A 72,089-nucleotide genomic window follows, 5' to 3' on the forward strand; every position below is an offset into this window, starting at 1 on the left:
GTGGCACAGAGGTTAGAGGACCGGAGTATGAAGCCAGAGGTCTGAGTTTGATTCCTGGACCACGGTTAACATCATTGATGAGTGAGTGATATCTGGACTGGTGCTGCGCGCTTCCTCACTGCCACGCTCTGTACACCGTGGTGACGTATGGTCAAGCAACCCCCGCAAAACTACAGCGTTGGGGGGGGGAGGCCTTCATCCAGCAATGGATTGACAAAGGGGCTGTGTGCACGCGTTGTTGAACTTCTTTCGCATCGTACATTGCCAACCGTGGTCATCGGAGGTGCGGGGAAGGACAACAAACTATATGACAAAAAGTGAGTCTAATTAAAATAACGGTCAAGGTACTCCTCTATTGTGAATGTCCACTTTAAAATGCTTTTAAAGGTGCTCAATTTAATTTAAATAACCGAACTCACAACTCAGATGCACCACGGCTAACATTTATATTCACGTCAACGGGGATCTTGGCCCAGGTTCGTCATGCAACGTTATCCGTGTCCACTCAGCTCTAATAAGATTTTTTTTTTACCTCTACCCTGAAGCGAGTTCCAGTGGCACATTGATTCGCGTTGGGTTAAGTGCGGGCACCTCAACCCATTCTGGGCCCAACTTTCCTCTGGCCAACGTTGATAAGGCAAATCTGCTTGAACTGGGAAAAGCTCTTCCAGGAAATGGCAAAAGCACTGTGAAAATGCCAGGTGCATTAATAAGCTCAGGTGTATATATACTGAACATTTATATATATACACCGTACAGTTTATAAATCCGTCATTTTTTTTAAATTTTACTTTCCCAGGTAAGGCCCCACTGAGCTATGTGGCTCTTTTTCAGAAGCGACCTGGCAATCACAAATGACAGCTCAACGAAGTGGCTCATCGCTGTGTGGAAATGTATAGCGGCTAACAGAACTCGCGAGAAAGTTGGACCCGAACAACGCTCACTGATGGCGATTTGCAATGGAAGTCTACAGCATTTGGACCAGTCTCAGCCACGAGATAAAAAAAAAACATTATTTAAATGCGGCCTCTTAAACGGTGTATAATCTGCATCACTGAATGTGCATCACTGAGATAGTCTATGTGTCTACACATACGTGCTGGGCTTTCACCGTTGGCGAAGGAGAAATTTGTTACAGCTGTGTGCAGGGAAGTGATCGTTATAACTGAGTGCCCGTTTGAGACTAAAAGTATGTTTTAAAGGAATACCTGGGTTACAAAAAAATGCATTAAGTAATTACAGTCGTCTTTCTTAGTGAATGCCTTAGGGATGAACTTTCAGTATTACATGTCCCTTCGTAATGATGGATAAAGGTAGCGAGTTCTGACGTGGAGGTCACAATGATCAACATGGCATCTCTCGTTCAAGATCATGCGCAACACCAAGTGGGGAAACGGGTCCAGACGACTTCATTACATTCACGTGATTTGTAAGGATTTTGTGTTAAACTTTCATCCAGCAAAGCAAAGTTGCGTTTTTTTTTCTCACAAAACAAATAACATTATGTTCAAAGTCAAACGTTAGGATGCTGTCGCGCAACAATTGAGAATAGCAGCAGCAGGAGCAGCAGCAGGAGCAGGAGCAGCAGCAGCAGCAGCAGGAGCAGCAGCAGCAGGAGCAGCAGCAGGAGCAGCAGCAGCAGTAGGAGCAGCAGCAGTAGAAGCAGCAGCAGGAGAAGCAGCAGCAGCAGCAGGAGCAGCAGCAGCAGGAGCAGCAGCAGCAGCAGGAGGAGCAGCAGCAGGAGCAGCAGCAGCAGGAGCAGCAGCAGGAGCAGCAGCAGGAGCAGCAGCAGGAGCAGCAGCAGGAGCAGCAGCAGCAGGAGCAGTAGCAGCAGCAATGTCTGTTCGTAGCCACGAGTCAGCCGTGGAAACTCTGCGCGTCCGTGGCAGGCGATGAATCGCCTTCGGCGTATCACAACGCGAATGTTAACTTTGCACAGAGCGGTACATATTTTAGCGACCCGCGCGAGGGATAATGTGATGAACAATGCCCTCGGATGTGAGTCGTGTCCTGTCCACGACCCCGCCAGAGTTGATTGCAAGGCATTCGCCTCAGCATTGCAAAGAATCTCTGGAATCTCCCCAATGAGATTATGCGGGGGTTCCCCCCCCCCCCCCACACCGAAAGAAAAATAAAGCTGTCTTGTTTACGGAGCGGCAGTAATATGAGGTAAAACGTTACAGATAATTGTATAAGTTCACCAAGGAGCGGCATTTGTAGCCATTACAACAATAATTACTTCGGGCACGGCCTGCCCTGTGAAATCGACGGTTTATTTTTGTCCCAGGATATTACCTGGGGCCATGCATGGATCAATGCATCGCGGGTGCTTTCTGAGATTATTTGAAGACGTTAACTGAGCCATGAATGCACGAATACGTACACGCACGCGCGCTCACGCACGCACGCACACACGCGCACGTACGTAGAAGACGAACCCTGCCGCGACTAGGATGATGATTTACCCTGCTGCCTGCACGCGAGTCGGAGCACGACTAAAGAAAAACCCACCTTGCATCTGCCTTCTCAGCAATTGCTGGAAATGTAAGTATCTAAACAACGGTAGGAGCTAAAGGCGCAGCCCTGCAATTGCTCGCACACGCCTCTGCTGTCGGGAAGGGGCTTCCACTCGAGGAAGCTCTCGAGCAGTGGTTCTTTATCTTGACTGGAGCCTAACCCCAGGTAGGGCCTCTCGCATTCCCATGGCATGTGTGCACCCCATGGTTAAGAACTGCTGCTCTTAGAGCGACTGTGTTTAGCCTCCTCTTGCATCCTGGCCAGACGCCCTTTGATGATAGAGTATTTTAGATTTGAAGCTTTCGTGACTGCAAGGATTCATATTCTTAGGTTTTTTCGGTAAAGTCACGTTGGTAAAAAAATTAAAATTAATAAAAGTAAAATAACAAATAAAATAAAAATCACGACGTTTCGGAGGCAACACAAGCTTCAGTCCCTTTTACACGCACCTTTACATCATCCGCACCTGGTTTATACAACAAAGGCTCATTCCTAACAGCGTGCTTCAGCCTGCACCGAACCTCACAAAAATAATATTCAGGGCCTACCTTGGCTCCTCCCACCCTCAACCAGTATATATACGAGGACTGTTTTCTTGGAGTTTCTCTCACTTGTTACAGCTATCGTGCTGTGACGGTTCCACCTGAAGACGGAAGCTTGTGTTGCCTCCGAAACGTCGTGATTTTTATTTTATTTTACTTTTATTAATTTTTATTTTTTACCAACGTGACTTTACGGAAAAAACCCCTAAGAATAGGATATGAGAGTACCCACATTTTACAACACCATACACAACCTGCCTATCGATTAACTGCGGTGAATCCATTCATTTGTACGGCTGGGTGGACAAAGGCGGGGGGGGGGGGTGGTGGATTAATGAAAATGCCACCGTTAGTTCAGCTGCCACGCCGGGAGATGGTGTTGACCTCTGGATTGCAAGTGCGGTGCGCTAAGCATGACACCGCCGTAGCATCCGTCAAAAACAGCAGGAACAAACAGGAAATGTAACAGTATGCATACAAATAAAAGCACTTCTGTTATCAGAAATTGCGAAGTGCTTATGAGCGCACTCCATCAACAAGATAAACAAAAGATATAAACCGAATAAAACGTCGACTTTATATACGTTTAAAAAGTTAAATAATACATTTTAAAACCAACCATACAATCTGGTAAAGTGCAACGAGCACAATTTCCCCAAGACACTGTTGAACATGGTACGTATGAGTCCGTTCAAATTACGGACATTCAATTATCGTGGTGGAGAAGGAGTGGTGAGCGCACTGCACTATGAACCCATCGACGCGAGTTTGATTCGCGTCCACAGGTGTTATCGGTGGATAACGAGCACTGTGAGAATATTCACACGTGCGAGGGGGCAACACTCTATCCCATACAGATAGAACAGGTGGAGTCCACATACGCTGTACCGCCTTCTCATGGCAAGCCAGGGCACGTGGCATCTACGACGCCGACGGGAAGGGAGTTTCACAACATTTGTGCGAACCACAAACCCTCACTGCATCCACAGTGCTGGATTACAGGCCGCGTGCATAGCCACCACCACCACCAACACCACCCGATTAAAGTGAATAAACCGGAGTGCGGATCAACAATGCAATACGACTGGCGGAGGACAATGACACATTTAAACATACGCTGCATGCTGCAAATCCTCTCCAAAGAGGATGGCACTCAACAGAGCGTTGTCTCGTGCAATTACGTTGACTCCACTGACTCCTTTTTTGTCCCGCACGCAAAAACACCCATCAAAATGAACTTACCGAACATTCTCTAACAGGACCATGCTGAATGTCCAATGGTATTCAGTGGTGCTGTCCTGTATTTATGAGGTATATTGATAAAATCATGCTACATGTGTTTTTAGTCATAGTTAGTTTAGTGCCAATGAACAGCATCATTGCATGTTAATGCTGTAAAATTGTTTAAAAGTATTCGGCCCGCAGGCGAAATTCCATCTGGCTGATGAATTTTCAAATAATAAGTTTCACTCATCGTAAAACAATAATGGGCATCCTCTAGAAAGGGGACCTCGTGCAGCTTTTCACGCGAAACATGATATACCATAGACCCGACGTTATTTTATAAAAAAAAATTTCACCTAAAGATCTTTGATTTAAAATCATATTGGAAAAGTAACGTTTTAAAATAACGATAATAATTTAGAAACATTCTTGTCAATCAACACCTGTTTAATTCCCCACACCGTGTCGGTTGTGGTAGCTACCTGATTATATCCACACACGCTGGTCAGTATGAGTTGGTGAAGGGCAGGGCCCAGGATTGGTTCAGAAGTCACTCACCACTGTTGTTAGCCTAGCCCGGGAATGGAACTCAAGTTGCCAGTTTCATAGCGTGGAGCACCCACTATTGTGCCACCGCTCCACTCCCCATATCAATATTACGAGATGTTAATCTTACTTTGTGGGAATATCCAGTGGTCTGCTAGCGGATTATTTAAACATTATTTCCCATTAATCATTGTGGGTTATCGTCAACGTTGAGAAATGTGGGTCGTGACAGAATCACACAATGGTCTACTGTTGTGAATGATGATATATGGTCTCCAACATTCCACTTTACAGTTCGAAAATTTACAGAAAATTTTGTCATGCGCCACATCATTAGCAGGAGCTGATGGGATTCAATCCATCAAGCTCATGGGTAAACACTCTAAAATACACGTCTCACCTTGCCATACTTTGCAATCATTTAAATAGATCGTTTCAACGATGTACATATTAACAGCTTGTCATAGTTTGTGTTTTAATTAAAGGAGAATATCTACTGAAATGATCCTTAAAAATACAACATTAAACCTTTTTATCTGCCCAAGGAGCTGAGCTGCAAAAACAAAGTGGTGAAGCCTTGTGAGCATAAATGTCAGATTGCCAGCGATTGCTGTTTAAGAGGTTTGCAGCTTTCTAAGTGCTGAACATTTTCTCAGAATCCACAGTCTCGGGCACTGCCAATCACCACGCGAGATGACAGGATTCAGTCAGTACCAATTAACGGCCACGGACAAGAGTAGACTGGGATCATGAAAGACTTCCTTCAATGGCGGGGAGAAATAAAAAGTATCATCGCAAGTGACCCGAAAACAATTATGCCATAGGTTGGGTTGGCACCATGTCACAGTTATATTTGAAGACTTAATTGTTAGACCTGTGCTCCGTCTTATCCAATAAGATATGTATATTATTGTATCATCTGGCTGGGTGGCAGTTTGCCTTCAAGAGAGAGTTGCAAGTTTTTATTTGGTTTGGGTCGACTCATTCTAGCATTCCGTTAGGGTGATTACATTAGTACTCCTTTGTGGAAATTCACTAGTGGGTTTTATGGATAAACTCACCTTTGTCATAGGAACGTGGAATTCCCATCACTGGATCAAGAGAGTCAATTAAATAATACACGGGCATGCACGTATTTGAGTAAGGAGACACCCTGACTTTTGTTTTATCCCCATAAATTTAAAAAAAATTGTGCCATCGGTGTAACGTCAAGAGATGATGAATCTATTCGGAAATCACGCAGAGCAGAGGGCCACATGTGCCAGCGAATGGTCCCAGAAAATATTTTTAAAGAGAGAACTTGAAAAAACGACAAGTGACCTTAAAAAAATAGTTTATACAGTATGGGTGGCATTTTCCCATACACCCATGTATGATATTGTTTGTGGCACAACACTCAATCTAATAATATCTCACAGCTGGAATGTAGCCCAGTTCAATTGCAAAAAATGCTCGATATGATGGGGTGTTTTGTGCAGTCATTGATGGCCCGGCTACGACCATCATCTCGTCAACGCTGGAGGACCTGGTTTAACCACAGAAGGGTGGTCGAATTCCGTCTTAGGATCTCAGTGGTTGGGTTTGACCCAGCGCTGTGACTTTTGAGCCACGTTGTGACCTCTCTTTTAATTGTATTGTTATACTAATGAGTTTATGGCTGATGTTAAAAATACCCCAGCTGAATGCATTGATAACTTTGAAAGTCACATTTGTTCTGGAAAGCAAGGTACACTTACATTTTCTGAATATTTTAGGCATTCCTGAATGAGTTTAAGTCAATTTATTAGATTTGGTTCATTTATTAGTGCACATTATTTATTTATATCTTTACCAGGTTAGGCCCACTGAGCTATATAGCTCATTTTCAGAAGCAATTTGACCACCAATTGTATATTTACGCAGTGGAAATGTATCGCAGCCAAATACTTTAAACGCATGTCGATTCTAAATGTGGGGGATAAAAACGGAGAAATTCTACACAACCACCGGGAGAACATGCACACTTCCAAATATACAGCAGGCGTCAGGGTCGGGATCGAACCCACGTCTCCTACATACAAGGCGAGGCAGTTAAAAAAGACCGTATTTGGTTAAAAATAACCTATCACGACTATCACTGGAACATGAAGCTCTTTTGTTGAAAATAATCAGAAGCTGGCTTTTATGCAACACACGACTCAGGGTTCGGAATTTGTAAACTTATTTTTATCATACCCCACTTAGTTACAATTTGCTCAAGCTGGTTGTCAGAGCCACAGTGATTCGTAATTCAAGTTATACCTTCCTTCAACCTACTTAGTTAAGGGCAGTTGTTATTTTGTACATTTTTAAGGGCAGTTGTTATTTTTGTACATTTTAATTGCGGATTATCTCTCAGGATTTGGGTTACGACGCGGGCATACCATTGCCAATTCATATGAAATATATTTGGTGGGTGTGGCAGTGGACACCTGTAATCCAGCACTTTGTTTTAGGCAGATTTTTTGTTACTGGATGGCACAAACTTCGTAGTGGGGGCGTGAGATAACCCACCACGATTATGAATTGGTGGTTTGCGAAGACATGTTCAGTGGTTAAAGGGTCAACATTGGCATGGGGGTGGCAGATGGTTAAATATCACTTCTTTTGTCATCACTTTATTCAAACACACGCTTGTGGGTTTAATTTTGCGGGGAAACGACCGTGGGGAAATAGGCAACGTGCGCACATGGAATGATTTCAAGCACAATCTGCTCACGATAAATGTCAAACCATCGCGAAATCCCGCCAGTGCTCGTTCTAACTGGGGCCAATGTTACCTTTCAGTCATTTGGTGCCATCTAGTGACACAATGCAGCACTCTACATTGAAGAAACACCCAATGTCCAAAACCTCCCTCCGGCATTATTGCTGTACGTTTGTGGTTTAGGGTTACAGTTTCGACGACTGTATTGAGTTTTTTTAAATTAGTTGTGCTTGTGCATCACTGCCAACACATTACCTGGAAACAATGCGTAATTTTATACTAAAGTAGGAAAGTCCTGTCGCCGGGTGTATGATTAACAGAAAGTGTAGTGTACTGTACTTCGCTTATAGTGTGTATAAATCAATATTTATCTTGGCACGGTGGTTTAGTGGATCGCACCATGAAGCCAGCGATTTGAATTCGATTCCCGGCCAAGACTAACATCAGATGTGAGTGATATCTGAACCGATCTTGGCCCACCCACCGTCACATTTACCCAATATGCACCTCTAACGATCGTGGTGAAGTCATTCCAAAAACATAACTCGTGACTGCCACGGCATGGGGGAGTTCTTCATTCAGTTGAACTTTGACAAAGGACTTTACATTGTTTGGGTTTTTGCAAAAAAATAGAATTTTATCTCATTTGCAACCGGCTTAAAATAATACACGTGATTCGGTGGTCTTGCAGGGTGGCAGTACTGTAGGGCACAAGTACTAATTAACTCTTTGGCTCTTTCGGTAAAGTCACGTAGAAAATAATAATTAAATAATCGAGTACGACGTTTCGATCGCAACCGTCATCAGGCCGAACTAAATCTGAGAGACACACACAGACAGACACACAAGCAGAGAGAGACAACACAGACACACAGAGACCCAATGCCTCTGTGTCGAGGCCTTAAATAGAGAGAGGGGGGGGCTGAGAGAGAGAGAGGTGGGTCTGCTGGTGGCTGCTGTTGCCTGATGACGGTTGCTTGTATTGCAATCGAAACGTCGTACTCGATTATTGAATGTATTTTCTTTCTACGTGACTTTACCGAAATAACCAAAGAGTAATTCCTGCAGTCACGAAAGCTTCACATCAAGTTACGAATTAACTGTTCTATTTTTTTTTACACATTTGTCAATGAAACCCCGTGGCCCGAAACGGAAGAATATAATTTGCGACATTTCTGTCGCAACATTCATAGCATAAAGAGGAGATGCCGGAGAGATTCAGTGGAAAATTATTGGACGTGACCTGGGTAACATGTGCCATTAAGGTAATTATTTACATAAAACATTAAAGAAAAAATAATAATTATCCCCTATTATTGTAGGGGATGATTGGTCTTCAATTCGTATCTACTCTCGCTCTCTCTCTGGCCAGTGTGTGCTATGAAGGAGGACCGTTGCTCGACACGTCGTCTGCTATACGCATTTGTATCCCCTATTAGCGCCACAGTGTTGTTGATGGACGTGTAGAGTTCTTATTTCGTTGTCCGTGAGTGGTTGTGCGCCACTGCCAAACGCAGTGTCACGAAATAATTTGCACCGGCAAACCTTTGGACCGGTGACACACCACGGGATGGGATGGGGAGTAGAGTCAAAGACGCAACGAATGGTGGGTACAGGGGCCGTCCATAAATGACGTCACGCACCTAGGGGGGGGGGGGGGTCAGACATTTGTGACGATGTGTGACGATGGGGGGGGGGGGTTCAGAAATGTGACGTCACATCAAAATGCGCAACTTTAAATAAATATAAACACGTTCTACTTAATTACAGTAAATATACTTTTTAATGTTTTCTCCTACAACATCAGAGTGCAGCGCCACATTAAATACGCACTACAATGACAATAGTTTAAAGCGATTTGAAGCATGTTTTATTTTTAGGGGGAGGGCAGAGCTTTGTGACGTCATATTTGAGGGGGGGGGGGTCTGACTTTTTGTGACGCCGTGTGACGAAGGAGGGGGGGGGTAAAAAAATCCTCCAAAATCGCGTGACGTCATTTATGGACGGCCCCACATGAAAAGGAACGCGAAATGGAAGAGCGAAGATAATGAATGGGAAAGAAGAGGAAAAAGGGAGGGAACGGGACAAAAAAAACGGGACCGACGGGTGAGGAAGGGTGATGATCTTCTTGGTTCTTTCGGTAAAGTCACGTAGAATGGAAATAATAAAAAAATAAAAATAAAACATAATAAAATAATTCTCACGACGTTTCGGCCACAACGCAAGCAGCCGTCCTCAGGTGAAGACCAGGTCTGTCGGGGAGACATTGGCTGAAAGAACCAAAAAGATGAATCCCTGCAGTCACGAAAGCTTTAAATCGAAATTTAAGGGTGAAGATAATGATTTGGATGAAGAGGAACCCCGGACAGACAGAGAGGGAACGATTCAAGATGAGCAGCAGCAGCAGTAAGGAATGAAGCGCTAGGCAGGGAGCGGAGAACGGCGAGAAAAGGAATGACCAGGGCCAAGATGTCGTGGATGATGAGAGAGGGAGGGGGGTATGGAATAACAAGATGAAGAAAGGATCAAGAAGCATCCGTGAAGTCACATAGAAGGGAAGTAATAAAATAATAAAAATAAAACAATAAAATTATTCTCACGACGTTTCGGCAACAACGCAAGTAACCGTCCTCAGGTGAAAACCAGGTCTGTCGAGGCGACAGCGTCATTCATTTATTTTTATTATTTTATTACTTCCCTTCTACGTGACTTTACCGAAAGAACCAAGAAGATGAATCCCTGCAGTCACGAAAGCTTTAAATCGAAATTTAAGCATCCGTGAGTCGCACAGAGGATCAGCGTCTGTTCCCAAAGGGGGCGGGGAAAGGGGGAGGGATTTAGAGTGGGGGGTGGAGCCACACAGATGTCACAGAAGGCGAGATTATTTAGATGCGGTATTTAATTGCAAAAAAAACCCAACACATTCGTCAACACGAGTGCATGAAAATAAATATGCAATAGGCGACGTTTCGGGCAATAGGCCCTTCCTCACAGCACGTAAAACATTGTTATAGACACGACAGTAACTGTGGAGATACGGCTTCATATTCTTAGGTTTTTTCGGTAAAGTCACGTAGGTAAAAAATTAAAATTAATAAAAAATAAATAAAAATTAAATAAAAATCACGACGTTTCGGAGGCAACACAAGCTTCCGTCTTCAGGTGGAACAGTCACAGCACGACAGCTGTACACATGGACCGCGCGGGGTTTTAGTTAACGAACGCACCCTGTGGGTGACGTCACGGCCAGGCGACCAATAGACGCGGCCATTAGTCGCAGTGGGATCGCGCGGGAGTTTGTGTGGAGAGGCGGCGAGGCCTGGAGAGGCCTCCGACTACCAACAACAACAACCACCAACCACCACCACAACCACCAACAACAACCACCACCAACCACCACCACAACCATCACCACCGCCACCCTGAAGCCTTCAGTTACACAGGTACTCACACGTTCACCACCACACTGAAGTCCACAGCCACACAACCACTTCCACCACCACCACATTGAAGCCTTCAGTTACACTAAAGCCTTCAGTTACACTGGTACTCACATTCACCACCACCACACTGAAGCCTTTAGTTACACGGGTACTCGCATTCACCACCAACACCACACAAGCCCTCATCCATACCTTCACAACAGCCAACACACTGAACCCCACAGCCACTCACACGTTCACCACCAGCACACTGAAGTCTTCAGTTACACAGGTACTCACACGTTCACCACCACCACACTGAAGCCTTCAGTTACACAGGTACTCACACGTTCACCACCAGCACACTGAAGTCTTCAGTTACACAGGTACTCACGTTCACCACCACACTGAAGCCTTCAGTTACACAGGTACTCACACGTTCACCACCACCACCACACTGAAGCCTTCAGTTACACAGGTACTCACACGTTCACCACCACCACCCTGAAGCCCACAGCCACACAACCACTTATACCACCACCACATTGAAGCCTTCAGTTACATTGAAGCCTTCAGTTACACAGGTACTCACACGTTCACCACCACCACACTGAAGCCCACAGCCACACAACCACTTACACCACCAACCACACTGAACCCCACGCTGGCCATTGCGGATTTGCTGAGGTGAGTGGTCCAGCGTCAGTTTCAGATCACTCACCACAAATGTTAGCCCGTGGCCAGCAGTTGAAACTCTCAGAACTGCCCTTTCATATGACGTGAAAAGCTTATACGGTAATGGGATCTATAATTTAGCGATCCACGCAATGTCGTCCTGAGAAGCTTAGTGGTGATTTGAGATCTTGAGTGGGCAGGTTGATGTTATGAGTATGAAAGCCCACACAGTCTATGGAGCGTCTTCATTTGTATCTTCACTTTTATCTTCACTGTCATCTTCTTTGTATATCTCGCCCTCCACAGTTTTACCCGTCACGCTGTCACTTCTGAAAGTCAAAAAAGCCCCTCCATCAACTGCAGACTTTCACCCACTGTGTGGGCCCTGGACCGCTGGTGGAAACTGTTCATGTCCCATCGCTGCGTTGCACAGTACAGGGCTCTTAATTACAATTGCTATTATATTCTTGGTTCTTTCGGTAAAGTCACGTAGAAGGGAAATAATAAAATAATACAAATATAAAACAATAAAAATGTTCACGACGTTTCGACTGCAACACAAGCAATCATCAGTAAAGTCACGTAGGTAAAAAATTTAATTCGTGATTTTTATTTAATTTTAATTTTATTTTACTTTTATTAATTTTAATTTTTTACCTACGTGACTTTACCGAAAAAACACAAGAATATGAATCCTTGCAGTCACGAAAGCTTCAAATCTAGAATCATCAGGTGTGAAATCCACAGCAAGAAAATCTTTATTGTTTTATATTTGTATTATTTTATTATTTCCCTTCTACGTGACTTTACCGAAAGAACCAAGAATATGAATCCCTGCAGTCACGAAAGCTTTAAATCAAAATTTATAATTGCTATTGTTTATATTGTGCGTTGACAACATTGGTTGATGCTTACTACTGTGTCGTCTGCTGTGGCCCCCTGGTGTGGAACTCTCTAATCCCTTGCACATCCACAACATCAAATGCGCTCTGACTTTCAAGAAACAGCTAAAGTCCTACCGTCTGTTTGGTCAGGCCTTGGGAGGCAGCCCTTAGCTTGGCTCGGTACCTTTTGAGTTGTTAACTTGTCTGCAAAATCTGGTGCGTGAAAGCATGGTGATTTTTTGTTGTTGATTACGTGGTGGTGGTGGGTGTTTCGTGGTGCTGGTGGTGATGGGTGTTTCGTGGTGGTGGTGGTGATGGGTGTTTCGTGGTGGTGGTGGTGATGGGTGTTTCGTGGTGGTGGTGGTGATGGGTGTTTCGTGGTGGTGGTGCTGGTGGTGATGAGTGTTTCGTGGTGGTGGTGCTGGTGGTTATGGGTGTTTCGTGGTGGTGGTGGTGATGGGTGTTTCGTGGTGGTGGTGGTGATGGTTGTTTCGTGGTGGTGGTGGTGGTGATGAGTGTTTCGTGGTGGTGGTGCTGGTGGTGATGGGTGTTTCGTGGTGGTGGTGATGGGTGTTTCGTCGTGGTGGTGGTGATGGGTGTTTCTAATGTTTTGTATGAATGTGTGCACTCAGGATGAACCCCCTGCCTCAGAATAATCTCGAGGAGCAACTGCGGCTGCATCAGAACAAGCTGTCGCGTTCCCGCAATGCCGCTCTCACGCCTCCCGCAGCCCAGCCCAAGTGAGACTCGCGCACACATATATCTGTACGTGCACCGTTGTGTGGACAAGTGCAGGTGAACACGTACAGCGAGTGTTGTCCAGCAAAGGACATTTACGCCGTGGTGAGAGTTTAATTACCTCGCCTGGTTTACAGGAGGTCGTGGGTTCGATCCCAACTTTGACGCCTGTATATTTGGAGTTTGTATGTCTTTCTCCCTCCCCCGTGGTTGCGTGGATTTTTCTCCGGGTCCTCCGGTTTTTCCCTCCACATTTAGAATCAACATCACGCTTTTTAGAGTATTTGATATAAATTTCCATATGATAAGCCACTTCATTGGGCTATCACTTGTGGCCAGGTCGCTTCTGAAAAAGTGATATTTTGCTTAGTGGGCCTTACCTGGTAAAATACAAGTTTATAGTTAGTCTCCAACTCTTAATACCTACTCTATTTTTCCGCTTTCTCTATGTTCTGTGAAGAAGAGCCATTACTCAAAACGTCGCCTATTGTATATATATATTTTTAAACACACTAACTTGTGGTTATATTTATCTGTATATTCGTATTGTAGAATGTGAGTAAATACCAGAAGAGTGGAAAATGTAGCTTGCCTTAATCGGCTGTTTAGCTCGAACAATATGTTGTGAAGATTGATAATAATACATGCAAAAACTGCAACTTGTTTGAAAAACTTGGCCCCACAGTGTGTTGTCTCTTGTCTGTAGCTTTCAATCATATACTTAGTAAATTCACTGCAACATAATTTTACGTTGTGTGTGGTTGGTTGTGTGTCACAGGGCTGGATTCACATTTAAAAAGACAGGATCCGGCCCAGCAATTCCAGAACTGTCCAGTGCCCTTCCAAAGAGAACATTCGCTCCCTCCAGTGGCGTTCTCATTGCAAATAAATTGCCTGGCAGTCCGACCAGGAGACTGCCTGTCGGAACCAACAGGGGTCCACAAAAACTCCTGCAGAACTCGCAACAGAGCCGCATTAGCACCTTCCTGCAGAGGCCAGATCCGAAGCCTTCTCCCTCCGTTCAGCAGACCGCAGCGACCTTGGCAACAGCGTCGATTGCAACAACTTCTCGGGTGCCGAACAACGACAAGCCCCCGTCGACCGGGACTCGCTCGCCGGTTCAGCCCGCGGTCACGTTGCCGGCGCCGATTCCGGCGCGTCAAGTGGCATGGGTGACACCCATGGGTGACCGTACATGCCCGATTAGCGAGCAGAAGATTGAGAGTGTGGTGGACGATGTTACGGCGAACGCACGAACAGATCTTGACGATGCAAACCCAGACTCGGACTTTGATGACTTCGAAATGGGACCAGCCCACCAGCAACAGAGAGCTCTGAACTGCTCTGCCCTGCGAGCAGTCCAACCAGCTAATGGCGGAGGTCTCGTTCAAGAGAACGTTCCAGCAACAGCTCTTTGCCTCTCAGGCACTTCCAACAGCATCATTACTGTTTCGGACGTAGCCGTTGATGACGGGCGTATTAACGACGATGATGATGACATCGTCGTAAGAAGAAAGCGTGGGAGGATCTTAATTGATGACGATGATGAGGATGATGATGACTATGGCGATGCTACGGTGTTGGTTCCTGAGCAACCTTTACTTCCTGGGACCGATTTGCAGACTGGCCAGACGTCTCCATGCTTTAATGGTACATAAGGGACTGGTTTAAAAAAAAAATATACCGATTAAGTGGTAAATATGTGTCTGTGATATATTTGCAATCAATTCGTTTTTATAAAGTAATTAACTTGGTGCAATGAAAGTGTGATCCATCATCTATTGGTAGAGCGGCCTAACCTTAATTACATATTCGCATGGAATTAAATGTTATGAATAGTCATTTTAAAAAAAAGTTTGTATTTTTTTAAATGTGTAATTACATTGCTACACAATGGCTCATTCTTTGATGTTTGAACCTGGAATTTTATCCTCGGGTATTTTAAGCACAGAAAAGCTCATGGAATACAATGACGAAGTCTGTTTGTAATGCAGACAGTCCAAATCAACCACCCACCCAGTCTGGCCAAGATTCATGCACATAATGGCGTGGCACGCTCAAGTCATTTACCAGTACTACTGAATGGCTATGTTGCTCATATAAGGGGAAATGTGAGTTACATGTGCCGGGGAGGTTTGGCCCCATACATTTCATTGCTTAATAATGTGGGTTCTCTGTGTGTTTGTGGGCATTTAAAGGAACTCCGTGTGAAGAGATGAGATACGACCCGGGTGTTGTCGAACTCCATGAACGTAAGTTTTTCTTGCGCTTTTGGATGGTAAATAACGGAAAGCGTGGCACCATGCGATCAGTGCCTGCATGGCCGTAAACACGTCACGACGTAAACCGATTACTTGAAAGAAACAAGGAAACATATGACAAATTCTAAATCCTCAACCCCATTCTACATAGGTTTGCAATATGTACATGTGCCTGGTAACATGCAGATATTTTGCATCATCCATATTCTAGTTAATTTGGCCACCCATCCCCCCACATTATCCCGGATAATCGAGAATTTGCTGTACAACCAACCGTAACTGCAGTCGTAAACCACTGTCTCATCATCATCCACCCTTGAACCCACAGTTGACTTTGAGGACGACTCATTTGAGGACGAGTATGTGCCGCCATCTCCGTCGCCCCCACCAGTCGTCTCTGTGAGCAGCCTGGGCCACAACGCAACTCTGCCCTCCAGTATGCCCACAGAGCCAGGTAATGGGCATGTTGCCATCTGCCTCGGAACAGTGACATACACGTAGCATGCAAATCCTAAGTTACAGTGGTACCTCGGTATACGTCGTTAATTCGTCGCAGATGATAGGACTTATACCGAAAATGACGTATACCAAATGAATTTTTCCCATAAGAAATAAAGAAGGAAATTTTCCGTTCCAGAGTATAAGAAATGATATTTTAAATGGCATATTATATATTAATGGGGTTGTATAAAATAATTTAGACACTACTTATTACTAAAATGCATACATTAAAATAAATTTAAATAAAAATAAAATGTAATGTCACTTTACCTTGCTGAGAGGAGTTGATAGCCTGCGAGGATGGTGGTGAGGAAGGGGAGGAGGAGGATTAAAACTTCAGGAAGCTGAAATTCTGGAGTTTTTCCTCTTTTCTCTCTTTTTTCTTGACTTGGACCTGGTTGAAGCTCACCAGGTTTGAGTTTTACTAAAAACCTGTCCATTGAAGTTAGTTTTTGCCTTCTAAGAATGTTCCTGAAATGTGACATTGTCTGGCCATTCCACACAATACTGTTACAGCTTGTTAGAGCCATAACAGTATTGTGTACGCGGTGACTCATCCCGACCCATGCAAGTTCTAGCAAGCGCGTCGTATCTCAAGCAAGACGTCGTATCCCAAGACATTTTTTCTCTCGTCAAAACACGACGTATAGCAAATTCGACGTATTCCGAAGTGGTCGTATACCGAGGTATGACTGTAAGTTTTAATGAAACCCCATGACAAAATCACCCGGAATGTACCTGACCTCATCAGATGCCAAGCTGGAAGCTCTGCAGGGTTGAGTCTATAGCAGTTGTTATAGGCTGCGGGGCTATATGGAGGGTAATATTTTGTATCGTGCCCCACAAAGTCCCTTCACACATTATGACTAAAAATGCAGCCAAAGCGTTTTGAAGATGTGCTTGCATGTGAATTGATGATAACAATAATTAACTTATTCAGGGAAGCCACATCGAATCATATTACTCTTTTTCAGAATAGTCTGCTTTGGATATTTATTTTAAGATGTTTTCAGCCGATTAACAATAAGTATTTGTACAAGAGGGAGGATGCTGTAGCACCTGGAGAAAACAATGTGCACGAGGGGGCAACACTGTATTCCCGTAGAGATGGAAAAGATGGCAATTAATGCACTTGCTGTACGGCCTTCTGGCGATTCAGGGTATGGCACCTTGATGCTAAAGGGAACAGAGTTTCACAACATTCGTACAATCCACCGTTCCTCACCTCCACATGCTGGATTACAGGAGTATCTAGCCACCACCGCCTGGCATATGTATAACAAACTCTTGATTGTTGGTAAATCACAATGCATGACCTGAAAAATGTAATTAACAAATCACACTCGGCCTATTGTAAGCATATCTGAAGACATGTGGCCTCCTGGTTGATGGTTAAGATTGTGTTTGATGTGCTGCCTGTGTGCAGGGCAACTGCGTACAATGCTGTGCGATGTGTCACGCTCGATGTGTGCGCTGCTGGAGACTGTGCCACACCGCGCCATCCTGAGCCTGCCCATCCCGCCCGCCGATGCCCACAAGCTACTCTCGCACCTCGCCAGGGGGTGGGTGTCGCACCTACGTGCATGAATTAACGTGCAACCGCACACCACAGCAGCAGTAAGCATGCAGAGCGAATAATGGAGCCAAATAAATATCAGTCACTTGCACAGCAGGTGTGTGTGTGTATAGAAATACAAGGCCTCATGTACACATGCAGTTAAATATGCACCTGTAAGTGCAACTGCACTGTAAAAAATGAACACAACTATAATTGCAACTGCATGTAGAATTGCTCTTACAACTGCATGTACAGCCTCAGATCAGAATTTGCAACTAAGTGTAAAATAGTAATATGTCGCACATGCGGTGATGTGGCCCATCGGCAGCGCCGCTTGCTCCAGAGCTTCATGGTTCGAATCCAGTGGCCGCCCCGATTATTACTGCGGGTGTAATAAACATTAATACTCGCCATTGGCTTTAAAGTGGACGTTAAAGATCCCCTGATCTCATTTGCAAGAGTAGACCATTGTGTGCCAGAATTTGAAGTTACTCCATTGGGGATTGTACATAGCAATCATCGCCCGCGACTCGCAGACTAATTCCCCTCGCCACTCTTGCAAATGAGACGATTCCTGGTCTCTTGCGTTTCCACCTGGGTAAACAAAATAAACCTGACACTTGAAAACAGGCACAGTTACATTTCTAACCACACTTCCAGTTGTGTATACAACACATTTTCAATCACAGTGCTGCTGCTGCATGTACATTTGCACTAACATTCTCCCATACAGCCACACGCAATGTGAGTACACAAACCAGAACAACCAAATGCTTATCAGCCAGTATTGTCACACACAACCATGCTTAGTCACATGTGAATTGCACTTACATAAGCAAGTATGGTGTTGTGTAGGGAAAATAAACAGCCAAATGTACAATGCCAAATGGATATATTTTCCTCTTGTAATTGATTAACATTGGCTTTAAAATTATTATGGCTGTATAACTATATACTAAGCTAATATTTTGGACAAGGATCTTAAAGTATATTATCTATGCCTCATGAATAAGGAGAATTTACAAAATATTAGCATATATTGTTCATTTATGTGGCAGTACTTGTTAGTGAAGATGGTAATAATTTTAAGTTGCACAACCATGAATACAGCCACACGTTTGATTCCACTTACATTTAAATTGGTATGCATTTGTGCTTACTGCCAGGTGCAATGGCACATTCAGCTAGTGCGGCAAGTACCAATAGAACCACATTACACATTTTTTTTACTTGAACAATACATTTCCAAATCATTTTTATTTCCCTGCAATTTGCAGTGACTGTGGTTGTGTAGGCGCTGTGCAATTGAAATAATAATATGAACATTTATGGGTTTTTTTTTTTGCTCTCTATTCAGCAAAGCCATTATACGGAAGCTGGACATATTGGAAACCAACCCACCACATACGATTTCAGATGCTCAAGATCGGAGATCATCGGACGTGAATGTAGTAAATCAAGACTCAAACCTCACCCCGAACCCAGGCGCGAGCTCAAAATCAACGAGTTCTTTGCGCATAAAATCGAATGAGCGCAATTATTATAATGATGGTGACTCTGACATGAATTACGATGATGATTTAAATCTTCCATCGCTCATGACGAAAGCTGTGGCCGCTAGTGCCGGTCGTGGTGACGCTGTGAGCCACAGGGCTGGAAACCCAGGTGATGTCAGCAAAAATTGGAGTCCCTTTGCCATCAGCGCCAGCTACGAGACACCCAACGCCACGCGAGGGGCTTCACACGCGCCTCCCGCATACGTGGAGACCCCGCGGGGGCGACCTCCAGCCGTCGTGCGACCGCGCTCGCGAAGACGCCCCCGACTACGACAATCTGAGCGACGATTACGACTTTTCGGAAAATATCGCCGAAAAGAAGGACAACGATGGCGGACGCTTCCGAAACGACGTTGCTTTTGACATCGACGACTTTAACGACGATGATGAAAGTTGGGCACAGCAGGTGGCGGATGGTGATTGCGTAGATGGGCAAGAAGGCTTTGATTGTATGACACCCAAGCCAATCAAAGAAGGACCCCCACTGCGTAAAAGCCTGTCTACGGGCGTCCATGCCACGCCTGCACAGACGTTGTCGAATCACCGCAAGCTCATTGCGCGAAGGTAAACTCGCCGTCTTTTAAACGATTTCCTTCAAAGTTGATGGCACTAATTTGTAAATCAATTGCTTTGTCAGTTCATGAGTCGTTGGCCATCGAGATTGGTACTTTACCGAGCCATATTCGAGCCCGTCTGAAAGCAAAGAAATAAATACTGACTGTAAATTAGCAGGAAAAATGTTTCCATTGATGATAACAAGTTTCAACCGTAAACAAAATGTCTTATTCTATGTCACCCATGTTAAGAAAAGAGTTATGGTAGACTCGCCTGTCAAGTAAGTTATAATATCTATTGTTATTTTGTTATCACGTGTGTGTATCAGCGCAAGTTCTGCACGAGTTCCAAGGGACATCGTTCCCCCACTCCGCTGAGATGCTCAAGGTGTTCCGGCACAAGTTTGGCCTCCTCCGCTTTCGCAAAAACCAACTAGAAGCTATCAACGCAGCCATGTTCAACCGGGACTGCTTTGTTCTCATGCCCACCGGTGTGTATGTATCCATGTGTTTGTTGTGTTGGGAGCGGTGGCGTAGCGTTTAGCGCTACGAACCTGGCGACCCGGGTTTGATTCCCACTCACGGCCACACCGGTGACAATTATCTGAACCGGTCCTGGGCCTCCCCTAGGTCGACTCGGCATTAAAGGAGTACCTGGTGCAATGTGTAAACATCGCCACTCGGGAGACAAAGGCAGCCGGGCGTGGTGTTGGCCACCCACTCCCTCGTGTGCCGTGCCGGCCTTAGTAGGTGTTCGTTAATAATGGTACGTGCCCCTATAGACTGTTACAGCTATACGGGGAAGCTTTGTCTTGTTTATTGTGTGGTGACGTCACTGCCACTTAGTGGCGAATGGCGGTTGTTGTTGTGTAATATGCATGCACTTTCAATATTCCTGCACAGCACTGTTGTCAATTCTAGCGGTTGTCCGTGGGGGGAAGGGGTTTCAGTCCTCTGACTGATGGGGTTGACCAAAGCATGTCATGTCAGTCTGTCTTTGAGTGCGTGTGTGCACGAGTACTGGTTTTGATGTTTATATTTTTGTAAGCTTGCTGAGGTACAAACCTGAAAATCCACATTCAATTCCTGGCCGTGCATGAAATTAGTGCGCAAATGGTATCCGAGTCTGTGCTAGGCCTTGATTATGGCAATCCAGCGTTCTGCCAGTACTTTGTGCAGTGTATGAAGATCAGCAATGGAAAGATGAAGGCATCGGGAAGTGATGCGCCAGGTTTCTCTACCCTGGCCTCAAGTTTTCGCCTGGTGAAACAAGCCAACTAAATAAATAAAACACACCTCAGTATGTGCCGTGGCAACTTCATCCCCGAGGTCTCTTGCCCCTGGTTTACAAGGCTAAGCCTTTGTCTTTTGACTATTGTGTCTGCATACATGTACGTGTGTGTTTGTGTGTGTGTGCAGGAGGTGGTAAGAGTCTGTGTTACCAGCTGCCCTGCGTGTCTGTCTCCGGGTGTCAGCGTGGTGGTGTCACCGCTGAGGTCTCTCATCGTCGACCAAGTTCAGCGTTTGGCATCACTTGATGTGCGTTGCAATTTACAACACCCATGACAATCGCATACTGCAGCTTAAATTTCACCAAGATGCCTCTTGTAGAAGACAATTTCAGTTGGCAGTCATCTGATCTAAAATAATTAATATCCTCTACATCTATCCTTAATCTTAGATCGTTTAATCGATAGTTATAGTGAATGTGTGGTAAATTAGTAGCCTAGTTGTTAGCATACTTGCTTCATTAAACTAACTGGCTCAGGTTGACTGTTAACTTTCCAAGTTCAAGTGTTCATCTGACAGCTGCCAATTTATTATTTAAGGGATTACCCAAGTACAATATATGCTTACAAAGTTCATGCGACAGTGTTATTTGCAAGTGTACATTATTGTGCGCCCAGTATCATAGCTGAAATATTAACTATGAAAGTGTCCTACTTCTAAAACTGCTCAAAATATAAATATAACAGTGATCATCAAGGTTCCACTTATAAAAGTGACAATGTTTTGTCACTCGAGATATCGGGATTGATTCTTATGTTCACAATAGATGCATCAAATGGTCAATGTTGGCAAAATAAATTCAGACTATTATCCAGACTGCATACAATACAAGAGAAATCAAAGTGTGTGAATATAATTACGACTCAGAATATCGACATTCCAATCATGGAGGGATGAACCATTCATCCCAACTCGTTCCAAGGTAAACAAATTACATGGTGGATTAAATTTATTAGAGTGGAAAACCGCGAAGCAAAGTTGGAGGGAATTCCAGAAGGAAGATCGTGATTATATTACAGCAGCTGCTTTTCTCTCCATGCCATGTTCGTAATGTGCACGTTTGTGTGTATGTATGTGTGATGAAGGATGACTGCTGCGCACATGTCTGTGTGTCTGAGTGAGTGTGAGATGTGAGAGAGTGGGCAGCAGTAGAGTAGCGGTTAATACACTGCGCTACAAACTGGGGACCCGATTTCGATTCCTGCTCACGGCCAACACCAGTGGCGATTACCATAACCGGTCTTGGGCCTTCCCTAGGTCGACTTAGCTTAAAATGAGTACTTGGTGCGGTGTGTAAACATCGCCACTGGGGAGACAAAGTTGGTCGGGCGTGCGGCTGCCAACTCACCCCCTCGTGTGCCGTGCCTGCCTTCATAGGTGCTTGCTATATGGGGAATATTTGTCTTCGGTGGTAGAGAGTGTGCGTGTGTATATGTTTGCGGAGATGGAGCAGGTGCACAGAGTGTGTGGGTGTGCATGGTGAGTGTTGGTGCTACTCGTGCTGCGTGTCTCACAGATCCCGGCGACTCACCTCTCTGGTGATATCAATGACGGAGACCTGGCTTCCATTTACATGCAGCTCGCCAAGAAGGAGCCAGTGGTCAAGCTCTTATATGTGACACCAGAAAAGGTGTGACCGTGTGTGCATAGGCAGAAGACAAGAGGATCACCACTTTAACTTGCATACATGGGCTCTAGGTACAACTGTTAATTCACACCAGGTGTGAGGGAACTGTTGCCAGGGATGCCTCGTCTGACCCGGAGATTATTTTCACATGAGCCTGCCACTTGGGGCTGCAAACTATATTTATTTTTCGCCGCCAGTATCTTCGTTGCACCGATCGAGTATTGGAGGGGACTATTTTCTTTGTGATAGCACTGTTTCTAATTTTAGTGGACTCTCGTTAGGTCATGAAATCCAATTGCATTTTATGCCCAGCAAGAACAATAAAAACAATATCATTTTTTACATTAAAATTTCCGTTGCACATTTTGTCCCATCAGGTATGTTAAACACCAAATGATGTCACATTATTTAATTACTTGAGAATGTGCCCATGAAGTACACTTGTTAAGTCTGTTACGAGCTGAGCTAAGGTTGCGTACTTTACAAAAAACGAAAATGATGAAAAATAGAATAACTGCTTTTAGACTGGATGCCTAAACCGGTTAAGTCGATTAAATGGTCAATTTAAACCCGCTCCAATCTGGTTGGTTTGTGTCGGTGTTGCCCCCTCTGCTTGTGGCTCTTGCGCAGTTGAGCTGTAGCACCCGTCTGCTGTCGGCGCTCGATAATCTCTACCAGAGGCAGCTGCTGTCCCGTTTTGTCATCGATGAGGCCCACTGTGTGAGCCAGGTAAGCTTTCTTTTTCCTCCCATCCACTCGAATGAAGACACTGTGTGGGACATGCAGATGCCTCGGGCAACATTCAGAGACGTGTAATTTGACTAGGCAACTGTTGTCATTTCAACAGGCCATAACGTGCAGAAACTGAACTATATGGAAAATACTGACTTTAGTGGTTGCTATATTTGTAAGTTTCAATATTTCATCGTCTTGTTTGTGTGTATGTACGTTGAACTTATTTTGCACCATACGTAGCCAACTGTGCTAATTGGAGGTGTGTCGGATGGACAACAAACCAAACACACAAAAAAAGTGTCCCGCGGTGCTTGCCTCTGTTGCAACTCCGAGCTAGTGGTGGAAATTTTGCATTCCTAAAGTGGATTCCAGAGGCTCCAAAATATGACCGTTGTTTACTTGATACAAAGTGGCACTTTATCAACCACAGAGTGATGACGAAAGGGTTAAGTTGGCAACATTTAAAGGAAGTCTACTCTGCCAAGCATCTTCCCATTCCCTTGCCAATCCGTTCATAACAACTCCTCGCCGCGTGTCGCTCACAATCCGCACGTCGCAGTGGGGACACGACTTCCGGCCGGACTACAAGCGGCTGTCGGAGCTGAGGCGCCGTTTCCCGACGGTTCCCATAATGGCGCTGACGGCCACGGCGACGACACGTGTGCAGACCGACATCCTGCACCAGCTCACCATGAAGGCGCCACTCACGTGTGTGCTCTCATAAGCGCGCGCGTCTGTGTGTGTAAGCGGGGATGTAATGGTTAGCGCGCTGCGCTACGAACCCAACAACCCAAGTTCAATGGCCGCTCACCGCCAACATCGGTGACAATTATCTGAACCAGTCATGGGCCTCTCCTAGGTTGACTCAGCCTCAAATAAGTACCTGGTGCGGTGTGTAAACATCACCACTGGGTAGAAAAAGGTGGCTGGGCATGGTGTTGGCTACCCACCCCCTCATCTACCGTTCTGGCCTTCATAGGTGCTCGCAAACAGCACTTTCCCCAACAGTCTAAGCTATACGGGAGATCTTTGCATTTGTTTTGTAAGCGGCATGGTGCTGTGTGTGTGCATGCACGCGTAATTGGATGCGGTGAGCTGTGGCGCCGTGGTTAGCGTGCTAACCCGAGTTAAATTCTCGTTCACGGCTTACATTTGGTAACAATTTTTTTGATCGGTTCTGGGCATCCCCTAGGTCAACTCGGCTATGTTGTTGATGAAGCATTTGTATATATTGAGGTGATCTTCACCAACTTTTGGCTTCAATGCAGATGATGCTTTTACTGGTTGGAACCCCCTGGTTACACCAGCCCACAGGGGATTATTGTGTCCGTCCGTCTGTCGTGCAGGGAGGGGCTGGGTGGGGAGGGAGGGGCTGGGTGGGGAGGGTCGGGAGGGGCTGTGTGGGGAGGGGCTGGGTGGGGAGGGTGGGGAGGGGCTGGCTTGGGGGTGGGAGGAGTGGGGCTGGGTGGGGAGGGGCTGGTCACCCCGTGGTGCCCTTATAAAACTCAACGTTTAACCTACTCACGCCGGCTTGTGCCCGCCCTCACAGTCGGACATATTTGCGGAATACACCACGCCGCCGTTGACCCTGGCCATTGACCGAGCAACCCAACGTTCCTACCAGCTCCCTCCGCAGGAATGTGTTCATGGTCGTCCGAGCAGTCTAGCATTACATGATCTTGCATATGTTGGCGTGTGACCTTGACTGTTTTTCAGGTTCATCCAGAGTTTCAACAGGGATAACCTGAAGTACGAGGTTTTGCCAAAGAAGCCCAAGAAGGTTGCGGAAGACTGCGTGCAGTGGATACGCAGCAACTACCCACGTATGCACGCTCGCACACGCACACATGTGTTGCTGTAGTTTTGCCACGATATGGCATGAAATGTCTATCCATGTACATCTTTCGTTACAAGTAGTATAATGATTCCGGTGTCATCACTGTGTCTTTGTTAATTCAACCTTAAATGATTATCGAGTGTGATGTCACCTTTGGCACTAATGGCCATTTGTAGTTCTGAGAACACCGCCCCATTATTTGCTCACTTAACTTTAATGAGTCTTTGCTAACAGTCCTTGCCGTTAGTCTAAATGTGGAGTCTCTTAAACTCTGTGTTGCATGTACGTGTGTGTGCCCGTGCATGTATTCTGGGGAGTGGTGGCATAGTGGGTAGCGCACTGTGCTACGGACCCAGCCATTCCAGTTCAGTGATATCAGAACCAGTCCTGTGGCTCCCCTAGGTTGACTCAGCCTTAAATGAGTAGCTGATGTGGTGTGCAAACCGTCGTGTGGGGGGAAACCCAAGGTGGCTGCGAATGGTGTTGGCCACATCACCACCCCCTTGTCTGCCGTACCGGCATTCATAGGTGCTCGCTAACGGCACTTTTCCTCCAACAGTCCGGTAAAGGCTACAAGTGAATCTTTGTGTGTCCGCAGGCGACTCGGGCATCATCTACTGCCTGTCGCGGCACGAGTGTGACACCATGGCCGAGTCCCTACGGCGGGCGGGGCTGGATGCCCTAAGCTACCACGCTGGGCTCACGGACAAGCAGCGTGACCAGTCGCAACAGTGCTGGATCAACCAGCGCGGGTGCAAGGTTCGTGCGTGCACCTTTGTCGTTGGTGATGCATCTGGCAGACTGATGCCCACTTGCAGTCCTGCGTTGAACTTGTGCCGCACAGGCAAAGCTGCCACTAAGATCCCCTTGAGACTCAAGGGAGAGAATGGAGAGAAGCCTCTACCAGATGCATCACCAACGACCACTGCTGTGTGGTGCGATGGTTCGTACTCCGGCACTTGCAGTATATAGAGGTCGCCAGTTCGATTCAATCTTTCTGCGCAGCAGTTGCAACACCGATAGGTTTCCTCAATCTCGCTGCCTCTGTCCACCCAGCATTTTAAATATCGGCAGGTTGCATGTGATGGGGTGAAGTATGGGTATGCCCACCTTTTCAAACATGTTCTGTCCCCGTGGAAAATGAGATCTAATATCTTCTAGAGCGCCCTCAGTGGCGCGTCTTCTGCAAATGGTGGCATGAGAAAGGAGCTGCACCGCTGCACTTTGAACTGAGGCAGGAGGGCAAATGTACGATGTGGTGCCTTAGGCCTACCGCCCTTCCGATTTGTTTGCCATTTCGTGCATTAATTATGAAAGTTCCACGAGAAACGATGATGGAGTCTTGACTTTCAGAGTACTGTTTTGCCAGTTAACATTTTGAACAACCCTAGTCTAAATTGATTATTGGTATCGACTGGCTACATTGTTGCCTTATTGGTAGGAGTTACTCGCCTGAAGCTGGCTTACAGGCATGTGCCACCACGGAACAGAAATAGTGTTTAATGCACCGCATCGTTCTCCCACTTGGTCAAATAGCGATCATCCATAAAAAAGTATGTCGTATATTTCGAGTGTACGCTGCGTTTACATGCTTTGGTTGTGCATTGCCGCAGGTCATTTGCGCCACCATAGCGTTTGGCATGGGCATTGACAAGCCAGACGTGCGCTACGTCATCCATGCGTCCTTGCCCAAGTCCATTGAGGGCTACTACCAGGAGTCTGGGCGCGCGGGTCGCGACGGCATCGTGGCCAAGTGCGTGCTCTTCTACGGCTACGGGGACGTCACGCGATTGCGCAGAATCATCTTCTGTGAGTTTGTACGCGAGGGGCCGTCGCGATTTCGTATTGGTTGTGGGAACTACCACGTGTTTTTGGAGTGCGATGCAACGTGGATTTATATTGCGTATAAAAACGACGGGATGTAAAGGTGGTTGTCGACAGTGGGGAAAAGGAAGGAATAAAAGCAAACTTGTAATTCTAGATTTGAAGTTTTTATGACTGCAAGTCACATAGGTGGAAATAAAAATAATAATTAAATTAAAATAACTAAATTAAATCACGACGTTTCGGGCGCAACACAAGCGTCCGTCCTCAGGTGGGGACAACCACAGCGAAAACATTTGCTGAGGTATGCCTCAGCAACTGTTTTCATTTTATTTTATTATTTTTATTTTCACCTACGGGACTTTACCGAAAGAACTAAAGAGTAAGCAAACTTGTACTTTGATGCTCTCATGGTTGAACGTTAAAGTGTCTCTCTGCTCAGCCAGTCATTAAAGCAATGATTATTTCCATTGTTTGCCCTGAGCCAGTGGTGGAAATTCCACATTTCCATGACGGGGGCCGGTCTCGCTATAGGGCGACCACTGTTGACTTCCACCACATTACTCATCATGTCGGCTCCAGAGGGGTGTGTTCAGCATCGACTCGAATGCACTGTCATATAAACGACACAGACCGTGTATTGTGCTTAAGTCGCGCGATGTCTCATTACGGTGGCGAATTGTCAACTACCTCGCCTGGTGTACAGGAGGTCGTGGGTTCGATCCCGACCCTGACCCCTGTATATTTGGAGTTTGCACGTTCTCTCCGCGCTCGTGTGGATTCCGAGTCCTTTGGTTTTTTTCCCTCCACGTTTAGGATCGACATGCTTTTCGAGTGTTTGACCTGCTACTATAAATGTCCACATGATAAGCCACTTAATTGGGCTATCATTTGTGGCCAGGTCACTTCTGAAAAAGAGATACACATAGCTCAGTGGGCCTTAACCTGGTAAAAAAAAATTACATTTTGTTTAACATGTAGGCTTTTGCGACCAATATTATTCATAATAAACGTTTTTGGGTTAGATCGCGTTATTTATAAATGTGTCGTAACCCTCCACCATCCGACACGGCCAATCAGCAAAAAAAGGTGTCACGTTGACAAAAGACAAATAGTTCACTACTTTAGCCCACCGGTGTGTTGAAGCGTGAATCCACAACACTAACAATTTTTGAGTACGACGTTTCGCTGGTAATTGCATCCAGCATCATCGGGCAATTCGCCATAATGGTGAGGCTCTGCTCTTGCTCCCGGTCTTAAGTAGAGCAGCAGCAGCAGGGTGACGTCATCATTTAACTCATCAGGTGCAACGATTTGAGGCGAAGGGGGGGTATTGTAATTATATACTAGATTGGAAATCAGGCAATTGTTACGACGTGAGTTGTAGATTAGTAATCAGTTGTAATGTGTGTTGTTGTAATTATATGCTACATTAGTAATCGGTTAATTAGTATTTGTTTCCCCTATATGGAATTGTAATATGTATTATTTAATAATATGCTTCCAGGCTGCACTCAGCCTGTAGCTGTCAGAGCGATTAAAATTATTTCTGTTTCAATTTAAATGGATTCTCTAATGAGTCTTTGCCAGTAATGATTAGTTTTACACAGCACTTCGTTTTGATGTTTTCGATGCAGCAACGGAGAGGGAAGGTGGTTCGCGTGAGAGCAAGCAGATGCACATGAGCAACCTCCACAGCATGGTCCACTTCTGCGAGAACATCTCCGAGTGCCGGCGCCTGCAGCTGCTCGCCTACTTTGGGGAGAAGGGGTTCGACCCGGGCTTCTGCCGGAAGAACCCCACCGTGGCCTGCGACAACTGCAGCAGCATGCAGGTGAGGCCTGAAGTCTCCCTTTAAAAACAACATCCTAAGCAGGAGTTTAGTGCTGGATAGAGTCACATTTGATCCTTAGCTGTGTATCGATAGTTCAATGTTCATCTTCTTGGTTCTTTCGGTAAGTCACGTAGAATGGAAATAATAAAATAATAAAATAATAAAAATAAAACATAATAAAATATTTTTACGACGTTTCGGCCACAACGCAAGCAGCCGTCCTCAGGTGAAGAACAGGTCTGTCAGAAAGACAGCATCTGAATGAGAGACCTGTTCTTCACCTGAGGACGGCTGCTTGCATTGTGGCCGAAACGTCGTGATAATTATTTTATTATGTTTAACTTTTATTATTTTATTATTTCCATTCTACGTGACTTTACCGAAAGAACCAAGAAGATGAATCCCTGCAGTCACGAAAGCTTTAAATCGAAGTTCAATGTTCGTGTGCCATTTTATTGGGGGACTGTTTATCTACATGAATCAAAGTTTTCAAAAAAATATTTTAAATGCGTTTACTAACGTAACTTGGTGGGGACACATATATATATACACATGGTTAAGATGTAAAATTCGGAAATGAACTTTAAAGTATTGATTTGAAGCTTTCGTGATTGCAGAGATTCATATTCTTGGTTCTTTCGGTAAAGTCACGTAGAAGAAACTTTACCGAAAGAACCAAGAATATAACTTTAAAGGAATTTAAATGTATTTAAGTTAATGAGAATGTATGGTTTACGGTGAGCTCTGACATCTATGTCAAATGTACCTGGGGGGGGGGGGGGGGGGGAGGGGAGCCTTCTGAAAACGTCGTATCGCAAGTGGGGGACACAGACCCTCAGCCAGAATAAGTTCTAAAAAACCGACATCGGCTGATGCACCTGTCTGTCGAGCTCAACTGCTCACCGCACGGCGGCGGCTCGTCGCCTCCTTGTCCGCAACAGACGTTCCGCTTACGCGACGTGACGGAGAACGTCAAGACGGTCGTGCGTTTCCTGCAATCGTCGAGCTGGGGGAGCAGGGGGGGCGTGGCGACGACGCGCTACACACTCAACATGCTCGTCGACATCTTCCTAGGTACCCCCGCGTGCTTGGCTCTGTCTGTGTGTGTGCACACGTTGAACTTCTTTTGCACCGTACGTAGCCGACCGTGCTCATCGGAGGTGCGGGGGAAGGACAACAAACTAAACATTGAAAGCAGTTCTAAAGAAATTAGATAATGAGCGTGCGTACGCCTGTGGTTTTTTTGTTCACCGTAAACGAGTTACCTTGCTGATCGCATCGGATTTTTGGAGAAGGAAGGCGTTGATTTTAAAATCTTGAAACGGTAAAACGTCTTAAAAGCCAGACGAAGTTGGGGGGACGACTCTGCGTATAAAGGGGACCTCCCCGAATCTGTGTAGGTCGACGGGATTATTTGACCATACTTGACCACGCTGGTCTGTGTAGATTGCCTCTTGGTGCAATTCCCAATGCCTCCCACAAATGTAGCGCAGCATGCTAAATTAATCGCTCGAAATTTTGGACGTGGGCAAATGTGTTTAAAAAACAAAAAACACGTCGACTAAACCCTTAAAACAAAACTCATAACCATGGTAACATGTTTCTGTGGCCTTCCCCCACGCAAGGCAACAAGTCGGCCCGCATGACCTCGGGCCCCATGTTCGGTATTGGCTCCAGCTTCTCGCGTCACAACGCAGAGCGGCTCTTCCGCAAGCTGGTGCTGGACGGCTTGCTGCACGAGGAGCTGCACATCACCGGCAACGACCAGGCGGTGTCGTACGTCGGGGTCGGATCGCGTGGCAACGACCTGCTCGCTGGAACGATGTTGAAGGTGCGAGCCAGTTCCGCGGCCTAGAGCTGGGACAATTGGGTTTATTCAGTCCTTTCCCGTTCCGAGACGTCTGCAAGTCGCAGGGCGGGTGTCCCGTTCACCGCCGAATCTCGGAACGCGTGTAATAAAGGTCGTGGAAGCGACTTCTGGAATCCGGTCTTTATTTGTCTTTCGTTCACAACACTCCCATCTTACTCCTTCACGCTGCTGACAGACAGCGTGAGAGGGAGAGAGACACGCGCGGCCACGTGGCAGCCTGGACCCCGCTCCAGCGTGGCCTCACTCTCCGTTCGTTCCAGATCTGACCACGTGTTGTTCGTCTCCCCACCCCTTTTAATACCTGGGTCACGTGGTACCTTTCCACCAATCCTGGTTAGCCTCTATGGAATCTTCTAGACTCCATGGTACGCTCCCAGGACCACGCCCCTGACTCGTCCCCCCATTGGCTGTGGCTAAAGCCAGCAGAACCAATCCTCTACTTACAGATGTCACCTTCCCATTACGTCAGGGCCACGCCCCTAGACTTCTCCCCATTGGCTATGGGCCAGGACCGGCAGAGCCAATCATCGTACGAGGTGTAATCCAACAGCAACCCGGATATGTCCTCACATTACACGCGCAAGCGGTTCGGCGTTAATTTTATCTCGAGGAGGCGTAACGCCATTGTTTTTAAAGACAATCTACTCACCGCAGAGAACCGCAGCGACACGACCGCACTCGATGATGGCTGGCGCCAAGCTGGGCCACACGCCCTCCCGCATGGCCTTTTACTCCGATTCCGTTCCGTTGACGTACGATGCCGTACGTGTACGTTGACGTGCCTGTACGTTGACGTGCTGTACATCATCGGAACGGGAAAGGGTTGATGAACTCAAAATTGTCATAGATCACTTTGTGGTTGATTACTCGGGGCCCCTTGAAAAATGGCGGTCGTACCCACATCCTGTCTCCCGAAGGCAGGAAACCCCCTACGAGCTACGGCCAGCGTGATGTGTCTGACCAATGCCGATGAATCATATGCCTTGTCCATCACTTCCCGTTCAACAACAAACGTGACAAGAAGGGTGAGCCTCCCCCCCTAACTATTTTGTGTTATGTATGTATATATATTCAACTTCTTTTGCACCGTACATAGCCAACCGTGCTAATCGGAGGTGCGTGGAAAATCCGATCCGCAACCACGATGAAAAATTTGCTGGAGATGGCATGAAAACAAAAACCTCGACCTGGTTGTTGGAGCACATAACGACGAATTCGTCGCGGCAGCGCAATAGTTTAGACCCAGTCGTGTCGCGCGTCCCCCGATGTGTGCCCCAGGTGGAGCTGCAGGAGACGGAGAGCTGCAGCAGCAGCATACGCCGCAGCCGCGCCCAGGTGTGCGGAGGCTCCTCGACGGTGCAGGTGATGGCGGAGCAGTGTGCGCAGGAGCTCACCGAGCTGTGTCGGCGCCTCGGGGACAAGCACGGCATCAAGTACTACAACGTCTTCAGCACCGTCACGCTGCGCAAGATCGCGGGTACGAAGGACGCACGCGATCTTCCAAATTTGAACCTATTGTTTTTTTTTTATCTTATCGGGTAAGGCCCTCCCTGAGCAACGTAGCTATTTTTTCAGAAGCAACCCCGGCGATCACAAATGATAGCTTAACGTAGTAGTAGTAGTGGCTTATCGTGCGGCAAATGTATAGCAGCCGCATGCTCTTAAACGCACGTTGGTTCTAAATGTGAAGGGAAAAATCGGTGGACCCGGAGAAAAATCCACGCGACCACGGGGAGAGAGAGAAGACACGCAAACTCCAAAATATACAGGTGTCAGGGTCGGGATCGAACGCACGATTTCCTGTATACCAGGCGAGGTAGTTAACATCTCGCCACCATGGCACGATGTTAACTACCTGAAGGTTTCGAGTTCAATCCTCTGTCCGTGGACTGACCTTGCCGGTTGTCTCTGTGAGCCTGATGAAAGTAGAGTACCGTCAACAGTGATATTCGTACAGTTGTACAGATTACCACCCGTAAAAATGTATACATTTCCTCCTGCTGGCTAAGGGTCAGAAACGGAGATGGGATTCGGCCCTGTGCTCATTTGAATGCGTTGCGTTTTTGGATGTCGTTGATGACCACAGAATCTTTCTCGGACGATGCGGAGGCTCTCCTGCAGATCGAGGGCGTCACGGAAGACAAGATGCAAAAGTATGGCACCGAGGTCTTGAAGGTCATGAGCAAGTACACACAGTGGCGCCTCCCAGGTAAGACCCTACACACCTGCGTTGGCTACTTGGTGTGAAACTTTGCCTTGCTAGTCTTCGATTCTTATTGGTATAATGCCGTGAACATTGTATCACGGGATCAATCCACTTTCATTTGAGCTGTCGCACTGAGCGCAGGGTAACATCACTTGTTGTCCGAGAATGATCACTGGAAAATGATGTCGCGTAACGACAACAAGATTCCCTTCGTATACCTCGTATCCACACTCGGTGGCACACCTAGTGTGTGTGTGTCCTTCAAAGAGTGCCACGTGGCAAGATACCCGTATTTATTTTAGGCCTCATAGCTGGATGACGGTATATTAAGTGAAAAACTAAATAATGGTTTTGCGTAGTTATTCGTAACTGAGTTTAGACCTTCGACTTGCTGTACTTAAGAGCCCGGTATAGTCAAAATAGCTACCTGGATTCGCCAGTAATTACAACTAGCTTCATCAGGCGACAGCCAGATTTGTGGAGAAATCCTCCTGTTTCGTTCCTTAAAACAAACCTTAATAATTGGCTGTGTTGGGTGGTGGCGGGTTTAGCGATACATTTATATACTTAAGCGATCTAACCCACAAAACGTGTATTATGGATAATATTGGTCACGAAAGCCTACGTGTTAAACTGGTCTTAAACTACTCTTTGGTTCTTTCGGTAAAGTCACGTATAAAGAGAAAGTAATAAATTAAATACTAGCATACGACGTTTCGATTGCAACACAAGCAATCATCATCAGGTATAAATGAAATAGAAACACAAATTTAGTATACTTAGAAATGTAATGTAATATAACAGAGAGTCGGATAACATAACAGTCAACACCCTACCTGGTTGATTACGTTCTTCCTGAGAATGCTAAATTTGAGAGAGATAAAACACAGAACCAGAGACATATATACAGACATATAAGTAGAGACAGATATCACAGAGATACATAGAGAGAGAGACGTACATAGGCACACAGAGAAACCATGTCTCTGTGTCGAGGCCTTAAATAGAGAGAAGGGGCGGGGGCGGAGAGAGAGGGAGGGGTTAGAGAAATTAGCATGTCAATGAGTGGCACGCTGCAGAAGCTTGCAAAAATGAGGGGACAGGGAGAGAGACGCACTGAATTAAATAACCTAGCAAAATTTCGAAATGTAAAGTCTTAAACTCCTGCATTTATGCATCTCTGCCCCAGGGAACAGCACCAACTCTACCGAAGGAACGTGGCTGGATTGCAGCCGCCCGATGGAACCCGGGCAGTCGTCTGGCACATCCCACGTATCACCGTATGTCCCCCCATCCCCTCCGCCATCGGCGGGATCGTCTTCCGCGTACTTTAGCTCGGGGCGCCGTGGCAGGGCGGGCAAGCGCAAGGCGAGAGGCGGTGGCCGGAGTTACAAGGGCAATAACTACAAGCGGCGTAGAGTCTCGGCAGACGGCGCAGAGGGCAGGTGAGTTCCTTCCCACAGAGGGCAGCCGATGAACACGAATAGGCATGTACTAATACACTGTTTAGATGCATGTAAGTACCCTCCAAAAGGGGCTCTTGATTTAATGACACAGATTCAAGATATAACAAACAATTATGGGCTAATGTATTACATCATCATAACATTGTAATAATTCACATTGATGCAATGCATGGTTATAACTGACTTTTTTTAATTAAAGAAGCTTGACACTCAGGTTGGACAGCCTGTGACACAGGCGTTTAAGCGCGAGTCTCTTGGAGGGCTGCGACATCGACGTTGTTGTCCTCGAAAAGGCAACCGCACTTTGCCTACGACGACCTTTTCCGCTTGATGCCGGTATATGCAGAGCATTTAAAACGGCCGTTTGCCGATCATATAATGCCTCTTTACGACATTTGTTGTGGTGGCGACTGATATGATGCACGCGTGGCACCGTCACTTAACTGCAGCACCACCGCAAGGTTTGTTTTCTTGCTCCCATTTAGGCTGCGAGGGTGTGTTTCCGGGAAAAAACTGAAGTTGCAGTGTATTGATTTTAGCTCGGGGAGTTGCCATTATGCTGACGTGAGCATAGTTTTAGACCCCCGTGATTTAGCCAGCTACGTCCATGCCTCCTTCCCCACTGCTGCCTCTCTATAAACTATTTTTATTTTACCAGGTAAAATAGAAGTGACCTGACCGCACAAATGATTGCTCAACGAAGTGGCTTATCACGTGGAAATTTATCGCAGGCAATTACTCTAAACGCATGTTTCTAAATGTTGAGGGATAAACCGGAGGACCCGGAGAAACACCCACGTGACCACAAGTAGAGAGAACACGCAAACCCCAAATATCCAGGGGGTCAGGGTTGGGATCGAACCCACGACCTCCTGTATACCAAGCGAGGTAGTTACCATCTCGCCCCCCCCACCCCCTCGTTCTCCACCATTTCTCCATTGCCCACAGCAGTTACTCGAGCGGTGGACGCGGCGGCCAATTCCGCGGCAGGGGCCGGGCCGGCGCTCGCAAGCGCGGAAGCGTCAAGAGCGGCGGGGGTGCGGTGGGCTTCATGGACCGCTCTTGCACCCCCCCCGGGCGCGCGACGGGCGCAAGCTGGACCGGTTTCAGTCGCAAGCCGGGACTCATGGCCATGCCCACACCGCGGAGTGCGCGTACCACCTTCCCCAACAACAAATGAGTCGTCGACGCTTCCTCATCGGGGACACTGGGGTGACGACGTGCTGCAGTTCATCCACGAGCACGACTCAGTCCGGCGTTACGACGTTTTGGCACAAGTGCGTCACAGCTTATGTTCTCTTATTACCCGGTTTATGGTTGTTTCAGCGCTCCATAATCGGACTCGTGGACTGACGACAACAAAGACCTTGTTTTAAAATAATAAATAAATGTATATCGAGCGACCGTTGGTGTATGTGTGAGTGTGCTTTGGCTCACTGCACCGTAGCATTAGTATTGATTTCCACTAAAAATCTTCTGTCTGCTTTGCACATAAGTTGTGGATCTGGTGGAAATACTTGAGGGTTTGCAGGCACAGTCAGTGTATTACCAGTGCCGGATGATGCACATTCCAGTGATGCCTGCAGGCCCTTTGACCCTTTGCTTTAACAACAAAGTATTCCACATTCTCATGAATAATGCAATTCACAGAAGGCTGTGTTAAACAACAGATGTATCATTTTAGTTTTGCTGCCGTGGCTGAAATGCCTCGTCATCGGTGCAATCCCCACTAAGGCAGTCGGCACATTGCTTATGGTTTGATGCCTGCTGTGAATATCTGCAACTGGTTATGAGTGTGCACGTATCGATTCACCCCTGATGTGATATGATCTGTCACAATTAGTAGTGACAATTTAATACAAAGTCATCTCTTTTTGTCTTGTTTTTCCTGTCTGCTATCTTGTCTGTACTGCCCTATACTGTCTCATTGGTGCTGTTGGTACTGCCCCACTTGCGCTGCCTGTTTTCCCCTGCATTGTTGCGTTCAGAATATGTACTGTTTAATTTGCGCTTTCCATGATGTCTACTGCGTACTTTGTTCTATGCTGTTGTACCATCCTGTGTTACGGTCTAATTTCACGAGGCTGTAGATTTCTTCCGACGAAGCTGTTCCTTCTGTCTTGCACATTATCTTCTTTGGTTGAAGGGATAACTTCGTTTTTGCGCAGTTTTCTGCACTTGCGAGTAATGGGATTACATTTCAGGTGATGAATCTTTACTGACCTAGTCCATATGAAAATTGTGCCGTACGCTGTAAAGTGGACAAGAAAGACAACCCCAAAGAATAAATATTTGTCTTGTTACTACATACCAAGACTGGGTTTCATGACCTGTCCAATGCGATTTGAAGCTTAACTCGTTTTTTTACGGAATTGAAAAGAACAGCAAAATGTTAAATTTAGATTTAAAGCTTTCGTGACTGCAGGGATTCATATTCTTGGTTCTTTCGGTAAAGTCACGTAGAAGGGAAACAATAAAATAATACAAATTATTTTAATTAACAATACAAAATTCATTTTTATTAACAATAAAATAATAAAAATATTTGTATTATTTTATTGTTTCCCTTCTACGTGACTACCAAAAGAACCAAGAATATAGCAAAATGTGAGTTTCAGGTGCAATGCCATTGCGTCCGATATATAATTGCCATTCAAGCCATGCTGGAGCCTCACTACTCTAGCTACACCACGATGCACCGTGTACAACAGTGGAAGTTGTTTCATGTTATTTTGTTTCATGGACCAACTTGCATGTAAGAAAATTTTAAAAATCACAAAGGCTGCATTCACGTTGTTTTATAGGGAGGAACTTGACTGTGTGTTTTAATTGCACGAGTTAGTTCAACTATTACATTGCGAGGGAACTGTTATATTGGTAATGAAAAATGACCTAATTGTGTTTGTGTGGGTTGCATTTCCCTTGAAGACGCTAGGCTATTATTGTGTGTCGGTGCCATATCTTGAATGTTACACGTAAGTCTGATTTGTAACGCGCACAATGTTGTGTGGCGAGCTGCTATAACAAGCAAGATAAATTGGCTACAGGTAAACAGAAAGTTTATAAAACAGTCCTTTTAGTCTAAATTCTATATATTTAAATGTCCCTTTATTTTGGCAAATTGTGTTTTGTGTTGGTAGTTTTAAACTAGAGGAGATCATGGAGGGCCAAATTTTTTCTCAGTGGAGAGTGGGAAAATGCAGGAAGTCTGTTTGGAATTGAGCATGCAATATACAGGATTGCAAACAGCTGCAAACACCCCAATGTAATATTAAATGCATTGAGAAAATGTAAAAATGTATTTGTTAACAAAAAACATTTGTACAATATATTACAATGGGTAAGCATTAGTTATCTTCGAATATTTAGGTTGTAACTGCTGTTTAATGCGTAACCCACACAAGGTTACTCATGTCAATACACACTGGTCAATGCATTGCTAGTAAGGCATGCTTAATGTTGTGTACGGCGAGTGTGTTTTGCGTGTTAGAAAGGAAATGTAACCATTCCCTCCTTGGGAGTGGTTACAATTGGTGGCGTAGGAAAAGCGTAATTTTAAATCGTTTCAAAAGCAGTCTTAATCGATTGAATTGTGTTGTACAAGCTGTACTCAATATGTAGATAAATTGGATCCCAGATGATGATACACGGGACACATGCCAATGTCAGTACAATTTAATTTAAAGGTAACGTCACGTGTGTATTGGACAATACAACATTGGCAAGTTCGAAGGTATAGTTTAGTAAGTTTTGTCATAACAGTCAATAATATATGCCATGATTTAATCATACTTAAATGGAACAAACTTTGTGTCTGTCTCTTTCATCTCGTAAATTATCATAGCACTAGGCAGGTCACCAAACTGACTTTACCATTCTTTTTTATTTACCATTCTTATTCATTGACTTGACTTTTGCCGTAATTATTCTTGTTTATGTCCTATGTATGTTCCTATGTTCAATCCAGCTTTGGCACGACTCTTTTTTTTGTTCTTCTTGTTTGAGGATCTCGAGCCAGTGCTGGAAATTCCACATTCGGCCGTCTCTCCATAGAGGGTGACCATTGTCGACTTGGCAACGATGGAGAGAGATCAATGCACGTGCGTTCGTATTGTGGTTTTATTATAATCTGGACGGTACGTGTGCTACAGGACCGAGGTTGAACCTGGAAATATTTCGTACGCTTGAAACCAAGTGCCTAATTGAGACCACACTTGCAAATGTTGTTACCGTTTGCTATTAACCAGCACTAACATTCCGTTCGTGGCAACATTCGATGCTGCTGTTGTAACGGTTAGCACAGTAGACGCCGGTTCCATCTCCCAGCAGTCCGCCAGCAGTAATGTAGAGGTGGATCGGCAGGTTGGGGGTAAAGTTGTGGGTCCTTTCTACCCCTTCCAAATGCGTTATGGCCAGCGTGTGAGAGTAGTTGGCTCTTGACCTCCTGTCTTGTGGAGGCCCTTTCGCCAGCAGTGGTTGTGAGCACCAGTGATGGCTCGAGTTGAATTTTGCCTGATTTGTGGGCGTTGAGAAAGTGTTAATAATTTGTTAACAATAGTTTAACGTTTTGTTGGATTTGAAGGCTTCGGCTGCTGTTACGATTTGTATAAATGTATGACTAGTGTCATTCGTGCATTATTTCACACGTTGGAGTTGTTTCGGTGTTAATAAACATGTTTTTGAAGCAATCTGTTGAATTTTTTGAGGTTCTATTGCCGACGCTTGCCTGTGATGTGTTTTTTTTTCAATTGTATTCAATTCATTCGGAATAAATGTCCTGCTAATGCAGCTCATGAATTTACAGCTGCATATACTCACCGATGTTTTTAAGTGTCATACAATAGCCCGCATTTGCTTAAGCAATATGAGCCCATTGACAACTTAAAACAAGTGCAAAATAAAAAAAAACGTAGAAAACAACTCCTTTTAAGTCACAATTTGCTTTATTCATACAATAAATGCAACAACCTCAACGTATCCGATTTTTGGCTCCCATAAAAGTACAAATATTTACTTTTTTCCATCTATTTCAATGAATGAAGAGCTGATAATATTACCAGCATCATTATTTAGGCTGCTGGAGGAATCAGATGTCCAGCAGGGGCGGGTCAGTTTCGTAACCCCTTTATAACAAAGCGTATGGCAAAATATATATTAGTAACTTTTCAATGTTTTCTCAACTCGATAGCAAATCCTCTATTGTGGCAATGTTCAAGTATAGGATATATACACACTTTTTTCAAATTTTCTTGCTGTGGATTTCACACCTGATGATGATAGCTTGTGTTGCAGTCGAAACAGTCGTGATAATTTTTATTGTTTTATATTTATATTATTTTATTATTTCCCTTCTATGTGACTTTACCGAAATAACTAAGAATATGAATCCCTGCAGTCACGAAAGCTTTAAATCAAAATTAATTTCCGAACCGCTTGGAGTTTACGAACGCACCCCCCCCGCCCGACTCGGACCCGGAAGCGGAAGGGAGCGAGGCCGGCGCCGTGGGGAGCTCCGCACGTGGCTTTGGGTGGCCACGTGGTGATTCGCTCTCACTCGCCGTAGGCCTCTGGGTTTTTTTAAAGTTTAAAAGTGCAGCAACAACAACAAACAAAACATACTTTACTGGACGACGGTACGTGTATGCCACGGGAGAGGGGTTTTGACGCTGGAAATGTGTGGACGCTTGAAACCGGTTGCCTAAATTTAAGACCGCGCTTGCAAATGTTGTTACTGCTCTCTGTTATTAACCGGCACTAACCTTTCGTTCGTGACGATATTGGATGTAGCTCAGGATGCTGCAACGGTTAACGCAGTGGACGTGCACGCGAGATGTTTGCCGGTTCTATCTCGCAGCCCGCCAGCAGTTCTCTTTATGGGTGAATCGGCAGTGTGTGTGGGGGGGGGGGGGGGTAAAGTTGTGGGTACTTGCCTCCCCTTTCAAAGGCGTTATGGCCAGCGTAGGAGAGTAGTTGGCCCTAGACCTCCGTCTAGTGGAGGAGGCCCTTTCGCCTCCAACGTATTGCAGTGGAAATGACCACAACGGCGAACGCACGAGAGATGCGATGAGCGAAAACGCCTTTGGAAAGTGACCACGGCGTTTGCGTCTTCTGATGTCGTAACGGGAAAGTCTCCATCGGGATGGTAAACTAATTTTTCGATTTAAAGCTTTCGTGACTGCAGGGATTCATCTTCTTGGTTCTTTCGGTAAAGTCACGTAGAAGGGAAATACAAAAATAAAACATTTTATTATGTTTTATTATTTTTATTTCATTATTTTCCTTCTACGTGACTTTACCGAAAGAACGAAGAAGAAAAAAACAAAATGTTGTTTAATATTAACAGGAGTAACGGGAGATAAGTCTCCGTGCACGCGTTGGGGATAGAGCACCTTTACGGGTCTGCAGAGACGCGGTCCCCCAACCCGCGTGCTGGAACCGTCTCAGAGCCGCCTCGCACCACCCCTCAAGTTGGGAGTCTTCTTAAGCGCGGTACGTTGCTGGTTATGCTCAGCCCATCGTTCTGAACATCGGGTGCCGGGGGAATGGAGCGGAGGTAGAAGCTGCCTGAACCACAAGCGCGCCTTGCCACACCTTCCCCGGCTAAACGCGCTGTTGCTGTTTCTGCTGCTGCTGTTGTTGTTGTTGCTGCTGCTGTTGTTCTTGCTGCTGTTGTTGCTGCTGTTGTTGCTGCTGCCGTTGTTCTTGCTGCTGTTATTGCTGCTGTTGTTGTTGCTGCTGCTGTTATTGCTGCTGTTGTTGTTGTTGCTGCTGCTGTTATTGCTGCTGTTGTTGCTGCTGTTGTTATTGCTGCTGCTGTTGCTGTTGTTGTTATTGCTGCTGTTGTTGCTGCTGCTGTTATTGCTGCTGTTGTTGTTGTTGCTGCTGCTGTTATTGCTGTTGTTGCTGCTGCTGTTGTTGCTGCTGTTGTTATTGCTGCTGTTGTTTCTGTTGTTGCTGCTGCTGTTCTTGCTGCTGTTGTTATTGCTGCTGTTGTTTCTGTTGTTGCTGCTGCTGCTGTTGTTGTTATTGCTGCTGTTGTTGCTGCTGTTGTTATTGCTGTTGCTGTTGTTGCTGCTGCTGTTCTTGCTGCTGTTGTTATTGCTGCTGCTGTTGCTGTTGTTGTTGCTGCTGTTGTTATTGCTGCTGTTGTTATTGCTGCTGCTGTTGCTGTTGTTGCTGCTGCTGTTCTTGCTGCTGTTGTTATTGCTACTGTTGTTGCTGTTGTTGCTGCTACTGTTGTTATTTCTGCTGCTGTGTTGCTACTGTTATTGCTGTTGTTGTTGCTGCTGCTGTTATTGATGTTGTTGCTGCTGCTGTTATTGCTGTTGTTGCTGCTGTTATTGATGTTGTTGCTGCTGTTATTGTTATTGCTGTTGTTGCTGCTGTTATTGATGTTGTTGCTGTCGTTGTTGCTGTTGTCGTCGCCGTCGCTCTACGAGCAGTAGCCCCGGAGCGGCGGAGCGAGCCATGGAGAGCGCAGGCGTTTACGCGACCATCCCGGCCACGCTCAAGGGCAGCCGCACGCCGTGGCCCGAGAAACTGAAGCTGGCCCGCGCCGCATGGAGTTCCCCACGCTGCCTCCTGCCCAACAAGGAACAGGTACCGGAGGATGGCCGAATCGGAGACGGATTGGGGGGGGGGTGGTCGGCAGGAGGAGGAGGGCACGTGCGGAGAGGTGCCACGGGATGGAAGGGGAGGCACACAGGTGGAGAAAAAGTCGAGGATGTGTAAAAGAGTGGACTCTAGGGATGGTCGGTCCACCCATCGCGCAATAAACCATCGCGCAAACTCCGGTCGTCCTCGCAGCGCCGGCGGCTTTTGGCCGGGTACGGGTACCCGTACGCTACCCGTACCCTACCCGAAATGAGTGACAAACGGTTACTCACCAGTGACTCACGGCCTACCCGTACCCGTACCCGGCCGCACCAGGGTCGCAAATGGGTACCCGGCCGGGTACGGGTAGCTGGGTATCGGGTAGGGTACGGGTATCGGGTACTCGGTTGCGACCTCTGTCGCGCGGCGCTTTTGGATGCGCTTCTGCGGCCGTCTGGAACGCTCTTCCGATTATTAGGAAGCCACTGGAGTTATGCACTTTTAAACTAAATTGGAAACTTTTTACTTTCGAACTGCTTTTTGAGTTTAGTTTGTTGTCTTTTCATCGCACCTCTGAATTTCACGGTTGGTTACGTATGGTGCGTACATTCGTACACCCTGGGTAGCGTAAATGGGAAGGAGGGGTGGCCCAGATAAATCAAGTACACGAATAGTGAGCAACTCATGTAAATGTGTTGTCTGTTTTATTACCGCCGCTCATCGCTTTATAATCTGTTTACTTGCTGGAACATTTGGTTATGTGGGCACTGAATGAGTGAAAAGCAGCGACTAATTAAAACCGGTATATAAATATATGTTATTGTTCCCGAAGCACGGTTAATCCGTTGCACAGTTAATCCGTAACCCGGATAATCCCTCCACTGGTAAGCGAGAGTTACCTGTGGCGGAGCTGGATACTGCCTTTGGGCTTTGCGATGTTAGCATCGCGATGCTGTGTTGCCTACAGTTTAAGAAACCTAATTTGCCAATCCACGAGTCGGTCTGTCTGTCGCAGCACTTGCCTGAGCCTAAAACTAGGAACAATTTTTGTATATTTTACCAGGTAAGGCCCGCTGAGCTATATAACAATTTTTCAGAAGCGGCCTTGCCACAAATGATAGCCCAATGGAGTGGCTTACCACGTGGACATTTATAGCAGCCTAATACACAAAACGCATGTTTCTAAATGTGGAGGGATAAAACCTGAGCACCCGGAGAAAATTCCACGTGACCACGGGGAAAACATGCAAACTCCAAACATACAGGCGTCAGGGTCGGGGTCACGAACCCACGACCTGCATACCAGACGAGGTCGTTAACATCTCGCCACATCACGCTTAGCACGGAGGCCAAAAGCTGTGGGGAACTTGACACGGACACGGTGAGTCAGGAGAGATGCACCGCGCGTGTCCCTTACGATGCGATGCGCTCTCCCGGCGGCGTTGCGGACCGACAGCTGCTGCTGGACTGGGCGTGCAACTCGCTGTCGTCGTACTACTCGCGCAAGCTGGTGCTTGACCCCGGCGTCGCGACGCAGCTCTGGGCCTTCCTGGGAGAGGTGCTGGGCAGCGCCCGTGTGCGGGGCGAGGGCCGGCCCGTGTCTCTTCGAGCGCCCGTCGCGCAGGTCAGCTGACTGCCCCCGCGCTCGCCCTCTCGGTGACACAACGGGGTGGGGGGGGGGGGAGTAGATCGCTCGGTGAAGAGACTCGCCACGGATGCAGCTTCACTCTTCGATAAGTTTCGCTTGTCTTTACGTCCTCGCAGGACGTAAGTAGAAAATAAAAGAATAACAGCTTGCCCCTCTTCTAAAGTGCAGTTGTGCAAGGGCGCTGCCAATGACCACTACTGAATTCCCACAATGCATTGCTTTGATTTATTTACAACCCCTGGGCAAACGGTTTGAATTCACAACTCTCCAGTCGATAGTCAGGCGCTACTGTAGCTGGCAGTACAGCAAGTAGTTTAACACTCTCCGAGACACTCATCCGATGTGATGTGTCATACGAATCGACAGCACAGCTGTTGGGGGTGGCTGTGCTATGACCACCCCCCGCCACCACCCCCTCCCCCCCACCGACCTTCATTAAATTCCCAGCCGCAACCGACAGCGGCGGCGAGCGATATCTGAGCCGGTCCGAGAACGGTGGAACGAAACGAGCCGAGTTGCTCTGCGCAGATGCTGGTGGAGCGGCTGTGCGAGCTGGCGGGCCTCCGGGCGGAGGGCGCCGGCGCCGGCGCTGACGGTGCGGAGCTGGAGACCCCGAGCCCTGCGACGCTCCTCGCGTGTTTCCAAGACATCCTGCGCACGCCGCCGCTCCGCACCATCCTGGCCGCCAAGCTGGAGCTGCTGGCGCGGCTGCTGCGGGCGCTGCTCACGATGGCGTGCCGCTCCCTGCTCCCGCCGGCGCCGTCGGCGTCCAGGGAGGAGGGAGCGCGGCGGGGAGGGGCAGCTCCCGTCTCCTCGTCCGACTCTCCGTCCGTCGCTTCGCTTCTCCAGGTCTCGCCGGAGTTTGGCCGCGGGCGGATTCGCTGCACGCACCCGACGCGTCGGCACCAGGCTCGGCTGCCGCACCGTCGCCTTGGCCGTTGCTGCCCCAGGCTTGGGTGTCGCGTTGGGCGCGTTGCCGAGTTAAGGAACTTGGGACGATCCGAAGAGATCGTGGCAGGGAGGGCATTGTGATTGGTGTTTTTAGATGGAGGAGGGCAGGTGACCGAGAGGGACATTGGAGTGGCACCCAGATGTTTGCTGAGGCCACGGGAAAGGCCTAAAGCCTGATGGTGGGATAACGTGGGCGGACACTCGGAGGGTCGGTTCTCTCGTGTGTGCAACAGCTACGGAATGTGGCAGACGGTGAGGTGTGAGGACATCACTTGTATTGGCTATCATGACCTCTTGACCTTTTATCTACACTATATGGATAAGTAACTTGTCCCTTTGTGAGTGAGCCTGTCTGTCACGGGACCTACTTTGAGTAATATCTGTCACACAGAGTCGACTAAGGGCTCATTCTGACCGGATGGTATTGTTGATGAGCTGCGCGGAGAGCCTTTGAACTTTGATCTTGGTAAAAAAAATCAATGACCAATAAAAAGACAAGTTGGGACACTCAAGCCTGTATCTAATTAAATTAGATGTTTTAACGAGAGTGGATCTTAGTCTTTATTAGTTTAAAACGTCTCTGAAAAAACGAGAGGGAAAGGGTGGGAGGTGAGATGGGAAGGAAGCTACCCAGAATGCATTCTAGCAGCAGCAGCGTGATAGCAAAACAGTTTTCTCCGCGTTGTTTTTCAAAGCGACGGTCTAACGATACTTATTCAGCTCGCCGTCGATGCAAGCGCGTCCGTTAAGGAATCGCAATTCGGAACACGTTATTTCTCCCCGTCCCGTCGGACGGTACCCGCGCGTGCGCCGACCCCCCCCGCAACGCGATGCCCTAGAACCGCGTCTCCCCTCGCCGTCCTCGCGGGCAGGTGCTGTCGCAGACGATGGCGCTGTACGCGGCCACGCAGAGGCAGCAGGTGAACCCGCAGCGCGTCTTCCGCCTGCTCACGGGGCAGCTGCTGGGCCCCGCCATTGTGCTCCGCCACCTGCTGCTGTCGGAGGGCGGCATCGCGGCGCTCGGGGCGGCCCAGGAACCGCCCCCCACCTTGCCACGGTACGACCGGGGCCCCCACCTCTCCCCAACTCTCGCCTCGCCGGATAAATAACATGAGATGTCAATCTCGCTTTTGTGGGAATATCCAGCGGCCGCGGCTTGCGTCGAGTTGTGATCAAAACAATAAGACAGAAAAAATACTTACAAGGTTAAACGTACGTACGTACAAGTTGATGACGACGACGATCCGTCCCCGCAGCGACCCCTCGGCCGGGGAGGCCCACGCTGGCACCCGGGCCCCGGTCGCCCGGGACATCCGCTCCCGTCTGGAGGCCGCCGTAGCCGCCGCGCTTTTCCACGCCGACCTGCTGCCCTCGTACCGCGACGAGCTGCTGCCCCCCCGGCCGGACGCCGCGGGGGGCAGCAAGGAGCGGCACCGGAAATCGTCCTCCGGGCTCGCACCGGTAAGCGCCGCCACGCGCACCCCCCAGCTGTAGCTTGGAGGCGTACGTAGGTGTGCGTGAGAGCCCCTGTGTTGAACCGGAACCTCCACGTCGCCGGGATGGGCATGTTATGTTTGGATGGCCACCGTTGGTTGACTTAAGACAAAGGTGGTGCTCACTTTTTTTCTACCCTGGGGGTATTGCCGCACCAACCTCTGCTGCCCACAGCATCGACATCTCGGATGACAATCGCACGGGAATTACAACTTGTTAGGAATCGCAAAGCTGTCGCGTCATCGCCGTTGTTTGCCACCGTCCCACGGGCCGGCTCCACGTCAGCCTGCGGAGGCCGGGACTCGCGGCCCCCGACCTGTGACCTCTCGACCTCCGACCTGTGACCTCTCGACCTCATTGCCTACCCCTGCCCTCCCGCTCTCTTCCCGTCGGGGTTTTTTTCCCAGCTGCGGACGATCCTGGACGTGGTGAGCTCGCCGGGCGTGACGGGCTGGGACGGAGCCTCGGCGGCCGACGACGTCGATCCCGTGCCGTGCGGAGCCGTCCCCTTGCTCTACCGACAGCTGCTGGAGGCGTACGGTGGTTCGTCGGACTCGGCTGCCATGCTGTGCTTCCGAGCGCTGCGCCGGATGGTGGCGGCGCTCGGCGTGGAGCCGGGAGACGCCGCCGCCGCGGTGGCGGGGGAAGAGGAGGCGGAGGGGACGGGCGCCGCGTCGAACATCGACGCGTTGGGTGAGAGGCACCGGCGATTCGGTGGTTTTCGTTGTTTTTAGGGAGAGCGAAGATGCCAACTCCAAATAAACAGCAGGCGTCAGGGTCGGGATCGAACCCATGGCCTGCTGTATTCCAGGCGAGATAGTTAACATCTCCGAGCCACCGTGATGATGATGAGAGAGAGAGACACGCACACTCCAAATATCCAGCAGGCGTCATGGTCGGGATCAAATCCACGACCTCCTGTGTATCCGGCGAGGTAGTTAACATCATCTCCTAGCCACCGGCGGGGAAGTTTGTGGCGTGCTGAGCCGCAAGAATAGAGAAATGTTGTGATGGGCAATACAGCCGTGTCGTCACGTTGGTGAGGTTAGTTGATGGGAGGATTGGCCGGTGAAAGTGTACTTATTGCGAACTTAAATCGAGTGGGCAGTGAGGAGTAGGAAGCGTGTCGGCTAGTGATCTGGCTTAAAAGTAACCCGTTTACTAGCCGAGATGTGGACACTGAGTCAAGGAGGAGCGAAAGCGCGAGCGGACCTGTTCACCGTCCAGGCACGTTAACCGTTCACCAGCGCTGCAGCGAGCGCAACATGGACGGCACGCGAAGCGGGGTCGCGATTTGGCCCAAGGGTCGATCCTTCGTGTCTTTCTCTGTCACCGCGTTTGCGTTGCGTTATTTTTCCGGCTCTCTCGTACAGTTACGCTACACAGGGACTCTTGTGAACATTTGACGTATGAACTTTCAGAGATGCGAACAAACCTGGTCCGTATGTCAAGTTGCCTGTTCGGACCGAGACTCGTAAGTTAAACCGCCGCGCAATAGATGGCGGTGGTGGCATCTACATCTGCAGAACGTGAGATTGTACAACTTTTAAAGCCGTTAGTGTACACGCCGTACAACATGTTTGGAATCTACAGGAGTAAAGTTGAACTTACGAACAAATCGATTTACTAACAGAACCTCTGGAACCTAACTTGTCCATAAGTGGAGGGTGTCCCCGTGTTTTGCCTAGTAAATCGATTGGCTTCGATGCGGAACGGAATCGACCCGACCGTTCTTGACGCCTCCCTCTCTCCCACCCCCCCCTGCACCCCGTGAAGGCTCCCGTCACACTCTGCTGGCGCTGGACCAGCTGCTGAGCGCCGTCGCCGCGGCGGACGTCTACAACGTCGCCGTCGACCGCATCCAGCACGGCGCGCTCCAGTTCGCGTTTTACGAGCGCCTGGCGGCGGCGCTGCTGGCGCGCCCCAGCCCGGCGCTGCCCGCGTGGCACCGCTGCCTGCGCTCGCTGCTGGGCCTCAACCACCTCATCCTGGAGCCGCACCTGCAGGTGACCGCCGTGACAAAGTTGCATCTCGCGCCCTCCGAACGCGGAGGTGGGGGGAGGGGGGTATCTGCGGCTCTGACCGCCCTTCTCCTCCCGTCCCCAAGGCGTTGGTGTCCGTCGCGTGGCTCGGCCCCGAGCCGCCAGAGCCGCGCGGACGCAAGGCCCGCGACGCCCTGCTGTGCGCGCTGCTCGCCACCTACGCCAAGCTGCGCCAGCTCGCCAAGCCGCTGGGGGCCGCCTTCTCCTCGCTGTGTCGCGACGACGACAACGGCGACGACGACGGGAGCCCGCGCGGCTCCCCGTCGCGCCTGGTCAGCGCCGCTCTGGGGGACAAGCTGTCGGAGTGCCTCGCCGAGCTTCCCGCGGGGCAGGCGGCCGACGTGTGGGAACTGGCGCTGGAGGCCGTCCGCTCCAGGCTGCCGCCCCCCGGCGCGCCGGCGCGGGGCGGCCCCCGCTGGGCCCGGCCGCTGCCGTCGGTGGCGCTGCTCCTCCACGCCGTGCTCTTCCGGGCGCGTTCGCCGGACGCCTCGTGGCCGGCGCCGGCCGTGGCGCGGGCCACGCGGCTCATGGAGGCGACGCTGCGCGAGGCGCTCGCCCCGCTGCTCCTGCTGTGCCGCGCGGAGGGCGGCGCCGGGGGGGAGACGGCGCCCGCCCTCGAGGCCGCCCTGACGCTGGCGCACACGTGGGCCGAGCTCGACCTCTGCTTCCAACTCAACTGCCCCCGGTACCGGTCGCCCGGTAGGGACGCCGGCGCCGGTGCCGCCACCGGTGCTGTCGCGGGGGGCGGCGCCGAAACCATAAATGACGGCGGAGACGACGGCGGCGACGACGGCGGTTTTGCCGCCAATGCATCGGTGGGCACGTACGACTTCCGCTGCCTGGCGCCCGCCGTGCCGGCGCGGGTTTGGCGCGAGCTCACCAGGCCTCTGCGCCGAAGCGGCGGCGGCGACGGCGCGAGCGGCCGGGCGCGGTTCCTGCTGGCGACGCTGAGCGTGCAGAAGGTGCGAGCGCTGTCGCTGCGGCGCGCCGACGCCGGTTCTCGCGGCTACGCCCGCGGCCTGCGGCGCGCCGCCCATCTCGCCGTGCGGCTGGCTGCCGTGGGCGGACGGTGCGCGGCAGGCGCCGTGGGACGGAGAGTTGGCCTCGGTGGACGAGGTGTCACGCGCCGCCGCGCACTGGCGCCTCGTGCTCGGCCACCTCCCGCTGCTGCTGCCCCACCTGGTGCCCGGCGACGTGCAGGCCGTCGCCGACGCCGTTACGGACGCCGCGCTCGCCTCGCCGGACGACGAGGGAGCGGGCGACGCCGGCGGGGCGACGCCGCGGGCACTGGCGTGGGCCCTGCTCCGCGGGCCGCTGCTGCCCGAGCTGGGCGCCGCGCAGGCCGCCGTGGTGACCGCGCTCGTGGCCCGAGCGGCCGAGGCCCTGGGCGCTGGCGACGACGACGGCGCCAGGCGGGAGGGGACGCCGCCGTCGTCGCTGCTGCCGGCCCTCGCCCGCCGGGACCTACCTTGGGCCGCGGAGGCGAGCGCGGCCGCGCGGAAGGCGGCCTACGTGAGGCCTCACCGGGACGACGGAGACGTCGACGCGGAGGACGCGCCGCCGGCGCGCGCCGCCACTTGGGCGCTGCTGGACGAGGTGGCGCGGGGCATGTTGGGCAGGGCGGCCGCCGGCGCCGAGCCGTCCCGTCTCCCGCCCGCCCGCCTGGCCGCGCTGGAGCGCGTGCTCGACGCGCTGGCGGCGCAGCGCCTGGACGCGGCACCGCCCGGGACTGCCGCGCGCTGCTTCCTCGCGCTCTTCGCCGTCGTCTCGAGCGTGGCGCCCGCGGACGAGGCCTCGCTCCGCCTACTCACCCGCTGCTGCCGCTTGTTGGTGGCGCTGCAGCGCGGGGGGACGGGCGCGGCGGGCGCGCCCCGCGCCGTGAGTCCTGCCGAGACGCTGGAGGCGCTGGCGCGGCCGCTGCTGCGCGCCGGCGCGTGCGCCTGCCTCCTTCGGAGCGGCGGCCGAGACGGAGCACCGGCGCGCCGTGCGGGGGCTGTTCCGTGCCGCGCTGCTCGCCATCGCCGCCCAGCCCCGCGGCCGCCGCGGCGCTCCGCTCGCCGTGCGGGCGTTCTCCGAGTTCCTGCTGGCGCAGGCCGACGGCGCCGGGTGGTGCCGCGCAGCGACGCCGAGCGTCAAGCGGCGCCGACGCTCCGCCGTCGCCGCGCCGTCCTCCACGCTGCTGGAGATGGCGACGGCGTTCTTGCAGGCGGCGCTGGCTGACTCTGCGGCGGCGAGGCGCCGCTCGTACACCACGGAGCTCGACGCCGTGATGGCCGCCGCGGCCGCCGCGGTGGGGGGCCTCCTCGACGCCGACGACTCCGCCGGCGTCGACGCCACCGACGAGAAGCTGGAGCTGCTCGTGGTCCCGGCCGCCGTGCTGCTGGAGGCCGAGCTGCTGGCGCCGGGCGGCGACGCGACGGAGGGGTTGCGGCACGGTGCGGTGTACGCGCGCGTGTTCGAGCGCGTCGCGCGCCGCCTTCGCTCGTACGAGGGCGGCGAGGACGCCCGGCGCCGCGTCGCCTCCCACGCCGGGTTCCTGCGGCTCCTGCTGCGGGGGGCTGCTGGGGAGCGGGGGGGCGGAGTGGCGGAGGCGACGGCGCCGGCGCTCTTCTCGGCGCTCGTTGACCTGCTGGCCGGTGAGGCGCCGGTCCGGGGAGGGGTCGGGTCTAGACGGTTCGCGGCCCCATCCGCAAGTCTACTGTTGGATCGCAGCCTCCTTCCCCCCGTGCCCTGTCCGTCGTGGGGTTTGTTTGGCCGTGCCGTGTGGGTGGATTGGGGAAGGGGAGAGAGTCACGGTGAGGGGGGGGTGGCGGTGGCGCGGCTGAGGTCACTGCGGGGTCACCACGGGGTCACCTGCGAGGTCGCGTTTCACTCGCCGCCGATGTTGGGTGAATCGGTCACTTGTGTTTTAGTTTTACATCTCGATCCCGTTTGTATCGTACAGTTTGTTCACCGTCATAGCGCGATGAATGTTCTAGTTGCATAAAGATTATTGAAATGAACCTACAATGCAGTGCAATGTGAGCTAAACCGCTGATAATTAATCTGGCAAGTCGATGCATTGTTACTCGCCTAACATAGTTTCCCACCCGTCTGTGTGTCCGTCCCGCGCCCCCCCCCGCTGCCCATGCCTCCCCTCGCCGTGCCCCCCCGCGGACCGTGGCAGCCCCCGGCGTGACGCGGGAGGAGTTCTCGGCGCTGCGGCCCCAGCTGTCGGCGCTGGGCGCTCCACTGGCGGCGGCGTGCGGTGCGGAGCAGCTCCGGGTGCTGCTGCTCGAACTCCTCGGCGCGCTCTCCGCTCAGCGGCTGCAGGGCGCCCGCACGCAGGTAGCGGCGCCCGCACACGGTTAGCGGGCGCCAGCGGTTAGCGACGCCCGCACGCACGTGACCAACCGCGCTAATCGGAGGTGCGGGACGACAAACTAAAACGCAAATAGCGGCTCTAAAGAAGTGGGTTTGTCGGGCCTCTTACCTTCACCGGTTTCCCACTCCCGTCCCCGTGCAGGAGGCCGTCTCCGCCCTGCGTCTCTGCCAGCTGCTCGCGCTCGCCGACCTCGAGGGGGGGCCCTGCGACGCCTTTTGGGGGGCCGCCCCCCGCTTCCTCTCCGCCATCGTGGTGAGCACCGCACCCTGGTAGCGGCGACGAGTCGATCGGCGGCTCACGTGTGGCGGGGCCAAGCTTGGGTCGCCACCCTCGTCTTCAGAGACGGCCGGTGACCAGCATGGAGGAGTAGGTCAATTTACCTTCCAGAGTTCCCTCAAAATATCCGGGTTTGCACATTTACCTTTTTAGTTGAGATACGAGGGAACATGTACAGGGGGTCAGGATTAGGGACCGGAACGGCGCCCAGTGGGGAATTTTTCCCCATAAGAATAATTGGAAATGATGGGGGGGCGGGAGGCACCTTAAGGGTGTAAACGCATCGCCAGCAGCAGCTGCGCGAGCCGGCAGTTGCAGGGGCTGCGCCTTCATTGCCTCCTCTCGGCAGACGGTGACGCGGGAGGCTCCGCGCTGGCTGGCGGGCGAGGCCCACGCGCCGGTGCTCGCCGCGCTCGACTGCGCCGCGACGCTGCTCGCGCGCGGGGGCCACTGGGACGTCGCGGCAACGACGGCGATGACGATGACGACGGCGGCGGAGGAGGAGGAGACACCGATCGAGAGCGGCCCCCCCCCGCGGGGAGGGGCCCACGGGCCGCGTCCAGTGGGCCCCCACGGGCCGGCCGCCCTGGCCATGCAGGCCGTGCTGGCGGCGCCGCTGGAGCGGCTGACGCCCGCGCGCCACCACGAGATGTTCCACGCCTGCCACGAGCTGCTCTTCGCCATCATGCAGATGCACCCGCAGGTGAGGGCGGTGGCAGTGGTGATCGTGGTGATCGTTATTTTGGTAGTGCTTATGATGGTGGTGGTAGTGGTTATGGTGGTAGTGGTGGGGATGGTGGTGGTGGGGATGGTGATGTTGGGGATGGTGATGGTTATAGTGGTTATGGTGGTGGTGGTTATGGTGGTGGTGGTGGTGGTGATGGTGATGATTATAGTGGTTATGGTGGTTGTGGTTATGGTGGTAGTGGTGGTGGTGGGAATGGTGATGGTGGTAGTGGTTATCGTGGTGGTGGTTATGGTGGTGGTTATGGTTTAGTGGATATGGTGGTGGTGGTTATGGTGGTGGTGGTGGGGATGGTGATGGTTATAGTGGTTATGGTGGTAGTGGTTATGATGGTGGTGATGGTTGCAATTTGTCCGGGGGCATTCCAACAAAATGAGCGAGACTCGGACTCGTCAACTCGCATACACACGGGGCCCCTGTGCCTCTGTCGTGAAACACAATCCTCGCGTATAAAGACATGGAGAGGCTATTATGACAAAGGGGGGGGAGGTGACACCGCACGCACGCCGCACTAAACTCATCGTCGCCCCACCTGTGATGTATTGCCCGTTAACAAAAATAAAAAAAAAACCCTCCCTACTCCGACCCTCCGATCCTCCCGCGCCCGTCAGGTGATGCTGAGAGCGGCCCCCGCCTTCCTTGGCTGCTTCCACAAACTCGTGCGCTCCGCCATGCACGAGGGACGGCTCCGGGGAGACGGCGACAAGGGTAACCACGCTGCTGCGTTTGACCGTCTTCTCTTTGGGGGGGGCGGTGTCGTGGCTATCCTCGCCAACGCCGTGACGATTTTAAGCCACCGCTGTTGACCCATGTCGTGGGGCGTCTTTTTTCTTCTTCTTTTTTCGTACACCACCGCCATAATTGCCAAACAATGTATTTTTAAGGTTTTTTTGTTTTGTTACAATGATTATTCACAACTGCCGTGATTGAAAATGGTTACATTAGGGGACGCTCATGCACCTTTGTACCATGATGGCCCGGTTTTAACGTTGGTGCAGGTCTATAGAAAAGGATGTAAATAAGTCTCTAAAATCTCATAAGTTCAATGGAACATTACTGAGAGGGACGAGAATAGGAGGCGTACTTTAGTGTCATGCCTTGTGTAGTAACACTCCCATGCGCTCTGTGAGGCCCTGTGGGTTCTGAGGCCCTGTGGGTTTCGAGGCCCTGTGGGTTCAGAGGCTCTGTGGGTTTTGAGGCCCTGTGAGAGTCGAAGCCCTGTGTGTTTTGAAGCCCTGTGGGTTTTGAAGCCCTGTGACTGTGGAAGCCCTGTGGGTTTTGAAGCCCTGTGGGTTTTGAAGCCCTGTGTGTTTTGAAGCCCTGTGGGTTTTGAAGCCCTGTGACTGTGGAAGCCCTGTGGGTTTTGAAGCCCTGTGGGTTTTGAAGCCCTGTGGGTTTTGAAGCCCTGTGGGTTTTGATGCCCTGTGGGTTTTCCTGGCCCTGTGAGTTTCGAGGCCTTGTGAGTTTTGAGGCCCTGTGGGTTTCGAGGCCTTGTGGGTTTTGAGGCCCTGTGGGTTTCGAGGCCCTGTGGGTTTCGAGGCCTTGTGGGTTTCGAGGCCTTGTGAGTTTTGAGGCCCTGTGGGTTTCGAGGCCTTGTGGGTTTTGAGGCCCTGTGGGTTTCGAGGCCTTGTGAGTTTTGAGGCCCTGTGGGTTTCGAGGCCTTGTGGGTTTTGAGGCCCTGTGGGTTTCGAGGCCCTGTGGGTTTTGAGGCCCTGTGGGTTTTGAGGCCCTGTGAGTTTTGAGGCCCTGTTAGATTCGTGGCCCTGTTGGTTTCGAGGCCCTGTGGGTTTGGACGCCTTCTCTCTCTCTGCGGCAGGCACGGGTGGCGGTGAAGCGGCCGAGCTGGCGGCGAGCTGCGCCCAGACGGCCGAGCGCTTGTACGTGCAGGTCGCGGCACGCATCCAGGAGTTCCCGGCTCTCGCGGGCTTCATGGCGGCGCAGTTTGTGCAGGAGCTGCAGAAGGTGAGCGAGACGTTACCCAGGTCGTTATGCTTATAGATAAAGAAAGAAAAACGAATTTATTGATTTGCACATGCCACGCAGGCGAGTAATTCTCAGCTTGCTGTTGCTATGTCTGATGCCTCCTTCTACTGCTGCATCTACTCATGCTTCATCTGCTGCTCCTGCTGCATGTACTCCTGCTGCTCCTGCTGCGTCTACTCCTATGTCGACTCCTCCTGCATCTACTCTTCCCGCATCTACTGCTGCATCGGCTCCTGCCGCATCTGCTCCCGCCGCGTCTACCTCCGCTGCATTTCCTGCGGCCGCCGCCGCTGCTCCATCTAATGCCTTCTCCTCCACCTGCCACCGCCGTCGCTGCCACCGCAGGCGAGCCTGCGCGCAGAGGTGCGGCGCCCGCTGGCGGAGGGCGCCTATGCCGTGCTGGACCTGTGCCGCGAGCAGGACGCGCGCGTGGTGGCGGCCACGCTGCCCTCGCACGGCCTGCGCGAGCTCTTCCGCCAGCTGCAGGCCGACCACCACAAGCACCACAAGTACCTGTCGCCGCGGGCCCTCGCACTCGAGCCCGATGAAGAATGAGCGGCCCGAGAGGCCGAGGAGAGGCGAGCTGGCGAACGTGTCCGGCCGCTGCAAGACGTGGCAGTGCGAACACGCGTGTACCGCTTTGTACGTTGCGCGTGTGTGTACGTGGCCAGCCGTGCTAATCGGAGGTGCGGGAATGTGTCCGGCCATTTCGAGGTGCGACAGTGCGAATACAACGCGCGCGCACACCACACTTTGTCCGCCCGTATGTGTGTCGAGCTTCTTGGGCACCGTTTGTAGCCAAGCGTGCTAATCGGAGGTGCGGGGAAGGGACAACAAACTCAACACAAAAGTAAACGTGTGCAAAGCGTTGCACCGTGTGGCGGCTCCCATGGTGGAATGAGAGAAACATCCGCTCGTCTTGCTGACCCGAGCTAGATTGACACGGCGTCATTGCGATAAACTTCCAACTTTGCCGCGGTTTCTTCACTTGGTCACCCCCCCCCCTCCGCACGCAGCCTTGTGGGAAAAAAACACAACAACCCGAGGCGCGGATCGACCTCGTAACTCTGTGGAGATTTGACTTTTTTAGGCGTGAGAGAAAAAAAAACCTTTTTTTTTTTAGACGTGGGCACATCTCGGAACCAAAACCGCGGCACGATGGCCCCCACACATTTAAATTTCGTTCTGGCCGGGGGGGGGGGGTCAAGCAGGGCGAGGGGTGTGGTGGCTCGGGACGAGCTCTCGTCGCCTGTGACGGCGGAAGAGCGTCGTGGGCCTGCGGGCCCGCGATGTCCCGGCTTGGCTGGACGGCGGCGCGGCTCGCGAGAGCCCAAGAGCGAGGCAAACGGTGGCCGTGGCACCGCTCGGCGGACTGTGCCACGCGACAGAGAGTCCGAGGAGGAGGAACGTTTGTCTTCGCGCCGGTTGATTGGTGTGTGTGTGTGTGGTAGGTGCGTTGGAGGGTTCAAATAAAAAAACGTCTCGATTCCGCGATCGTACCGAAGTCGTGCAATCGTTGGTGCCCCCCCCTCATGCGGCGACGATGACGACGTTGATGACAACGTTGACGATGACGACGATGACGACGTTGATGACAACGTTGACGATGACGACGATGACGACTTTGACGACGTTGACGACGACGATGTTGATGACGACGTTGGCACCAACGTTGACGACGTTGTTGACGACGACGTTTACGACGTTTCCGTTTGGAGATCCCGCGGCCGGTGGAGTGAGGTCACCGAGCGGACCCCAGAAAGCTGTCGCAGAACTACTGCTGAAGTCCCTTCAGCTGCATCCTCTCCACACCGGGTGGCGCACATCTGGACATGCCCTGCAGACGCTGCTCAACGCGCGGAAATCACGTTCACGTTTTTTAGGATTCTTTAGGGCTGACAAATGCTGGCACTAAACTTCAAACCAAGGCTTGCTGCTGCTGCAGAATCAACACTCAACACAAACTTGCATTACTTTCTAGAATATTAGTCTATCTACAGTGTACAATACGCATTGCCGGATTAAGCTATTGCAGGGCATGTAGCCTAAGGGGCCCTAAATTAAAAAAAATTGTTACTAGCATAGTAAAGTAATTGTATTTTTTTATTCGCTATACAGCCAGATAACACGACAAATCGCGAACCTTAAACACCCAGTCGTTCATAAATTTTAAGGCAGTATAATACTATAATAGAACAAGTGCAGAATCACTGAACCAGAATTGATAGCTTCAAAGCATTTTAGCGCAGGGCCCTTGAAAGTGCGGGCCCCGTAGCATTTGTTGCTACTTTTGCTACTGGGATAATCCGGCACTGACAGTACATGTGTCAACGGTACATGAAGAGTGATCAAGGTGTCTATGCCCACCGGAGCTCGACATTGGGACATTTCCTATTGCTCGGCTTTTTTTGGCATGAAAAACAACCGAAGGTCAGCAACTACGTACTGAATCACAACCTCAACACCCATGTACCGTTATCAAAACCAAAACGTGTGTGCGTGTTGAGCTTCTTTCATACTGTACGTACGTAGCCAACCGCGTTAATCGGTGCATGCGGGGGGGGGGGGGGACAAACTAAACATCGATGCGAACACATTCCTGCGGAGGGAGCTGGTAGGAACGTTGGATTACTCGGTCAATGGCCAGGGTCAACGGCGGCGTGGTGTATTCCGCAAATATGGCCGACTGAGGGCAGGCACAAGCCGGCGTGAGTAGGTTAAACGTTGAGTTTTATAAGGGCACCACGGGGTGACCAGCCCCTCCCCACCCATACCCCACCCCTCCCACTCAGCCCCTCCCCACCCTCCCCACCCAGCCCTACTCCACCCAGCCCCACTCCTCCCATTTTTGGATGCACGACAGATGGACGGACAATATAATCCCCTGTGGGCTGGTGTAACCAGGAGGTTCGTACCAGTATAAATGTCTCAATGTGTAATTGCCCATCGCGAGTCCCAGCTTGGTTCACCGACGCGATCTCGGCCTACCCCCTTGAGTCGTCCGTGCGGATCGCATTTGAGAGGGCCAGGGCCTCGAAGGCTGCGAGAAAGTCGTCTGGTGGGAGGGAGCGGAGGGAGAGTTCAAGTTCATTTATTAGGTATAGCCCTGTGAGCCATTCGGCTCTTGAATCGGGTGCAACCGTAACAAACAAAAAACAAAACATGAACAAAAAACATCTTAAAGTGAATACGTAACTGAGTGCAAACAGAAAATCCAAGAAAGACAGCAAAATATTGCAGAGAGAGGGAGGGGAGGTGAATTCCAGAGTTGGCAGGACACGTCACATCGATTTGGGTGGCGGGGTGCAGCGGAGCAAGGATGCTCGGCTCGCTTGACGCAAGTTGGTCGCCAGACAGGTGTCGTGACTGATCCAGAGACACTAAGAGTCGGAGGCACTCTGTTTATTAGCAGCCATAACAGTTCACACTTAGTAACTACAGCTCCCAGTCAGGACAGCTGGCAGACTGCCTGACTGACGACGCCGAGATGGTGAAGACAGAGACGGATCCCTCCTCCAAACGACAGCCCGCTGGTAGGTTCTAGAACCTACCAGCGGGTTCCCGGGCTTCCGTCACGTGCCCCTGCTGCCACCTTTCCCCTACATCCCTCCCTCTGGCCTATCACGTGAGCACTGCGTAGTGGGAGGTCGACAGTGGTTGTCGTATGAAGAGACTGGCCTCTGCCATGGACATGTGGAATTTCCAGCACTGAGCTATCAAAGGGGATGAGCAGAGCCCGAGTTTTTGGTTCGGGCGGGCACGTGACGCCCAGCGTTGTGTTTATTTAAATAAACTTTAAGTTTAAAAATGCGGATCATAAAAACTAAAGCAAAACAATAGTTTTTTTAATTGACAAGTAAGGGGCCGTCCATAAATGACGTCACGCGATTTTGGACGAGTTTTTATCCCCACCCCCCTTCGTCACACGGCGTCACAAAAAGTCAGACCCCCCCCCCCTCAAATATGACGTCACAAAGCTCTGCCCCCCCCCCAAAACCATATTTCCATTTTGAAAATTAAACATGCTTCAAATCGCTTTAAACTATTGTCATTGTAGTGCGTATTTAATGTGGCGCTGCACTCTGATGTTGTAGGAGAAAACATTTATTAAAAAGTCTATTTAATTAAGTAGAACGTGTTGTCTATATTTATTTAAAGTTGCGCATTTTGATGTGACGTCACATTTCTCAAACACCCCCTCCCCCCTCGTCACACATCGTCACAAATGTCTGACCCCCCCCCCCCCCCCAGGTGCGTCACGTCATTTTTGGACGGCCCCTAAGGCCTACTGAGCGATAGAGCTCTTTATCAGAAGCGACCTGACCATCGCAAATGATAACTCGACGAAGTGGCTCATCATTGTGTGGAAATTTATAGCAACAGCCAAATACTATCTAAACGCGTGACGTTGATTCTAAATTTGGAGGGAAAACCCGGAGGACCTGGAGACAAACCACGCGACCACGGGGAGAGAGACACGCAAACTCCAAATATACAGCAGCAGGCGTCGGGGTGGGGATCTAACCCACGAGCCCCTGTATACCAGGCGAGGAAGTTAACATCTCCTAGCCACCTTGATGATGAGAGAGAGAGACACGCAAACTCCAAATATACAGCAGCAGGCGTCGGGGTGGGGATCTAACCCACGAGCCCCTGTATACCAGGCGAGGAAGTTAACATCTCCTAGCCACCCTGATGATGAGAGAGAGATACACGCAAACTCCAAATATACAGCAGCAGGCGTCGGGGTTGGGATCTAACCCACGACCTCCTGCATACCAGGCGAGGTAGTTAACATCTCCTAGCCACCGCGGCGCATATATAAAATGCGTCTGTGCGCAGTCATTCCCAATAATCAAAAAAATTCGAACACATTAGCCAATAACAGTCGCCTTAAATTAAAAAAAGATATGCGGTTATAGGCGACGTTTCAGGCAATGGCCCTTTTTCGCAGCACACTGAGAAGGACCGTTGCCAAAATCTTCACCAATAATATTTGTTTCATTTTAAGGTCACCGTGCTCTTGAAGAGCGTGTTGGGGACGTTATTTCTATAAATTGTGCTTTTTGCATCACTGACCCCGACGCAGCTGCAGAAGCGACATCACCAAATTTTGTGTAATTCCCAATAGATCAATTAAAAAAAGCATTGAGGCAATTAAAAAAGAGAGACGCGAGAGTTGGACAGTCCTACAGCTCAATAGACGGCAGGCACACGCGCGCGCACACAATGGGAGTACTTTGAGACTTGATTAGTGTGACGTGCCTAAATGAATACATCTGGAATCGTTTTTTTGATTACGGCCACGCGGCTCGGCGATGCTTTTGTCACCAACCCGATATAAAACGGGACTGGCTTGTGAGTGAGTCATTGCTTCCTGTGCATGTTGGGCTTGGAGCGTTCTGTGATGTTGCTACCCCCCCCACCACCACCTGTGTTCAGTCACGTAAATCAACATCGACCCACCACCACCACCACCACCCCTCGTTGGTACGTTCGCTGCCGACGCTGTTGGTACGTTCATGACAAGCGCGGTGAGCCCGGAATGAGCCGCGAGTTTGTTTCATTTCATTGCGGGTTGGCTGATCAGGAGGCGAGTATGGAGCGTGGCTCTTGAAGCCGTTGTGTTTGTTTTGAAATCACTGCCGCAGATGCTCGTCGGGTAAAGGTTGAGCGACAGTGCCCTGATCTCGATTGGAAGCTTTCGTGACCGCAGGGATTCATCTTGTTGGTTCTTTCGGTAAAGTCACGTAGAAGGGAAATAATAAAATAATAAAAATAAAACCATAATAAAATACAATTCTCACGACGTTTCGGCCACAACGCAAGCAGCCGTCCTCAGGTGAAGAACAGGTCTGTCTGAAAGACAGCGTCTGAATGAGCACCACCATGCTTGGCAGCGTATATTTAAGCTGGGTTAGGGGAGGAAGGGTGCCTTGACAAAGGGATTTGCATATCAACAGATGAATTTAGCATATTTATAGAAAATGCAAATATGGGATTAGTCACTACTTGTGGCATGCGTAGGAGGGGGGGGGGTCTCAAAGCCATATTATGCCCGTGCATTATGTAGGATTAGCAGCAACAAAGGGAGGAGGTAGAGTTAACCCAAGATTGGCGGTGTTCATTCAGACGCTGTCTTTCCGACAGACCTGTTCTTCACCCGAGGACGGCTGCTTGCGTTGTGGCCGAAACGTCGTGAGAATTGCATTTTTTAATGTTAAATTTTTATTATTTTATTATTTCCCTTCTACGTGACTTTACCGAAAGAACCAAGAGGAAGTGTCCTGGTCGTGTGTGTTTTATGTGCCGGTAAATGGTGCGACTTGGGATTGCACTGCCGGCGTCAACGCTGTTGCGTTCAAATTTGCAAAACCACGAAGCCGACGCTTTGGGGCTGTCCATAAATGACGTCACGCAACTAGGAGGGGGGGGGGGGTCAGACATTTGTGACGATGTGTGACCAGGGGGGGGGGGGGGGTTGAGAAATGTGACGTCACATCAAAATGCGCAACTTTAAATAAATATAGACAACGCGTTCTACTTAAATAGACGTTTTAATAAATGTTTTCTCCTACAACATCAGAGTGCAGCGCCACATTAAATACGCACTACAATGACAATAGTTTAAAGCGATTTGAAACATGAGCATGTTTTATTTATTTTGGGGGGGGTGGGGGGGGCAGAGCTTTGTGACGTCATATTTGAGGTGGGGTCTGACTTTTTGTGACGCCGTGTGACTAGGGGGGGGGGTGTCAAAAATCGTCCAAAATCGCGTGACGTCATTTATGGACGGACCCTTTGTACAAACAAGCCTTCCCAGTTATTCCAGCGGGCAATCTGTCTCCCCTCCCCCTTTGTACCGCAATTATCTAGATTAAAAGATGCTCAGGATAATCAGACGGCACCCATCGACTCGTTCCCAGGTGTATCAATAACGTTCTGCGATTTGATCGCGAAACGCAACACACCTCACAGGGGTTGAGAAGATGCACATCCGCCGTTCGCTTTCGAGTACACGTACAGAGAGGGTTGCCAGAGTGCGTGTCGCAGTTTATGTTTACTGCAACTTGCAACGCCTCGCCCATCACAAACGTCTAAAGCTAACAACCCCAGATCACTGATCAGATCCCGTCATTTGTCTTGGGAAGCCTCACTCGTTCTCAGTATTCTATTTCGCATTTACATAGCGCCCTTTTGCAGGGCGCTGGGAATGGAGCTGATACTCTTAGTTTTTTAGGTGAAGTCACGTAGGTAAAAAATGAAATTAAAATTAATGAGAAAAATTTTTGGATTTTTATTAATTTTAATTTCATTTTTTACCTACGTGACTACCGAAAAAACTAAGAGTATGAATCCTTGCAGTCACGAAAGCTTCAAATCTAGAATGGAGCTGATGTTGTAGGGGTAGCTCAGGCGGAATGATGTGGAACGTGATGGCGAGCGAGGGTGTCTGATGGGTGCAGCGTGGATGAGAGGCGATGGGGTGGACACGCTTAAAGTTGTACGTGGACATTTGAGGTTCTTAAATCTTGACTTGCAGCTTGCGTGACTGCAGGAATTCATATTCTGTGGGTCTTTCGGGAAAGTCACGTAGATAGGTTCAAAGAAAATAACAAAAAACCACGACGTTTCCATCGCAACACAAGCTGTCGTCACCATGACGGCCGCTTGTGTTGCGACGCGACCATTTATTGTATTTATTTATTTACTTGACAGAATGCTGGCTCTTGATCTGGTTTGACTTGTCTGCATCATCAGCACGGTTTGACCTCCTAAACCAATGCCACTGGTTGAACTTGGCTTTCCGGTGCATTGATGGCCAAATGTGTTAATTCATAAGACCGATAAGACAATCACTCAACTGGAGTGGAGCGGTGGCGCAGTGATTAGTGCACTGCGTAACTAATTATTAACCCGACTATCTTAAGTTCAGTGGCTCGTGATACTTGCATCGGGACGTGGCCGGCATTCCTTTACCAACACGGGCACGGACCAGTGTGGTGAAGTATGGTGAATCAGAACCCCTGGAGAGGCGTTGAACACGGGAAGGGATTTAAGGGCTGGTCACGAATTGCTTTCAATGCAGCGACGAGATGTTAACTACCTCGTCTGGTGTACGGGAGGTCGTGGGTTCGATCTAGACCCTGACGCCTGTTGCTGTATATTTGGAGTTTGCGTGTCTCTCTCTCTCCCCGTGGTCGCGTGGATTTTTTTTCGGGACCCTCCCGGTTTCCCCCTCCACATTTAGAATCAACATCACGCGTTTCGAGTATTTGGCTGCTATAGATTTCTGCGCGATAAGCCACATCGTTGAGCTATCATTTGTGGCCAGGTCGCTTCTGAAAAGAAAGCTATACAGCTATCGTGCGGAAATCTATAGCAGCCAAATACTTGCCTGGTAACAAGTATAACCCGTAAAAACAAAATTTTTCAATATAAATGCTTTATATGCGTGGCGGCTAGATACCTCTCGTCCTCTGTCTTGAGATGGCTGCCACCTATGGGTCAGATGATTGTCTGCCAGTATTAAGCAATTGGTAATTAAATAATTAATTTGTTTTCCCTAAACAGTGTAGCATTTTGGGAATTTTTTTTCACTAACATTAATTGTCTCGCACAACGAGCCTGTGTGCAAAATGTCAGCTCGATTGGATCACGGTAAGTGGGTTAAAAAACGACCGAAAGATTTGCACGGTCCTAAGCAAGCAAGCAAGCGAACTTAATATAAAGGATTTAAAAAATAGTTCATAGTGTAGTTTATAGTTTTTATAGATTCCCACGCTCGCAATCCACTCGTTTAAATTTACTGTCCACGTTGACCTTGCAGCTACGAGTCAAGGTCAAAGTGAGTTCCTGCTCAAAAGAGCATATCATCTCTCTTTTACAGACGTGTAGAGCCGGCAGTGGCAATTGCACATTGCCATGGCGGGGGCAAGTCGATCCACGGCACAAACGCTTTTGATTCCCACCCACAAAGCGGTACCTATTTTATACACTGAAGGAACGATGATGGATGCGTTAAATCCACATCCACGATTTGAATTCGCGACTTACCGATTGCGTACCCCTCACTCTTACCGATTGAGCGGCCTTGCCACGAGAGGCCGCTTACATTAATTCACCGTAACAGAGGAGGGGTGACGGGGAGGGTGGTAAATATTCCTGAATCGAATCGAGAGGGTTGAGCGGGTGGAATTGTGACCGACCTCAGTGGTGGACGAGCAGCAGAGGGCGCTGCTGCATCGCCCAATTGGCCGCGTGTCACGTCCCGCGCCCCCGTTCCATTCATTCACACGGTCATACCAAAGACAAAGGTTCCTCCACGCCCTCCTCCCCGTGTAGCCTTGCACAGACTGTTGGGGCAAGTGCTGTTAGTAGGACCTATGCAGGCCGGCAGGGCGCACGCGAGGTGACGAGAGGCGGCTGCCAGGCAGAGGAGGAGAGGAAGAACTGGAGACTGGATTTTAAACAGGAGCAGGGGGTGTAGGCGGTAGGGATGTCTGGGGGGGGGGGGTGGAGAGAGTTCCAGCTTGACATTGACTAAGTCGATTCGCTTCATCTTCTTGGTTCTTTCGGTAAAGTCACGTAGAAGGGAAGTAATAAAATAATACAAATAAAACATAATAAAATAATTTTATTTGATTATGTTTTATTTTTATTATTTGATTATGTTTTATTTTTATTATTTTATTATTTTTATTTTTATTATTTTATTACATCCCTTCTACGTGACTTTACCGAAAGAACCAAGAAGATGAATCCCTGCAGTCACGAAAGCTTTAAATCGAAATCGATTCGCTTCGTCAAACTTTCTCGCGCTACGATTGGCTGTGAACGTTTGGAACCGGGCACGCCGTTTTTATTTCATCTGCGCTCTTTAGTTTTGATAATTGTTTTTTTTTTACCCTTTTTATCTGGCAACAAAACTGACACCTTTGTTTTTTACAATGAGTCATGTTTGCATAGACCACAATACCTGCAGTCGTAACGCAAACAAAAAACATAACTCTGATAATGTATGCACTGTCCTTGAAGTTGGTTGGTCCACACCCGAGACAGCTTTCCTTAGAGCCTAGTCTCACATGGTGTTGGACCAGATGACGCCAAAAGGCGTTTGCGTTACGACTGCAGGTATTGTGGTCTATGCAAACATGATTCCTTGTAAAAAAAGGTGTCAGTTTTGTTGCCAGATAAAAGGGTAAAAAACCAAATATCATATTTTTCTACTGGCAAATGAGGTTCCAATGGTGTAAACTCTTTAGTTTTTTTTGTACCGCAGGTGCGCGCGAATCGTGACGAATGAGGTCGGTTACCCCCCCACCCCCCGCCATACGCATGGCAGAGACGGGTCACGGTTCATTTGCAGCTCCTCTTAAAAAACAAAAAAAACCCCTAAATCGCTGGGCTGTGCTCTCACGGTTTTGTTACGTTCTCAAAGAAGTACGTTTAAAATATTAACCGTTTACCATTTTTAAAGGTCGATTATAACAACGGGGGGATAATGGCCCGGTGCGTACGGGCGTGTGGGTCACGTGCTGTGTCGGCCATCAACATAGCTGCTTAATTATTGTTACTTGCCCGATGTGTGAAATCGTCGTTAATACTTAATGGCGATGCAATGCGTCGATGGCTCTGGTGTCGCCACGGTAACCAGTCGCATGTCTTTTTGGAGCAGCGTTCTTCAGCTGAGTTGTCAGAGGGAGGGGAGATCCATATTCTTAGGTTTTTTTCGGTAAAGTCACGTAGGTAAAAAATGTAAATTAATAAACGTAAAATTTAATATTTTATTTTTATTTTACTTTTATAGATTTAAATTTGTTTTACCTACGTGACTTTACCGAAAAAACCTAAGAATATGAATCCTTGCAGTCACGAAAGCTTCAAATCTAGGGGAGATCCACTTTCGCCGTTAAGACCTCACCAGTTTGAGGAAGGGGCCACCGCGCATTGGACACCCTTGGGGGTTTGGCAGCAGCAGCAGCTCGATGATGGTGATGTGTGGTGGTGTTGTCACCATTTGTGTTTTGTGTGGGGGGGGGGCGTACATCAGGGGCCTCACTAAAGGCCCATCAGGGGGCCGCCAGTGGTACTCGGGGCGTTGCAATGAAGAACGCTGCTGTCCAAAGTCTTCGGATTTCGGATGAAGCTCACGATTGGAACGAGTGCGGGTCAGGACACGTCCACCGCGGGCGATGGAGCGATGCTATCGGCGCTTGTGCAGTCCCCGGGTAGATTATTGCAGAATCAGAATCTTTGTTTATACAGCAGCAGGAGGAGGAGGAATCCGATGTGCTATGCAGCTCTTTGTCACCGCATCGCAGGATCGGGAGAATTGGCCTTGGCTTGGGGGGGGGGGGGGTGCTTTCATCCAGCAGTAAATTGATCATGGCTGAGGATGGTGATGATGACAGTGATGATGATTGGGGATTTCCAAAGCGCACACAAAAATCATGCAGAGACAGACTAAGTCACATTTCTGATTCGGCGTGGGGAAGTTTACTCGACATTACTACGAACCTCGTCGACCTGAGCTCGATTCCGGGCCACAGTTAACATCAGTGGCGAGTGATCTCTGAACCGATCTTGCCCCTCCCCCACCCCCCGGCCACCGCCTTCACTAATCCGCAGTGACCAGTGTGGTGAAGTATGCTCCAACAACCCAACGTAGGGAGGAAAATAGACATCGGTTGTTGGGGGGGGGGGGGGGTCACCGAGACCCAGTCAAGAAATCTCCCCACGTGACCCACGTGAGACTTTGTGGGGACGTCAACGGCAGTTTTCCTCGGCATAAAAACGCACGCCATGGGAATGTGGAATTTCCATCCGCCGGTCCAGGTCTGCGAATGGACAGAATCGGCATCGATTCTCAAATACTTGAGGAGCAAATTCGCTTTTAATTGCGAGCGCCATCGCCGGGAAACTGCAAGTTCGGTCATCAGGGTTCATTTCGTGGTCACGTGCAAGGCTCGCAGAGCCAAACGAAGTCAGAGTCTGTCTTGGAGTCGTGGGGTGTTTGCGGGGAAAGTGGATCCCAAAGCTGTCGGCCGGTGTAGCTTCTGGAGTTCATCCTCCGCTGACGTTATATATATTATATATTTTTATCCCCGTGTCTTAGCGTCACCCCCCCCACCCCGTGTAGCCAACGAGTCTGAGACACTTCGAGCATTTGAACAAGCGCGCCCGGAGACCGGAACACCCCAACCCCCCCCCACCCCCGGCTCATCTTTGCCGATACAGTTCTGCGATAACGGCAAAAAAAAGATTGCCCAAATCAAGGGCTGTATTGCAGAAGGTGGGAATGAGCTATTTATAGAGCGAGTGGGGCCGCGTGTGACAGCTACTTATTGATGTTAAGGGGGACTGAGTCACCCTCTGAAGACCACTCAATAACCACCTCCTCCTCCTCCTCCCCACCACTCCACTTGAAACATCATAGAGCCACGCAAGCTTGTGGGTGTCCGTGCCCATCGTACGTTGGAGTAGTCGCAGTGGTCATCATAGAAATGTAAAGGTGAAGGTGCAGCCCGTGCAACTGCTTGCTCGCGGCCACTGCTGGCAGAAGGGACATCTCGCCGGGTATGCAGGAGGGGGGATCGTGGGTTCGATCCCGACCCCTGACGTCTGCTGTGTATTTGGAGTTTGCGTCTCGCTCTGTCTCTCCCCGTGGCGACGTTTTTTTTTTAAATCCGGGTCCTCCGGTTTATCCCTCCACATTTAGACAACATCCACGCATTCACAGCATATTTGGCTGTTATCCATTTCCGCATGAGAAGCCACTTCAATGAGCTATCAATTGTGGCCAGGTCGCTTCTGAAAAACAACGAATAGCTCGGTGAGCTTTACCTGGAAAGATTAAATAAAACCATCGATATATATATTTTTATATTTTCTCTCGCTGGGATCATCTCTCGAGAGCCCCTCGGGAGGGCACTTTTTGCTCTCCCTTTCATCGCTGGCCGGACGTCTTTGAAGAGGTGGTGGTACCCGCACGTCATCCCACCACACACAACCTGCCCATCAATCAATCATGTTGTGATCTTCTCTACTGCTCGGGGGGCAGGGGTGGGTGCGTTTTAATAAATGTGTCCATTGTTTCAGCGCGGAGATCAACATTCAAGCGGTGATTTCTGGATTGCAACACCGGTGTGCTATAATAATGATCACACCACGGCAGCATCTCTAATCATTATCGTCGTCGTCAGCATAATAATAATAATAAATAAATACAATAATTCACAGTACTTTATTAATCGCCTACTGGGCGAAGGCCACCCCCAATGCCATGCTGATCATGGGTGTTGTTTGACCATACTTCACCGCGCTGGTCAATTCAGTTTGCCGGTGGTGAAGGAGGGGGTTGCCCCAAGATCCGGAGCTGTTCGCTTCTGTCTCGCCACCGATGTGAGCCGTGGCCCAGAATCATCGCCCAACCGCGGGGTCACCGTGGCGTTCACGGCGAGGTGCTGCACTCACGGCCGCTGCACCGCTGCACCGCTGCACCGCTGCACCGCTGCACCGCTGCACCGCTGCACCGCTGCACCGCGCCGCACAACGCGTCTCATCCGCAACAAAAAAAACCAGCCCAGCCTTTAGCCCCCCTCCGCGTGCGTGTTAGCAGCGGGACCTCTCCGTTGACCTCTGCGTTGACCTCTGCGATTCGCGTCCGAGAAGCGATTTCGATCCAACGCGAGACGTCGCTTCTTGTTGACCCCGATGGCTTAGAAGTGACGTGGCGTGGCCGTCGTGAGCTTTTGTCGACCTTCACACGCGGACTCAGAGGGCCTCGAATAATGAACGCTTAAGCACCACAAAGGTGGCACTTCAGTTTGATTGTCAGGCACCTTCCAGGGGCGCCGCGATGGCTAGGAAATGTTAACGACCTCGCCTGGTATACAGGAGGTCGTGGGTTCGATCCCGACCCTGACGCCTGCTGTATATTTGGAGTTTGCGTGTCTCTCTCATCATCACGGTGGCTACGAAATGTTAACTACCTCGCCTGGTATACAGGAGGTCGTGAGTTCGATCCCGACCCTGACGCCTGCTGTATATTTGGAGTTTGCATGTCTCCCTCTCATCATCATCATCACGATGGCTAGGAAATGTTAACGACCTCGCCTGGTATACAGGAGGTCGTGGGTTCAATCTCGACCCTGACGCCTGCTGTATATTGGGAGTTTGCATTCTTTCTCTCATCATCATCACGATGGCTAGGAAATGTTAAAGACCTCGCCTGGTAAACAGGAGGTCGTGGGCTCGATCCCGACCCTGACGCCTGCTGTATATTTGGAGTTTGCGTCTCTCTCTCTCATCATCACGGTGGCTACGAAATGTTAACGACCTCGCCTGGTATACAGGAGGTCGTGAGTTCGATCCCGACCCTGACGCCTGCTGTATATTTGGAGTTTGCATGTCTCCCTCTCATCATCATCATCACGATGGCTAGGAAATGTTAACGACCTCGCCTGGTATACAGGAGGTCGTGGGTTCAATCTCGACCCTGATGCCTGCTGTATATTGGGAGTTTGCATTCTTTCTCTCATCATCATCACGATGGCTAGGAAATGTTAACTACCTCGCCTGGTAAACAGGAGGTCGTGGGTTCGATCCCGACCCTGACGCCTGCTGTATATTTGGAGTTTGTGTGTCTCTCTCTCATCATCACGGTGGCTACGAAATGTTAATTACCTCGCCTGGTAAACAGGAGGTCGTGGGTTCGATCCCGACTCTTTTTTTTTTTTTAAAGCCTGTATATTTGGATTTTGGATATCCCCGTGGTCGCGTGGATTTTTCTCCGGGTCCCCCGGGTTTTCCCCCTCCTTATTTCGAATCAACGTCACGCGTTCAGAGTATTTGGCCGCTATACATTTCCACGCGATGATAAGCTCTGAGAAAATCGTGCTGTATAGTTCAGTGGGACCTTACCTGGTCAAATAAAAAAAATATATACTTTAGGTTTAGTTTATATGTGAAGTTCTGCTTCTGTTTTGAAAGGACCGTTAATGGTCCACGGATAACCATAACGAGTTCGTGTACAGTATTGGTTTTGTTTGCCTTGAACCAGATCTCATGATTTACATGGCGTGCTCTAGCCAAAAACATAGTCACAATAATAAAACGTTAGACTCCTGCCTCGGGTGGAAGGTTGTGTGCCCCCCCCCTGCTCGTCCCTCACGACCCCCCAGGGCTTTTACCGCTCGCTTTGTACAGCGACTAGAAGATGCGGTTGCAATGAGTCGCCGAATATATGCTAGTATTGTTGTTTATATTTACACGATCTAACCCGCATTGGGGGATAACGAGAAAACGAAGATTGGAACCGAATCTGTCGCGTTCATATCAACGTCGAGAGCGCATCGACGTAGCAGTTTGACAATTTTTTGTTGTAAACTGCGAAGCGAAGAGGGTTCCCGTGGTGTCATGGACAACGCCCTCGGGGTTTGCAATCCTCAGGTCGCCGATTCGCAGAGCCGTCCCCTCGGGTACATGACGAATCGTGGCGACTGCCCCGGGCCCCGCGCTTTGGGGGGGCGGGGGGAGGGGGTGCAAACGGTGGCGTTTGCCCCAGGCCCCCGTACCCCCCATCAGGCAGTATAAATGAGTACACCCACAGTTAGTTGATCGGCAGGTCACGTGCAGTGGGTTATAAATTGTGTGGTGACTCCCACCTCGGCGTGGAAGAGTAGACCAATTCACCGTCCAGAGTTCCCTCGGGCAATTTTCAGGGCTGCACCTTTTTAAATCCTTTATATTAAGTTCACTTGCTTGCTTGCTTGCGCGCTGACGACCGTGAACATCTTTCGGTCGTTGTTTAACCCACTTCCCGTGATCCAATCGAGCTGACATTTTGCACACACTCGTTGTGCGTGACAATTTATTTTCGGGAAATTTTTTTTCCATAACTTTACACTTTTTAGGAAATTTTTTTTTATATTTAATTACCAATTGCTTAATGGTGGCAGGCAATCATCTGACCCATAGGTGGCAGCCATCTCAAGCCAGAGGACGAGAGGACTCTAGCCGCCACGCATATAAAGGATTTATAGTGAAAAACTTTGTTTTTACGGGTTAATTTTTACCTTGTGAATTCAGAGGCGAGGGAACGGCGTACCACGCGGTGACTTGGGTCTGCCGCCGTGCGGTTTGTAGATTCGCGCCAATCGGGCGCGTTCGTTACGAATATTCCGCTGGAAGCGGTTCCGAAACGGTTACCGGTTCAGGAACGATTTACCGGGTCCACCGATTGTCGTTTAACAACCCTGCACGTCATGGAAGTCAATGGGCTGACTATGAACGGCTACGTCACTCGACAGTCATCGATCCGCTTTTATCTTTATGGCCACGTGCTTTCCGCGTGCGTTAAACCTTTGACCGAGATCAGCAACGAACTCCCGTCGGCTCCAACTGCTCTCAAACAGGGCAAAGTTCGGCCACATTTTCCACCTCCATTCTCTCGCTCGCTCGCTCTCTCTCTCAAGTCCACGAGTCTCTTTTCTGAGGGCATACTTCAGAATCTCTTGGACGGACACAGACCCGGGTTCTGCTGATACGCGTGCAGGTGTCCCTGGCTCGAGATGCGGCTTCGGTTTGTGCGATTCGAGCCGTGTATGCGGTTATCCGATTTCGAGGCAAAATTCGCTCTTTTATGCGGTTTGAGTTCACTTTATATGGGACAATGTGTGTGTGTGTGTGTGTTCCGTGTGTGTACTGCTTGGCAGGCATCTGACTCACACAGGGAGATACACACAGAGATGCACACAGATACAGATAAATGCATACAGATGCACAACGCTGTACGGTGTGCACGACTCGGCAGGCAGCTGTCTTACACAGATACAAAGACAAAGATACACGCACACACACAGATACACATACATACACACACGGAGAGACACACACAGATACACAACACTGTGCGCTACTCAGCAGGCAGCTGTCTCCTCGCGCGGTTTCGCTTTTGTGCGCCCCTTTTCCTTTGGAACGCATCTACTACTACTACATCTTCTACCACTACTATTACCACTACTACCCCTACTACTATTACCACTACTACCACCACTACTACATCTACTATTACTACATCTACTACTACCACTACCACCACGGCGTAAAGCTAGTGACGCCTGTACGGTGTTTGCTTTGGGGTGTGGTGGTGACGGTGACTCAACACTCTGTGGGGTCTCTCCCTCTCGCAGTGCAACTCGTGCGCGCGCAAACATCGGAACGCCCTCGCCGACTCGAGCAAGGGCGGTGGCGGCCGCGGGACAATCTTCGCCGTCCTCTTCCTATTTCCTACGGCCGATGATGTAGAGGCAGAGCAACAACTTTGCAATGCCACGTTCAAGTGGAGATGCAGCAGCGGAGGAGTGTGTCGGCGTCGATGATGTCTCCACTCGTATTTGGGGAATCGGGGCATTGCGTCGTCGTTATACGATGCACGCTCTGTTCTGGATGATGGCCACAGTCGCACACTGCTAGATGTTGTGTTTTTTTACTGGTAGGAACCCACTGGTTCCACCAGCCCACAGGGGATTATTGTGTCCGTCCGTCCGTTGTGGAGGGAGGGGCTGGGTGGGGAGGGAGGGGCTGGGTGGGGAGGGA

The 72,089-nt window shown here is 49.8% G+C and overlaps 2 protein-coding genes across 2 annotated transcripts; both read left to right on the top strand.

Moving 5' to 3' along the window:
- The first annotated feature begins 11,546 nt into the window (after window positions 1-11,546).
- On the top strand, window positions 11,547-37,483 carry LOC133341280 (recQ-like DNA helicase BLM). The gene is given in 25 exon segments (XM_061549787.1): window positions 11,547-11,560; window positions 13,168-13,275; window positions 14,052-14,923; window positions 15,472-15,525; window positions 15,863-15,988; window positions 17,462-17,597; window positions 18,951-19,380; window positions 19,382-19,678; window positions 19,680-19,713; window positions 20,033-20,194; window positions 21,123-21,151; window positions 21,153-21,242; window positions 22,510-22,623; window positions 23,251-23,349; window positions 23,915-24,063; window positions 25,072-25,178; window positions 25,791-25,951; window positions 26,806-27,001; window positions 28,654-28,850; window positions 29,792-29,924; window positions 30,476-30,681; window positions 31,999-32,197; window positions 32,807-32,929; window positions 34,116-34,371; window positions 35,341-37,483. Coding segments are annotated over 24 exon segments (4,509 nt in total). The 5' UTR covers window positions 11,547-11,560; window position 13,168; the 3' UTR covers window positions 35,573-37,483.
- A 2,399-nt stretch (window positions 37,484-39,882) lies between these two features.
- URB2 (URB2 ribosome biogenesis homolog) lies at window positions 39,883-55,977 on the top strand. Its single transcript, XM_061549801.1, is given in 18 exon segments — window positions 39,883-40,025; window positions 40,736-40,881; window positions 41,835-41,991; window positions 43,442-43,609; window positions 44,162-44,482; window positions 45,457-45,641; window positions 45,841-46,045; window positions 46,486-46,771; window positions 47,855-48,084; window positions 48,186-49,077; window positions 49,079-50,310; window positions 50,312-50,756; window positions 51,287-51,447; window positions 51,626-51,736; window positions 52,110-52,463; window positions 53,117-53,213; window positions 54,322-54,467; window positions 54,834-55,977. Coding segments are annotated over 16 exon segments (5,175 nt in total). The 5' UTR covers window positions 39,883-40,025; window positions 40,736-40,881; window positions 41,835-41,859; the 3' UTR covers window positions 55,044-55,977.
- Window positions 55,978-72,089: the final 16,112 nt, after the last annotated feature.

This window comes from Lethenteron reissneri, chromosome 11 (assembly GCF_015708825.2).
Source record: "Lethenteron reissneri isolate LAM-NWPU_2019-01 chromosome 11, ASM1570882v1, whole genome shotgun sequence".
Taxonomy (NCBI): domain Eukaryota; kingdom Metazoa; phylum Chordata; class Hyperoartia; order Petromyzontiformes; family Petromyzontidae; genus Lethenteron; species Lethenteron reissneri.